General features: G+C 44.5%; 2 protein-coding genes across 2 annotated transcripts; both read right to left on the reverse strand.

Annotated features, from left to right (window-relative positions):
• Positions 1-4,088: 4,088 nt before the first annotated feature.
• Positions 4,089-35,203, reverse strand: LOC120943347 (forkhead box protein J1.2-like). The gene is made up of 3 exons (XM_040356588.1): positions 35,074-35,203; positions 18,024-18,509; positions 4,089-5,373 (listed from the first exon to the last, which is right to left on the reverse strand). The coding sequence occupies exons 2-3, from the start codon at positions 18,477-18,479 to the stop codon at positions 4,720-4,722; spliced, it is 1,110 nt and encodes a 369-aa protein (XP_040212522.1). The 5' UTR covers positions 18,480-18,509; positions 35,074-35,203; the 3' UTR covers positions 4,089-4,719.
• Positions 35,204-51,217: 16,014 nt separating this feature from the next.
• Positions 51,218-59,534, reverse strand: LOC120943348 (piggyBac transposable element-derived protein 4-like). Its single transcript, XM_040356589.1, has 2 exons — positions 59,469-59,534; positions 51,218-53,402 (listed from the first exon to the last, which is right to left on the reverse strand). The coding sequence occupies exon 2, from the start codon at positions 53,385-53,387 to the stop codon at positions 51,639-51,641; it is 1,749 nt and encodes a 582-aa protein (XP_040212523.1). The 5' UTR covers positions 53,388-53,402; positions 59,469-59,534; the 3' UTR covers positions 51,218-51,638.
• Positions 59,535-72,089: the final 12,555 nt, after the last annotated feature.

The following is a 72,089-nucleotide window of genomic DNA, read 5'->3' on the forward strand; positions in this document are numbered from 1 at the left end:
TGTACAGTACATTATAATATATATATATTTTTTTTTTTTAAAACAGTTTTTACTTTTCATTCTGAAATTACGATTTACATTAGTGTTTTACTTTTTTGTCCCCTTTAAAGGAGGGGATAGATGTCAGACAGGATGGGAAAACAAATCTTCTCTATGGAGTTACAGTATTTAAAACCCCCAGAGGTTCTAATCTTATTCCACTAAATCCTCCAAAAAAGTTTTCCCTGGAGTTGAGCTTTAAAGCTGAAGTTTAGCGTATCCTGTATCTAGATCTATCTATATAGATATACACTATATTGTCAAAAGTATTGGGACACCTGCCTTTACACACACACGTGAACTGGCTGTCCACAAGGTTTAGCAGTGTGTCTATGGGAATGTTTGACCATTCTTCCAGAAGCGCATTTGTGAGGTCGGGCACTGATGTTGGATGAGAAGGCCTGGCTCGCAGTCTCTGCTCTAATTTATCCCAAAGGTGTTCTATCGAACACGGTGTCGATGACGCCGATTTAAAAAAATCCCTAGTATTCCAAAATGCAGATTTTTGCATTTTGAATACTTTTAAGTGCAAAGGAGATCCCAGTTCCCTTCATAAAGAGTACTTGTCGCTGCCTATTACTGTCACAAGGAATGTTTACATTTCTTGTGACAGCAATATAAATGATGAGAATTTTTTTTATTAAAGAGTTTAAGAATAAGATTTTTTTAAAAAAAGATTTTTTTAAAAAAAAGATTTTTTTAAAAAAAAGATTTTTTAAAAAAATATTAAAAAAAAAAAATGCAATGCATACTAGCTCATTATGTTATTGTCTTGCAGGGTTTTTGTTTTTTTTATCTGGGTTTACAACCACTTTAATAAAAACAAGCTGCAAAGTCAGTACCGACGCCAGGAAAAAGCGGCTGTAAAAACTCACTTTTAAAAGTGTTTTGCATTGGCATTAATGCGCGTTTAGTGGCGTTAGTGCTTAGCAGCATTTCTCTGCCCTCTTCTATCTTCCACTTCCAAATCCAATTACTACAACTTAAATAACGCTTGACGTGGCTTAACGCTGTATCCAGAGTTAACACGCATTTAGCCGCGTCAGGAATTTTTACAGCTGTAACGCTGCTGCTCCAAAATGCGCTGGCCCTCTCAGAACCCCCAGATGGGCACTGAGAGGTGGCACTGATGGACACTGATGGGTGGTACTGATGATACTGATGGGTGGCATTGCTGGGCATCACTTGTTTTATCTTGACCATGTTGCCAGTCAGTGCCCATTGGTGGGCACTGATTGGCATCTATTGTGCATATTTTTTAATATGTGGATGGCCATGGGGTACATACCTGGCCATCCACATGTAACCTCCTTCCCTGGGGGTCCTGGGCGGGCATTCGCAGGGGGGGGGGGGGGCTGCACTGATAAACATTCAGCGCAGACCTCCCCTGTCAGGAGAGCCGCCGATCGGCTCTCCTCTACTCGCGTCTGTCGATCAACGGCTCTTCCTGTTTACATCGTGATCAGCCGTGATTGGACATGGCTGATCACGTGGTAAAGAGCCTCTGTCGAAGGCTCTTTACCGAGATCAGTGTAGCGGTGTGTCAGCCTGCATTTGTTTTCTCTTTTTAGTGCAAATAAAGTAAAATACCTGTTAATCCTGACAGAAATCTTGTATCCCTGTAACTGGCTTTGGATTGAACTAAAATCTCAAACAATGTTATCAGCTTTCTAAACTATCTGCTGTGAACTACAAAGCAACAACCCTCTATGGAATTGAGAAGGGGGTAGGTGTTTAGTAGTCAAGTTAGGGTGACAACGCTTCTCCTCCATAGTTACAGTGCAGTGAGTGAGCGTTAACACCATATCTAAGGCCTAGTTTACATCTAGCCTAAGGACTGATAAATTGTAGTATATTACATTTTTGCATAGCACCCAACTGTCCCTGATTTAGAGGGACTGTTCCTGATTTGGAGCAATGTCCCGTTGTCCCTCTTTCACCCTCATTTGTCCCTCATTTTGGTCTGATCTATATAGTTCTATATAAAATGCACTTTTTATCCTTCAAAAAGTGGTTCCCAGTGCTAAACCTTTCATCCAAATTCTAAATGGCTGCATTTCTAAACTTAAAAGCCAATATAAAGGAATAGTGGTGGTAAAAGAAAGCCCTTGTGGATTTAATTAACCTTTTTTTTGGTTAATTCTTCTTTAAGGGGGTGTGACAGAGGGTATGTCCTATGCCTACATACGTTTGCTAGTAGGACTCCCTCATTCCCATTTAAAAATGTTGGTAGGTATGATTTTTGTGTTTGGCTTTAGTGTCAGGGAAATTACCGTACTGGACGTGCTGTTGGTCGCCTTTGCTCACACTCATGCGTGCCAGTCTACGGGCACTTGCACCTGTGCGAGGTAACGTGCCTGTGCGTGCACGCGCGTGGCGCCAATCAGTCCATTTAAATGGCTTGAATACTCCTGCCCAGTGCTGTCTGATCTGCAGCTCCCTGGTGCCTCTGCTCCCGTTGTCTGTCTGAACCCTGATTTCCTGACCACCCGGCTTGTCACCTCGGATTTACCCAGTCTTCCGCCTGCACCTGACCACGGCTTGCCTTGACCTTTGAACCTGTCTGCTTCTCTGTACTGCGCTGCCCAAACATTGCCAACCTTGCCTGTGAACTGACCAATCTGCTCTGCTCCTGCTCAGCTCCATCCTCCTGTGAGCCTACTTGCCTGTCTGCTGTCCGAGCAGATCCCATCCTTCCTGCATCCGGTTCCTGAGCCGCTTCTGCTTCAACTACCCACCAGGCTCTCATACCACTCTGCACTCCCGTGCCTCCTGTCTACACTACCAGGGGTCGCGAGTCAGATCTGTAAGGGAGCCCTTCCTCTGCTCTGTTGGGCTCGTCGATCAGGTACGTGCAAGTCTTACATTTAGATAACATTAGGACTCAATCAGATTTTAGTTTGCTACAATCTGACCAGTAAAGATGTGAATTCTGATTAGTTAATGCTCTTTGTACTTAGTGGGGTAGATTCAGGTAGGGGTGCGCAATCTAACGGCGGCGCAGCGTATCGTATTTACGCTACGCCGCCTTACAGGAGCAAGTGCAGTATTCACAAAGCACTTGCTCCGTAAGTTGTGGTGGCGTAGCGTAAATGGGGCCGGCGTAAGCGCGCGTAATTCAAATGTGTAAGGGGGGGCATGTTTTATTCAAATTATGGTGACCCCGCGTTTTTTATGAACGGCGCATGCGCCGTTCGTGAAAGAATCCCAGTGCGCATGCTCGAAATTCCGACGCAATTTGTCATTGCTTTCGACGTGAACGTAAATTACGTCCAGCCCTATTCGCGAACGACTTACGCAAACGACGTAAAAAAATTCTAATTTCGAAGCGGGAACGATGTCCATACTTAACATTGGCTGCGCCACCTAATAGCAGGAGCAACGTTACGCCGAAAAAGCCTTACGCAAACAACGTAAAAAACTACCGCCGGGCGCACGTACGTTTGTGAATCGGCGTAACTAGGTAATTTGCATACTCTACGCCGAAAACAACGGAAGCGCCACCTAGCGGCCAGCGTGAGAATGCACCCTAAGATACGACGGCGTAATAGAATTACGCCAGTCGGATCTTAGGCTAATGTCGGCGTATCTAGCTTTCTGAATACAGAAAGTAGATACGTAGGCGCAGCTTTGAATTTACGCGGTGTATCTATGGATACGCCGGCGTAATTCTTTGCTGAATCTAGCCCAATGACTACACATTGTGCAGCACCTAAATTGTATAACTTGTTTTACTGACGGGGCATTGTTGCCTATTGTTTGAGTCGGCTGCATCCCAATCCATTTCCTGCTTCTCTACATTTTTCAGCTGCTGCAAAATGACAGTTCCATCAAAGGAAGCATGCACAGGTGTGAAAGGTTACAATTATATAACAATATCTGCTGGTTAAAAAAAAAAATCCTTTCACTATAATTGAGCAATACACAATGGGGTTGCTAAGGGCCAAACTTTTTTTTTTTTGGTGTTGCCCATAGCAAGCAGTCAGGATCCAGGGCAAGATGAAATTGCCCACACTCACGCCAATGCGCATTAAAAAAGGCAAGACAGATTAAATATTCTTTCTTTATTTTCAACAGGCTAATTAGGCCTTAACGGCTTCACATTTGGAGCCAACTATCTTTCAAAACACATAAAATCCATATATTCTTCATATAATGTTAACTGCATAGATACTTCAGTTTACCGAAAACTCTCATCACCCACATTTTTTGTCATAAGTCTGTTATTTTATAGAAAAAATATATTTCCGCGACATAGCGGATGTGTTAAATGGCTGTGACTATCCACTGTCCATAGCTGCTTGTAACTTCAGCATGTCAAGCTGGTCCATGAGTTAAAAATCATATGTCTTCTAGGTGAGATGCCTCAACATCTATAGAAGCTTGGTGGCCTTAGTGTGGCATCAGGCACGCTGCACCAGGAATAGGCGAAATAGAGGTCTCAGTCCTTCTTGCCCTCTTTTTCTATCATTACAAGTCTCTTTAAGTCATTCTTAAGACTGGGACCTATCTACAATGCAAAATCCCACAAAAAAAAAAAACCTTGACTAACTGTAGATCAGCATGGCAAAGTCTCTGAATAATACCTCAGGTCCACTTCCATCTTTATTTTAGTCATTTTAAAGGGCTGTTCAGCTATATTTCTGGTAATAACTGAAGAACCTTAGTCATTGTAAAAGGTCATAACAATGTCTCTGCCCGTTCCCAAGGTGGACATTCGTACAAAACATCTTCAGCATAGCCATTTTCACTGTACCACTGCTCTGCCACAGGTTCTTCCTTCAACTCTTGCCAAGTTGGGTGCTGTTCAGGAAGCATAAACCATTGGTTATCCACTATGGCAGGGTCTTGCTGGGCCAATTCTAGTCCAGGGTTGGTCACCACTGAGGCATTGGGACCAGAAGAGCCCATATCTCCCTCCCACCACAAGGATATTAAGGCGGTCTGCAGATCGAGATCATCAAAGTTGCTGCCATTCAGATGATCTTCAGGAGGAAAGAGGTGGTCTCCGTGTCTTTCAGGGACTCTCAGAGCTGGAAGAACAGGATTGGCTTTTTCTTGTCTCCGAGGCTGCTTGTATCCGCAGGAGGAACGCTGGGTTTGGTGGTTATTCGCTCGAGAAGATGTTTGGTAGGGATGGTGGAGCGTCACCTTGTTGCACCTCGGAGGTTCAAGGTGAGAAGCTGGCATTCTTCTCCTCTTCAGGACTCCATTTACAAACATATCTGCATAACGGGGGTCCATCTGCCAAAATCCACCCTTTCCAGGTTCATCTTTTCCACGAGGGACCTTCATGAAGCATTTATTCAGGGACAAGTTGTGACGGATGGAGTTCTAAAACACAAATCAGAAGAGTAAGAATTGTAATAAGTATGAAACAAAAAACAATTGTAATAAGTATTAGAGCCGGTTCACACAGGAGCCGCACGACTTGCCGAGCGACTCGGCAAGGAGATCTGCCCTCGACTTGCAAAATGACTTCTGTATTGAAGTCAATGCAAGTCGCCCTGAAGTCGTCCCCAAAGTAGTACAGGAACCTTTTTCTAAGTCGTATTTGAACGGTTCCATAGTACAGAACTGAGCGCGACTTGTCAGGCGGCTAAGTGTGAACCGGCTCTAAGGGTATAACCACAGTCAAAACATTTTTATCGCTTTAGGATAAAGTGGGTAAGGCTCAGAACCCCTGTCAGGTATTGATTAAAGTAGAACTATAGGCAAAACGTATTATTATTTTTTTTAGTAATGCCCTGTACACACGAGCAGAATTTCCGTCGGAAAAAAGTTGGATGGTTTTTCCGACGGAATTCCGCCCAAGCTTGGCTTGCATACACACGGTCACACAAAAGTTCCCTGAACTTTCGAGCTTTAAGAACGCGGTGACGTACAACGCTACGACAAGGCGAGAAAAACAAGTTTAATGCTTTTCTGAGCATGCGTCGAATTGTTTCCAAGCATGCATGTTTTTTTTTCCCGTCGGAATTCCATACAGGCGATTGGATTTTCTGATGGGATTTTTTGCTCTCAAACTTTTGCTGGCTTATATCCCCTGTAAGGTTTATTTTTGCCATCTGTGTCCCATTGGGATATTTGCCTTTACTTATTATCCCATAGTCAAACAGGAAGTGAGAAGAAATCTCTGCAAATTGAAGGAACACTAAAGGCAATTTTTTTTTTAAATAAAAAATAACAAACATGTTGTACTTACCTCCAAAATAGCGGCGCTATCCAGCACGATTTGCCGCGGGATTCGGCTGCTAGCGGTGTGGTATTAACCCCCGCTAGCGGCCGATAAAGGGTTAATACCGCCCGCAATGTGCCTCTGCAGAAGCGCATTGCGGGCAGGATTGCCGCGGTTTCCCATTGTTTTAAATGGGAAGGAACGGTGAAGGAGCGGTATACATACCGCTCCTCTCACCGCTCCAAAGATGCTGCTGGCAGGAGATTTCTTTCTCTCCTGCCAGTGCATCGCCTCAGTGTGAAAGGGCTCTTAGTCCACACTGATGTGATGGGTGAAATGTAGCGTTTCCCACACTGCATTAAATTTGCACGGCATTCATGCAATCTAATGTGGGTGTCAATGTTAAAATAAGGACACCCCCAAAACAGTTTCCAAAACGCAGTGTGTGAACACCCATGCGATCTGATTCAGGCACAGCAAAAAAAAAAGGATCCTGCACCATTTTGGTGCGGAGGCGGTGCGATTTGAGCCATACAAAATCGCACTGCACAGACATCGCATGTGATTTGCACAGGAATGCGCTGCGATTCACATGCAGTGTCCCGCACCGCACTAGTGTGAACCCAGACTGAATGTGACAGACAGAAAATCTAGTTTGGGACTTCTCATAGACTGTTATGACAGCAGATAGGATGGCACTAAATTGGGTCACTATTGTGGAATGGTAGATAGTTTGGTAGTGGACGTAGAACACAGGCCCTAAAATGATTTTACTATGATGCCTGCTCATTACTCCCATCCTGGAATCATCTTTCAAGGATACTTTGATAATCACTCAACAAATATTACGATTCATATACAACACAGTTACATAAAAGAACACACAATTCCATCCAGTTCAACCAATAGGATAAAAAAAATACACAGAAAGCCTCAATATGCAGAATCCTATACACAGCTGACCCTAACATAACTGACCCTAAAGCGCTGTACACACGATCGGTTTGTCCGATGAAAACAGACCGATGGACCGTTTTCAACGGACAATCCGATCGTGTGTGGGGCCCCATCGTTTTGTTTTCCATCGGTGAAAACATGTTTTAAAATCTTCCTATGGATAAAAAAAAACGATAGAAAAAAACGATCGTCTGTGTGAAAGTCCATCGGTCAAAAATCCGCGCATGCTCAGAATCAATACATTTTAAAATGTTTGTTTACATTTATTTATAAATATGTGTATATATACTGTATACACACACACACACACACACGTGTTTGAGCTTTGGGGTGCACACCCTAATGCAATAGGCTGCGCACACCCATGATCTCTGTTATTACCTATAAATGTTAATATTGTTATAATTTGTGCATTTAAGAATGCAAATGTCTCTTTTTAAAAACCATCTACTGAGCTGGCCAAAACTATGTTGTGAGGGAGTCTATTCCTCATTTTCACAGCTCTTACTGTGAAGAAGCCTTTCTGTATGTGGAGATTACATTTCTTTTCCTCCGGGCGCACAGTGTACCCCCTTGTCTGTTTTGTTAACCCTTAAGGCTGCATTCACATCTGAGCGACAGCCGCGTTCGCGTGTAGCGGCGTATTTTGCCGCGAGTACAAAACTTTCACTTTTTTTTTTTTTTTCTCAAAGTCTTCCCATTGCTGTCAATGGGAAAACGCCTATGTCGCCTGAAAAAAAGGGTCCGGGACTTTTTTTCAGGCGACAGGCGTTCGGCGTCTATGAGATGTGAACCATCTCCATAGACAGCATGGGAATTCTCCCCTCGAGCGACAGAAGCGTCCGGCGTCGGGCGTTTTGTCGCTCAGGTGTGAATGGGGTCTAACAGATAGCACCTATTGTATTAGAACCAAAATAAGTGTCTGTGTTGACCATACCAACCAATCACATGTAAATTTGTCTAAACTACAGTTAAAGACTGTCAGGTGGAATGTGATTGGTTGTATCAGTAACTTAGAAGAAATTTGACAGTTACTGTCTATAAACAATGCCTAACAATACTCATAAGTGTGCGCAACCTATTGCATTAGGGTGTGCCCCCTGAAGCTCAAACACACACACTTGTGTGTGTGTCCATATATATATATATATATATATACACACACATATACATACACATTGATCTCATCTTTCCGACGGCACACAGAGTGATAATGCTAATGTGCATGGGGTGATAAGGGTGTGCCCAGGCACACTCGGCACACCCTGTGCGCGCGCCTATGACAATACTAAATATCTGACATATTCGTCCCTGACATGCACGGATGAGGAGGGCTGTTTCTCAGAATAACAAAAAAAAAGGGGTTCATATATGGCAGATACATAGGGATTGATTTACTAAAGGCAAAGTGCAGTTGCTCCAGAGCTTAGCAAATGAGCAGAAGCTCTGCTGACTCTCATCATCCAATCATGTTTAAATGCTGTTTTCTTTTTTCCTGCACGTGGTTGAGTATTCTTTGTAAAATTAAGCCTTACCTCATTTACTAAGCTCTGGAGCAACTGCACCTTTGCGAAGTGCATAGTCTATATGCCTTTAGTAAATCAACCCCACAATGTGGTGGCTGTTCCCTTTTCTATGGAATAAATTAGAAGAATTGTTGTTCTCAGAAGATTTTTCCAGCATACAGGGAAATCTCTCTTATGAAGCTTACTAGTACAACTAACAATTAGGCCTCAGAATGGGGAAGTAAAAGGGACGGCCGTTTAGGCCTCCCTTTCCTCATGGGATCACGGCAGCAGCAAGAGACTACGATTTAAAGGAACAGGTGTCAGTGTAATTAGGTGTGAGGCAGAGTGTCAGATAAGGTTAATAGCAGGTCAGCGGGTTATGTAAGGTAAAAGGTAGGTGAAGCTGCTAGAAGTTAAACAGTGCAGGTTAGGATTGGTCAGCCAGGTCAGGTGGGCTTGAGGGTTCTGGAAGGTTTAGAGGTCAGCTAGGATTGGTCACGGAGGTCAGCTGACAGGTCAGAGATCATTCTGGAAGGTGGTGGTGGTGTTAGCCTATTTAACCACTTAAGGACCGCCTCCTGCACATATACGTCGGCAGAATAGCACGCTGGGCACAAGCACGTATATATACGTCCTGTACTTGTACCCAGCCGTGGGTCGTGGGCGCGCGCCCGTGGTGCGCTCCCGCGACCCGGTCCGAAGCTCCGGGACCGCGGGTCCCGCGGACCCGATCGCCGCTCGAGTGCGGCGATCGGTCCCCGGAGCTGAAGAACGGGGAGAGCCGTGTGTAAACACAGCTTCCCCGTGCTTCACTGTGGCGGCGTATTGATCGCGTCATCCCCTTTATAGGGGAGACACGATCGATGACGTCACACCTACAGCCACACCCCCCTACAGTTGTAAACACTCACAAAGTGAAGCCTAACTCCTACAGCGCCCCCTGTGGTTAACTCCCAAACTGCAACTGTCATTTTCACAATAAAGAATGCAATTTAAATGCATTTTTTGCTGTGAAAATGACAATGGTCCCAAAAATGTGTCAAAATTGTCCGAAGTGTCCGCCATAATGTCGCAGTCACGAAAAAAATCGCTGATCGCCGCCATTAGTAGTAAAAAAAATAAAAAAAAATAAAAATGCAATAAAACTATCCCCTATTTTGTAAACGCTATAAATTTTGCGCAAACCAACCGATAAACGATTATTGCGATTTTTTTTTACCAAAAATAGGTAGAAGAATACGTATCGGCCTAAACTGAGGGGAAAAAAAATTATATATGTTTTTGGGGGATATTTATTATAGCAAAAAGTAAAAAATTTTGCATTTTTTTCAAAATTGTCGCTCTATTTTTGTTTATAGCGCAAAAAATAAAAAGCGCCGAGGAGATCAAATACCACCAAAAGAAAGCTCTATTTGTGGGGAAAAAAGGACGCCAATTTTGTTTGGGAGCCACGTCGCACGACCGCGCAATTGTCTGTTAAAGCGACGCAGTCCCGAACTGTAAAAACACCTTGGGTCTTTAGCCAGCATATTGGTCCGGGGCTTAAGTGGTTAAGGGCCAGTAGTCACAGGGGTCAGCGCCAGTGTGACAGGAGAGAACCAGCAGGTGAAGCTCCCCACCCTACCCCCCCCCCCTCGTCGCGCCTGATTCATGTGGTGGCTCACTCTGGTTAGCCAGAGGGGAGAGTTAAGGTAAAGTTAAAGCGGGAGTTCACCCATAAAAAAATGTTACCCTTAGATTGATGCTCATTTTGTCTAGGGGAATCGGCTAGTTGTTTTAAAATCGAAGCTGTACTTACCGTTGTAGAGAGCGATCTTCTCCGCCGCTTCCAGGGATGGGTCTTCGGGAGTGGGCGTTCCTATTTTGATTGACATTCTTCCGACAGGCTTCCGACGGTCGCATCCATCGCGTCACGAGTAGCCGAAAGAAGCCGAACGTCGGCGCGGCTCTATACTGCGCCTGCGCACCGACGTTCGGCTACTTTCGGAAAATCGTGACGCGATGGATGCGACCGTCGGAAGCCTGTCGGAAGACTGTCAATCAAAATAGGAACGCCCAGTCCCGCAGCCCATACCCAGAAGCGGCGGAGAAGATCGCTCTCTACAACGGTAAGTACGGCTTCGATTTTAAAACAACAACCCGATTCCCCTAGACCAGGTGTCTGCAACCCGCGGCTCCGGAGCCGCATGCGGCTCTTTTGAACCTTTGCCGCGGCTCCGGGGCACCTTTTGAAGGTAACAAGTAATCCACCTGATTACTCTTACCCTCGCGGTAACGCCGTTCCCATTACTTGTGCGGCGTTACCGCAATTACATTTACCGCGCGGCGTGCGGGGGGGCAGGGGGGGGTCATGTGGCCACAGGCATCATGTGTGGATTGGAAGTGTCTGGGACTGGGGGGGGGGGGGGGAGAGCGGCCTAGTCTAGGGCTGGGGGCTGGGGCCAGCCTGGGCATGTGGAGGTGGAATCTTATCTGATATATTGTACAGTATTGCATTTGCTGGGGATGTGGAGGTGGAATCTGACTGCACGATCCTGTATATGGCATTAAGGTAAGAAACAATATATGCAGTGCTATATTTGTTTTAAATGTTGCAATGGTTTTGCGGCTCCCAGTTTTTTTTTCCTTCGGAAACGGGTCCAAGTGGCTCTTTATGTCTTAAAGGTTGCAGACCCCTGCCCTAGACAAAATGAGCAGGAATCTAAGGGTAAAAAATGCTATTTCCGGGTGAACCTCCACTATAAGTTCAAATGCTGTTTTAGCTTGAGTGGCTGGGTTGAAGATTTGGTTATTAAGTTAATATTTGGTGGTGGTACCCTGAAGCCCTGTACACACGGCCCAGAATCTCGTCAGGAAAAAAAACGTTGTTTTTCCTGACGAGATTCTTGGCAGTGTACAGACACTCCATTCGAAAAAAACGTCATTCTTTTGAATGGCACGAACACGGTGATGTCATCGACTACGACGAGCATGCACTTGTCAGATTCGATGCCGTCGTCTTGCTACACCCTACCTATGCCTAGGTAGCTACCGCGCATGCGTCAAAGACATTTCGAGCATGCGCGGGTTTCCACGGCGAAAGGCAAGTATACAGACGCTTGGGTTTCTCGTCAGGAAAACACTGCCGAGAAAATAGAGAGCAGGTTCTATTTGTTTCTCGTCGAGATTCTGGGCAGTTTTCTTGACGAAAAACCTGAAAGCATCGTACACACGCATGGAAAACCGAGCGTGTGTACGATGCTTCAGCTGCAGCCGCAGATCCATGGTCATTTGGAGCAGGGTTCCTTGAGATGGAAAGTTATTTTTAAGGGTTCCTTTATGTTAAAAAGGTTGAGAAAGGCAGATGGAACAAATGTCTGCCTCTGGAATTACCTACACAAGTAGCATGTAGTAGTGATTACACTCACACAATGTAACAATGTTCCAATTGTGTGTTTTCAAACTCTACAAAAGGGGTCTCCAAACTTTCTAAACAAAGGGCCACTTTACTGTCCTTCAGGCTTCAGGGGGGCTGGACTGTGCCCAGTGGGAGAAAACAATGCCCCATCGTTGGTATTAGAGGGAGAAATAGTTGGTCTCAGTAAGAAGATTAGATTAGTGCCCCATCGTTGGTTTCAGTGGGAGGAAGAGTGTCCCATCGTTGCTGTCAGTGGAAGGAATTATGCCCCATTGTTGGTGTCAATGGCTGAAATAACGCTTCAAGGGCCAAATAAAGGCAAGCAAAGAGCAACATTCGGCCCGCAGTTTGGAGACCACTGCTCTACAACATGCTATTTTGTGGCTTAACCACTTAAGCCCCGGACCAAAATGCTGCCTAAAGACCCAAGGGGTTTTTACAGTTCGGGACTGCGTCGCTTTAACAGACAATTGCGCGGTCGTGCGACGTGGCTCCCAAACAAAATTGGCGTCTTTTTTTCTCCACAAATTGAGCTTTCTTTTGGTGGTATTTGATCACCTCTGCGGTTTTTATTTTTTGCGCTATAAACAAAAATAGAGCGACAATTTTGAAAAAAATGCTATATTTTTTACTTTTTGCTATAATAAATATCCCCCAAAAACATATATAACATTTTTTTTCCTCAGTTTAGGCCGATACGTATTCTTCTACCTATTTTTGGTAAAAAAAATTGCAATAATCGTTTATCGGTTGGTTTGCGCAAAATTTATAGTGTTTACAAAATAGGGGATCGTTTTTTTTTTTTTTTTTTTTACTTCTAATGGCGGCGATCAGCGATTTTTTTCGTGACTGCGACATTATGGCGGACACTTCGGACAATTTTGACACATTTTTGGGACAATTGTCATTTTCACAGCAAAAAATGCATTTAAATTGCATTCTTTATTGTGAAAATGACAGTTTGCAGTTTGGGAGTTAACCACAGGGGGCGCTGTAGGAGTTAGGGTTTACTTTGTGTGTGTTTACTAGTGTAGGGGGGTGTGGCTGTAGGAATGACGTCATCGATCTTGTCTTCCATATAAAGGTAATGACGCGATCAATGCGCCGACACAGTGAAGCACGGGGAAGCCGTGTTTACACACGGCTCTCCCCGTTCTTCAGCTCCGGGGAGCGATCGCGACGGAGCGGCTATAAACGAATAGCCGCGCCGTCGTCCCGGATCGCTCCTGAAGCCACGGGGACCGCCGCATGTACGGGGGGGGGGGGTCCCGATTGGACCCCCGACCCACATCAAGCAGAGGACGTATATATACGTACATGTGCCTGCCTGTGCCATTCTGCTGACGTATATGTACATGAGGCGGTCCTTAAGTGGTTAAGTTGGCCACACTCTGCACAGAATGGATGGATGAATCCTCTACAGTAGCTGTGCCTATTGCATTTTGTTTGCTTTCGGGTGGACAATTTCCACACAATTTCTTTAATTTTTTAAAGGGGTTGTAAAGGTAAAAGTTTTTTCACCTTAATGCATTCTATTGTGAATGTATATGTAAAGTGCTGCGTAAATTGACTGCGCTGTACAAGTACCTAAATAGTGATGATGTGTTTATTTTTTTACACTCCTTGTTTTATTACAACATTCTACTTTCTCATTTCCCTGGTGTTCTTCATTCTCTGACAGGTGAGGATATCCTTCATCGGTGGCTAGCCTGATCTAGTTATCAGGCCTATCATGATTGTGGAACATAAAGGGGTGACCTATCCTCTGTGGTCCCTGCCCCCTCCTTAATAGCTCAGGTGTCACTTACTGGCCAGGACAAAGTGGCCCATTATGCAGCTGTTTCTGGGAGCAGGCAGGAAGCACACAAATGACTATAGACAGACACCTGGCACAGTCCTCGCCATACACCGAGCATAGCCATGAATAATGCAGTGTGTCACAGACACTAGAGGATTCCCACTGGAGCTTGTCACTGCTCCTCTTTTACAAAGATTCCCCTTATCTCCCTGACCAGGGATAAACCAGGTCCTGTAAAGTCCCCAATTCAGATAGGAAGGCACAGGTGCAACCCACATGAAAGAAAGGACTGCAGCCTGGGGGCATTTCCATCTACACTGGCCAGCTCTTCTATATAGAAGTACAAAATAGCTGCTACACAGATGGCCCTGCAACAAAAAGACGCATTTCTAAAAAAAAGGAGGAAAATTGGAACAGTTGCCTGTGATTGAATGTGATAGGCAACTACAGTTTGCTGAAATATTCCAAGAGAAGACTGCTATAGCATCGAAACATTGTCTTCTAAAGACAAGAAAGAAAAAAAATGATTAGTTATAAAAAATAAAAATGTTTTATCCTTCAGCAAATTTTGATCATAAGATGTAGCCACGTTGAAATTCTGTCTGTGGAGGCTTAGGTCCTTCAATATGACCCACTCAATAGCAGGGTTGTCTAAGGCCGCGTACACACGATCAGTCTAAACCGATGAAAACGGACTGAAGGACCGTTTCATCGGTCCAAACCGACCGTGTGTGGGCCCCATCGGTCAGTTATCCTTCGGTCCAAAAATTTAGAACTTGCTTTTAAAATTCAACCGATGGACGCCTAGTACGCAAAAGCATCTGTTCCAAACCCGTCCATGCTCAGAATCAAGTCGACGCATGCTTGGAAGCATTGAACTTCATTTTTCTCAGCACGTCGTTGTGTTTTACGTCACCACGTTGGACTCGATCGTTTTTTTAACTGATGGTGTGTAGGCACATCAGACCACATCAGACCATCAGTCAGCTTCATCGGTTATCCGATGAGAACGGTCTTTCGGACCGTTCTCATCGGATGGACTGATCGTGTGTACAGGGCTTCAATGCATGGGGGGCCCATGCAGGGGTGGACTGACAACTCATGGGGCCCCCGGGCAATAGGAGATTATGGGGCCCCCAGGCAATAGATTATGGGGCCACACAGTATACACAAACACACACACACAGTATACACACACAGTATACACACACACACACACAGTATACACACACAGTATACACACACAGTATACACACATACAGTATACACACACACATACAGTATACACACACAGTATACACACACAGTATACACACACAGTACACATACACACACTGAAAAGGTACTGGAGAGGCAGGGCAGCTATAATCTTAAGATTTAAAAAAAAAAAAAAGATTTTTTACATACTGTCCCTGGTTTTACTGATGCTGGAAATCCTGATGGGGCCCCCTAGTGGCATGGGGCCCTCGGGCGTCCTGGGCAGCGTCCCATAACCTGCCCTCTTGATTACTCCCCCCCCTCCCATACGTTGCCTTTCTGCCTCCCCCTGTACTGTGCCCTTCGTGTTGATTAGAATTATGTTTAATTCTATCAACTATTTATTCCTTTTTTTGCATAGTTGGTGCATAAATTGGGGCAGGCTGGTAGGGGCCCAAGTGCATTACTTTTCCCAGGGGCTCATGGTGCTATTAGATGGCCCTGCTCCATAGGATTCAGAATACTCCACGCCTGGGAATTTCTCCACCTTTCCGGATAAAAGGACAACTGTGCCCCAACACCCTCCTGAGTGCAGCCTACCCTGTCCCTGTTCCTGCCAACTTTACTGTGGAGCCCTTCACTTTACAGTGTTGCAAAGTCTTTCTTCTGAAAGTGTCCACACTGGGTCCGTTCGTCCTGCATGCCAAAGCCCCATGGGGATCAGTACTCATTGCAGCTTCTAGTAGTCCTGCAGGGTATGCCCGGAATGCCCGGTGTACCCCCCTCCACCCCCCACACACAGGAATGAAAGAGGCTGTGGCACATATGTGCAGAAGAAAAGGACTCACCATTGATGGTTTTGAAAGGTTGTATGGCCTTGGGCAGGGCTGCACAGCAAAGATCACTAGAATGGGGGCAGAGGTAAATGTTTGACGGGCCGTGCTGTACTCAGTAGGGTGGGGGAGTGTGTTAAATGAACAACCTGCATCAAAGATACATTTGTCCTTTCAATCAACTGACAGGTCAACAAACTCTTTTCAGGAATTCATTGAAAGAACCATCTGACCGTTAAACTGACTTTTTGAAAGACAATCAAGAGAATGTTGTACCTTACAGAGCTGGTCCTGTTGGAAGGTACAGTTGTTGATGTGACATTTTGGATAAAAGAGCTCATTAAAAAAAAAGCTCTTGTACCTCTCATTTAAATATCTGTGGCAACCAATCAGAATACATATTGTATTGGTTAGATTTCAGTGAAGCAAAGTCTAATTGGCTGATTTGGGTTACTGTGCTCCAGTGCCGGGCCCAAGACATTGTGCTGCCTGGGACCAAGCATGAAATGCTGCCCCCCCCCCCCCCCCCCAAAAAAAAAAAAAAATCACGGTCCCATCATAGGGAAGGCCCTGCTGTGCTCTGCACGTAGCACGCTGTTCCTTGTATTGTTTAACGTGTAAGATAACGTACAGCTGCCACTCTCATTCAGCACACATCCTACAATTGGCAACAAAATCTCCCCAACAGAAACATAGTGGACAATAAAAGCATGATAGAGGTCCTAACCCACCCCCCATGTTATCCAAAATATAAAAAGCGCTGGCTGGAGTTTGGCTTTAGGGCTCCATTCACACCTAGACGGAATCCCCGCAATTCTGCCCGCGATTCCAAATAGTGGCGGGACGCGTTTGTGATGCTATTACTTCTTAATGACACCCCAATCGTGCGATTTTGCTGCGTTAAATCACGCTGCAATCGCTGCAAATTGCAACGCGCAAAGCTTTATGCTCAAAAGGGAGCAGGTGCTCCTTAAAGGGGTTGTAAAGCTTCGTGTTTTTTCACCTTAATGCATCCTATGTGAGCGCACTCACAAGCTAACCCCCTTGGGAGAGAGCATATAAGCTGATATAAGTCAATGAACCACAAGATGCCGTGCAGTGCGGAAGCACATACTCTAATTGGGTCCGCACTGCACGCCATCTTGTGGTTCATTGGCTTATATCAGTTGCTACTTTGTGAGTATTCATTTTTAGCTTTTTCATTATCTAAATAAATGCTGTCGGTAATGCACTAGGTGCGTGCGCCTTCTTGTCCATTGTTTTTTGTAGTATCACTTTGGATTACCCCATCTCAAGAGGGCTGCATTTGGGATTGCGGTTGTTCACCTTGCATCCAGTGTTGCCAACTGTCCGTATTTTTACGGACAGTTCGTAAAAACGGGCACTTTTTTCCCACGTTCGTAAATGTCCGTGGTTGCGGGAATGTGCCAGTAAAGATAGCCGAGATCGGTTCGGCTTGGAACTGCACAGGGAGATTGGAGGCAGGGGGTGATGGTGGCTGCGGTGGCACCGCAGAGGGGGATGGAGGCAGGGGGAGATTGGAGGCCCGGGGGTGTTAGTGGCAGGGGGTTATTGGAGGCAGGAGGTGTTGGCGGCACCGCAGAGGGGGATGGTGGCACCGCAGAGGGTGGGGGATGGAGACAGGGTTGTTGGTGGCACCGCAGAGGGGGATGAAGGCAGGGGGTGATTGGAGGCAGGGGGAGATTGTGGCAGCGAAGAGGGGGGTGAAGTCAGGGGGTGTTGGTGGCAGAGGGGGATGGTGGCAGGAGGTGATTATTATTATAATATATTATATTATATCGAAAATAAAAATAAAATGTTTTTTTTTTACCTTAATATCAACCTTAAATCACATTGCTATTTGCCTAGCGTACTTGTTTGTAGCCTAAATACTGATATTTGCGCCTAAAAATGTAATTTAGTAACTTTTGTGAAATGCCAGTAAAAACGTGGCTGTGCCAGTAAATTTCGGGTGTCGTGCCAGTAAATTTCAATCTAGCAGGTTGGCAACACTGCTTGCATCGAATCACAGAGGACCTCATAGTGCTGAAAGTGACTGCTTGCTTTTGTGTATCTACTAGGCTTGGTACTGTATATAGCAGAAAGGTGTTCTTACCTGCCAGCTTGGGTCGGCGTGCCTGTAGTAGCAGAAGTTCTGGGTGATCCAGTTGTAAATGGCAGACAGGGTCAGTTTCCTCTGCTGGCTTGCCTCCATGGCCATACAGATGAGGCTAGCGTAAGAATATGGCGGTTTCACATGAGGATTGGTTCTGTAATCCACGTCCTGGATAGGATTGGGGGCAGACGTAGGTAAAGAAGGCCAGGCGTTGCTTCCCAGGGTAGCTCTTTGTTTGCCATTACGAGGAGACTGGCAGGAGGCTATATCCCCAGCTGTGGGGCTACATGGACCCTGGTTTGTGTGAGGAGGATGTGAAGTGGCAATGGACGACAAGTCTGAACTCCGGATGGAGAAGTCTTGGAGCCACTGAAGGTTGGTTAAACTGTCATCTTCTCGACAATTGTCCTTCTCCATAAGCGTTAAGGACTGGTGGTGAGAAGAAAGGACTGGCATGGTCTTCTAGGAAAAGGGAGTTGATGAAACCTATAATCAGAAACACCTCATTAGAATTGTAATAAGAAATGTAATCACAAACAAGAGCCTTAAAGGGGTTGTAAAGGTACATTTAGAAGGGAAATCGAAGGAAAAGGTAAGTAAACCAACAATGCACTAACTTAAAGGAACCGATTTAGAAAATAAAAAAACAAACCTTTACAACCCCTTTAATTGTTTCATTTAAAAAATACTATTTTTACTTTTTTTTTTCACCGCGGTGCTGCCGATGTCCTCCAGTCTCTTTCACGCACTTGCTATCTACATGAACTTATATCAGCAACAGTTGTATGTCATTGCTATGTGTGGGCTTCATGATGGTGACGGCCAAACAAAATAAGCTGACAAACCTGGACAACTAGGAGGACACAGTATTTTCCCACGTTAACAGGAAGAGCCTGAACACAGATCTTCATGGCAGGATTACTAGATATTACATAAATGTCAAAAATGACAGGAGATTTTATTGATTGGATTTCCATCTTCTTTAAGCTTAAGGGGCCAGATCCACATAGCTAGTACGCCGGCGTATCTACTGATACGCCGGCGTACTTCCAAATTACCCGCGTCGTATCTTTAGTTTGAATCCTCAAACCAAGATACGACGGCATCTGGGTTCGATCTGACAGGCGTACGGCTTCGTACGCCTTCGGATCGTAGGTGCAATACTTTGGCGCCCGCTGGGTGGAGTTTGCGTTGTTTTCCGCGTTGGGTATGCAAATTAGCTTTTTCCGTCGATCCACGAAGGTACGCGCGGCCGTCGCATTCTCTTACGTCGTCGCTAGTCGGCTTTTTCCGGCGTATAGTTAAAGCTGGTGTTTTGCGGTGTATAGATAGACTTGCCATGTTAAGTATGGCCGTCGTTCCCGCGTCGAAATTTGAATTTTTTATTTTTTTTGCGTAAGTCGTCCGTGAATAGGGATGGACGTAACTCACGTCTAAGTTAAAAAAATGACGTCGTTGCGACGTCATTTCGCGCAAAGCACGGCGGGAAATTTCAGAACGGAGCATGCGCAGTTCAATCAGTGCGGGGACGTGCTTCATTTAAATGAATCACGCCCCCTAATCGTCGATTTGAATTCCGCCACCAGAAATACACTACGCCGCCGTACCTTACGGAGCGAAATCGCTGAGGATTCGAAATTCCGCCAGGTAAGGTACGGCGGCGTAGCGTATCACTGATACGCGGCGCAAGTGTAAATATCTGTGAATCTGGCCCGAAGTTCCTATAGTCTGGTGGCTGGTAAGCATTGGTGGTGGGAAATAAGCAAGTGAAATATTTGCTTCTATGGTTTCACCAAGTATGACAAGTATGACGCCATGTGGAATGACCATAGAATACTAGAGACTACCCTCTCAACAAATGTATAATAAATAAGCCACTCTTAAACCACATCCATACAGTAGTTCAATTCTTTAGAGTACTCTTCATTTTTAAGGCCCCTTTCACACTGGGGTGGGGGCAGCGGCGGCGCTATTTTTAGTGCCGCGTTATCGCAGTTTTTGGCCACTAGCGGGGCGCTTTTAACCCCCCGCTAGTGGCCGAAAAAGGGTTAAAACCACCTGCAACGTGCCCCTGTAGCGGCACTTTGGCCGCACTGCCCATTGATTTCAATGGGCATGAGTGGTGGAGGAGCGGTATACACACCGATGGTTCACCGCTCCAAAGATGCTGCTGGCAGAGATCTTTTTAACGTCCTACCAGTGCATCACCTGAGTGTGAAAGCCCTCGGGCTTTCACACTGGGACTGCAGGGGAGCTGTTTTTCAGGCGCTTTACAGTCCATTTTTAGCCCAAAAGCACCTGAATCCCCCCCCCCCCCAGTGTGAAAGGGGTCAAACGGAGAAGTCCAGCCTGAGCTCATTCAGCTGAGCTTCTTCTCTGGGTCACAGGAGTGCAATTAGTTTTGCACTCCTGTAAACGGTTTTCAGCGGAGAGCAGCCTGAAGTCCGCTCTCTGCTGACGTCACCAGGATTAGTCCAGGCACCGCGTCATCCCGACTCTGGAAGTCTGGATCCGCCAGGTGCCTGGACTGATAGGGATCTCAGCCTCTTGGCGAGCTGCTGAGAAGGCCGCTCCCCACCCCTCGGCAGCTCAGCGCTCCAGTGAGCATGAAGGGGGCAGAGCAGGAGAGCTGCTGATTGACAGGCAGCAGCTCTCTGTTCAGGGAAGTGAGAGAACCAAGCCATTGGCGATGTTCGGTGGCTCGGTTGTCAGTGAAGAGGTGCCGGGGGACCGATGCTGCATCCACCTAGGTAAGTATGATTATGGGATAAAAAAATCCCATAATTCTCCTTTAAAGAACATAGAATTCAGCAGAAAATAGAATTAAAGCCTTTTTTTACTCGTGTGCCCTATTGGAGAGATTTACCTCCACTTCCTGTCACATAGCCAAGCCAGAAAATGAGAGGAAATCCCTCCAAAGTAAGGGAATGTCTTGTTGTCACCAGAACTATTGCCACCATTGGCAGATTTCTCCTCATTTCCTGTTGTGGTGACAACCCAAAATTTAGGATTTTCTTTCACTTTTACTCTCAGTGATAACGATAAACAGGACAATAGAGAGGGGGAATCTTTCTGAAAGATGTCTTCATCCCTCTCCACTGTCCAAAACTAAAAAAAGTTTTGCCTTTAGTTCTGCTGATGATAATACCGATACTAAAAACTGGTTAAATTGATCGGTTGAACCTTTTCAGTGTATCTCGATCTTTTACTGAAGTGCATCTTCCATCTGCAAATGACTGTTTGAAAATAAGAGTGTTTAATTCATTTCTTTTTATAAAAGATGGATAGAAATCTTCTCAGATCAATCTGTAGCGCTCTGATCCCTCTTGTTTGCCATCTTGCTCTCCATTTAGCTGCCTCTCCCCTAATGACAGTAAATATAACCAGATAATTTCCCTCTGTGGGCTCCGCCACAGCCGCACCACCTCCCCCAGGCCTCGCCCCAGAGACTGTTTGTTCAGAACAAATAGCGGTTGTTCCTGCTGCCTGCGCTTGTCGCTGAGCCACTTGGGAATGCCGTTACCTGTTCAGATAATCACCCTTTCCTGGCCTGTCATGCACAATCGCCTTACTTCCAATATAAAAGCAACTCCATACATTGTACAGAATCCAGGAAAATCCGATCCCCTACTGAAAATCTATAGTCAGTGATCGCTGGGTATTATATAGGATCAGCACCGTCTGATCCCATCCTCATAATCTACAGTCAGTGATCGCTGGGTATTATATAGGATCAGCACCGTCTGACCCCATCCTCATAATCTACAGTCAGTGATCGCTGGGTATTATATAGGATCAGCACCGTCTGATCCCATCCTCATAATCTACAGTCAGTGATCGCTGGGTATTATATAGGATCAGCACCGTCTGACCCCATCCTCATAATCTACAGTCAGTGATCGCTGGGTATTAAATATGATCTGCACCGTCTGATCCCATCCTCATAATCTACAGTCAGTGATCGCTGGGTATTATATAGGATCTGCACCGTCTGATCCCATCCTCATAATCTACAGTCAGTGATCGCTGGGTATTATATAGGATCTGCACCGTCTGACCCCATCCTCATAATCTACAGTCAGTGATCGCTGGGTATTATATAGGATCTGCACCATCTGATCCCATCCTCATAATCTACAGTCAGTGATCGCTGGGTATTATATAGGATCAGCACCGTCTGATCCCATCCTCATAATCTACAGTCAGTGATCGCTGGGTATTATATAGGATCAGCACCGTCTGACCCCATCCTCATAATCTACAGTCAGTGATCGCTGGGTATTATATAGGATCTGCACCGTCTGACCCCATCCTCATAATCTACAGTCAGTGATCGCTGGGTATTATATAGGATCAGCACCGTCTGATCCCATCCTCATAATCTACAGTCAGTGATCGTTGGGTATTATATAGGATCTGCACCGTCTGATCCCATCCTCATAATCTACAGTCAGTGATCGCTGGGTATTATATAGGATCAGCACCGTCTGACCCCATCCTCATAATCTACAGTCAGTGATCGCTGGGTATTATATAGGATCTGCACCGTCTGATCCCATCCTCATAATCTACAGTCAGTGATCGCTGGGTATTATATAGGATCAGCACCGTCTGATCCCATCCTCATAATCTACAGTCAGTGATCGCTGGGTATTATATAGGATCAGCACCGTCTGACCCCATCCTCATAATCTACAGTCAGTGATCGCTGGGTATTATATAGGCATACCTCCCAACTGTCACTGATTTCAAGGGACTGTCCCTGATTTGGAGCAATGTCCCTCTGTCCCTCATTCCTCCTCATTTGTCCCTCATTCCTCCTCATTTTGGTCTGGTCTATATAGATGTGTACAAAATGCACCTTTTATCTATCAAACAGTGTTTCCAGCGCTAAACCTTTCATCTGATTTCTAAATTGTTGCATTTGCATAAGCCAATAAAAAGTAATAGTAGTGGTAAAAAACTTACTTGTGGGTTTAACCAATCTTGTTTTTTTTTTGTACAATTCTCCTTTAAGGGGCGTGACAAGGGGTGTGTCCTATGCCTGCATACTTTTACCGATAGGTGTCCCTCATTCCCATCTCAAAAAGTTGGGAGGTATGATATAGGATCAGCACTACCTGATCCCATCCTCATAATATACAGTCAGTGATCTCTGCATTATTCCATAGGCAAGATCTGAATTCCGGTTTTGCAGTGTTTCACAGTGGTTGACCCCCTAATTATCTACAGTCAGTGATGTCTGGATATTATATAGAAGCTGCACTGTCTGATCCCATTCTCATAGGCCACAGTCAGTGATCTCTGGATTATTCCATATGCAGGATCGGCTTCCTGCTTTGCAGTGCTACACAATGGCTGATCCCCTCACAATAATCCACATTCAGTGATCTCTGGATTTATATATATAAGCAGCACTGTCTGATACCATCCTTATAGACTACATTCAGTGATCTCTGTATTATTCCATAGGCGTGTTTGGTGTGCTCCTACACCTTTTAGGAGGGGTGGCTCCCCTTCAGTCCACCTGCCCTCATCTATCCATTAGAATGCATGTGCCTCCACTGTGGGGACACTCAGGCCCGGATTCACGTAGCACTTACGCCGACGTATCTCGAGATACGCCGCGTAAGTGTAACGATGCGCCGTCGTATCTGTGCGCTGTGCCCATAGAACTAGATAAGCCTGAAAATAGGCTTCTTACGACCGACGTAACTTGCCTACGCTGGCGTATCTTGGGCGCATATTTACGCTGGAGGCATATGGGAAATTCGATTCCCATATGCAAATGAGTGAGATACACCGATTCACGTACGTACTTGCGCCCGGCGCATTAATATACACTGTTTACGTAAGTCGTACGTCCGGCGTAAGGTTAAGCTTCATAAAGCAGGGGTAAGTCATGTTAAGGTATGGACCAGGGAACAGCCGTCGTATTTTACGTTGTTTACGTAGTAGTACGTGAATAGGGTTGGGCGTAGGTTATGTCATGTCGTAGGCAGTGATTCGACGTATCTTATGGAGTATTTACGACGTGATTCTGACGCATGCGTACTGGGATGCGTCCAGGGGACGGCGCATGCGCCGATCGTTCGGCCCATCATTTGCATGGGGTCACGGTTCATTTAAATGGATCACGCCCACCTTCCACCTACTTTGAATTAGGCGGGCTTACACCGACGATTTTACGTTACGCCGGCGCAACGTTGGGAGCATTTGCATTGTGAATTGGGTGCCTGCCTCTCTGCTTTACGTCGGCGTAGCGCATATGAGATGCGCTACGCCCGCCTAAAAATGCGCCAATCTACCTGAATCCAGCCCATATTGTTTAGTGTTAGGACCACAGATTACAGGGTGCCTTGGCGCGGCTCTGTGGCTCACGCATGCGGACAAAACCCTTGTTTTTAACGCATACTGTTAGACAGATTTATTGGTTGTTCTGTGAGCTGGTCGGTAAGTAGACTGGGTTTTTCCCTGGGCATTCCCCAGGTTTTGTTGTTATTATTCCATAGGCAGTTTCAGCTTCCTGCTTTGCAGTGCTACACAATGGCTGATCCCCTCACAATAATTCACAGTCAGTGATCTCTTGATAAAATATATAAGCAGCATGGTCTGATCCTGTCTTGATGATCTACAGTCATTGATCACTGGATATTGTATAGATTGAAGCACCACTGGCTGGTCCTGCCCTATAATTTACAGTTAGTGGTTACTGGATCTTTTATAAAAGCAGAACAGTGTGATCCTGTCCCTATAGACACACACAGTGCTACCTGGAGCTGGCCTGCTTACAGATATTCTACTTTCCCTGTAATAGCTGATTTGCAGGAGGTGACAACTCCCCTGGGATGTGCGGCAGGATCAGATCACCTGGCAATTTAGTCAGGATGCAGGAGATACAATGGCGGTCAGGCCTCTCACACTGGTGTGCTCTCCTGCAGACCTGCACAGAACAGTGTATGTACCTACCTAATGTACTGCTAGAATTATTAACACACATCAAACTTCAAACAAGGCCTGATGTCGCGTACACAGGACCGTTTTTCAGGTTGTAAAAAATGACGTTTTTTTTTTATGTCATTAAAAACGATCGTGTGTGGGCTCCAGAACATTTTTCACGATGTAAAAAATGGGCATTATAAATTTAGAACATGCTCTAATTTTTCACGATGGGCCAGATTCTGGTAGAATGACGTAAAACTGCGGCGGCGTAACGTATGTCATTTACGTTATGCCGCCGCAAGTTTTACAGGCAAGTGCTTTATTCTCAAATAACTTGCCTGTAAAGTTGCGGCGGCGTAGCATAAATCCCCCGGCGCATTTAAGATCCAACAGCGTAAGAGCCTTACGCCTGTCGGATCTAATGGTTATCTATGCGTAACTGATTCTAAGAATCAGTCGCATAGATACGACGGCCCAGATTAGAACTTACGACGGCGCACATTGCGTTGCGCCGTCGTAAGCCCTTTGAGAATCTGGGCCGATATTTTGAACGTTGTCGTTTTTAACGTGGTAAAAAATGGTCGTGTGTGGGCTTTAACGACGTGAAAAAAAATGCGCATGCTTAGAAGCAAGTTATGAGACGGAGGCGCTCGTTCTGGTAAAACTATCGTTCATAATGGAGTAAGCACATTCATCACGCTGTAACAGACAGAAAAGCGCAAATTGTCTTTTACTAACATGAAATCAGCAAAAGCAGCCCCAAGGGTGGCGCCATCCGAATGGAACTTCCCCTTTATAGTGCCGTCGTACGTGTTGTACGTCACCGCGCTTTGCACGATCGTGTGGCAAGGCCGTTTTAACGATCAGGTTGAAAATAACGTAGTTTACAGGCCATTTATCTAGCATTGAATTCAGCTCACCATTAACAGTTATGTTTAACAAGCAATGGGCAACTGCAACAACCTATAATAACCAATGGGGAAAATAACTTTAACTTGGATGACTACCATAGAATAAAATCCTGCTCAGGCATAGCTGCCAACTGTCCTGGATTTGGAGGGACTGTCCCGGATTTGGCGGACTGTCCCGGATTTGGCGGGACTGTCCCGGATTTGGCGGGACTGTCCCGGATTTGGAGGGACTGTCCCGGATTTGGCGGGACAGTCCCAGATTTGGAACACAGTCCCACTGTCCCTCTTTCCTCCTCATGTGTCCTTCATTTTGGTCTGATCGATATAGTTGTATATAAAGTGCACTATTTATCGATCAAAAAGTGTTTGTTTCACTTTTCTAAACCTTTCATCCAATTTCTAAATTGCTGCAATTGTAAATCCTGAAAGCCGATATAAAGGAATAATAGAGGCAAAAAAAGCACTTGTGGGTTTAACCAATCATTTTTTTTGTACAATTTTCTTTAAAGGGGGTGTGGCAGGGGGTGTGTCCTATGCCTACATACTTTTGTTAGAAGGTGTCCCTCATCCCAATCTCAGAAAGTTAGGAGGTATGTGCTGGGGTTACTGCATTATGCACATCATCATCGATTCCTAAATGTAACTTTTAACAATGTTATTTGGACATAGATAGAAAATGGATTCGCTAGATATATATTTTTTCAATATGTGTAAAAACCTTGTTTCTACATATGTGTAAGATATATATATGGGGTGTCATTGCATAATTATATAGGCAAGCTCGGCTTCCAGCTTTACAATACTACACAATGGTTGTGCTTTGCTGTTTCTTCTTCCAACAATACAAGCCTAGGGGTTACTCTACTCTGCCTCTAGTGGCTAATCTACAAATCTCAATAATTAATGTAATAACAAGTAAAAATATGAAAGGTACAACAACATTTATACGGCAAATAATAATACTGCATTAATAACTCAAAATATTTGTTTACTGAAATTACACTATACAATGTATACACTATATCAGTGGTCTCCAAACTGCGGCCTGAGGGCCGGATGTGGCCCTTTGCTTTTTTTTTTATGATCCTTGGGGCACTATTCCTCCCACTGACACAAGACACTATTCTGCCACTTGACACCAACAATGGGGCACTATTTCTGCCACTGATACCAAAAATTGGGCACTATTCCTCCTTATGATACTAATGATGGGGCACTATTCCTCCCCCTAAAACCAAATAATCCGGCCCTCCTAGACAATAAACTGGCCCTTTTTTTAGTAAGAAAAAGAGCCGCTGCTCCAGGTGTATGATGAGGACCTGAGGTGGAGTGTCCTGTAGAGTGCCGGCCCCGGCCCGCCTCCGTGGGAAACTTGTAAGAAAAGAAATGGCTGCACATCCAGGAATTCCGATTGCCTTTTATTGTTCAAAGTAATAACACCAACACAAGGTCACGTAGACGCGTTTCACACAAACATCTTGTGCTTAATCAATGATTAAGCACAAGATATTTGTGTGAAACGCATCTACGTGACCAAGTGTTTGGGTCTTTGGTGTTATCACTTTGAACAATAAAAGGCAATCGTAATTTTAATCGGAATGTGCAGGCATTTCTTTTCTTACAAGGCCCTTTGTTTAGAATGTTTGGAGACCCCTGCACTATATGGTTAAATACACTATATGGATAAAGATGAGTGTAATGAGGTGGTTTAGGTTTCTGTACTCACAATCCATACATACTGAGCAGCAAATTGATAGCCTTTGCACACGCCTGGCCTTCACATACTGCAACGCCATCTCCCTAGTTGTCATGATTCTCCCTACAGAATTCTATAGGCCTTATAATTGGCACAAGGAGACAGAAGGAAGTGTGTTGCTATGAGCAAATAGCTGCTGAATCTCTCTGAATGTGACACTCACAATCCACCAATATGGGATTACTGATCTCTCCCTTTAAATGAAGGTGTGACCGCTGCCAGAGCAGATCATGTGACCGCGCCAAACCGCTGACAACACAGGGAGCCATCTCTGTAAAATAAATACATAAACCATACAATCATATCTATCAGTCAGCTGTAAAAATAATAGCTGGGGCGCCATTGTATTATTTTCTTGGTACTCGTCTCAGTAGTAGATCTTAGATGGGTGTCGGAGAGCCAGAGGAACGTGCAATCATTTTGCTTTGTGGCTCCATTATATATATATATATATATATATATATATATATATATATATATATATATATATATATATATATATATATATAGAGTGACTGCCTTTCCTTTACATGAATCTGCAGCAGGGAAACTGGTGGACCTCCAGCTGTTGCAGAACTACAAGTCCCATCATGCCTCTGCTTATGGGAGTCATGCTTGTAACTGTCAGCCTTGCAATGCCTCATGGGAATTGTAGTCCTGCAACAGCTGGAGGGCCACCAGTTTGAGACCCCTGATCTACAGTATAATAGCTGGATTCAGGTACATGTGCCTAACGTTAGGCAGGTGTAGCGTATCTCATATATACGCTATGCCGCTGTAAGTTAGAGAGGCAAGTGCTGTATTCACAAAGCACTTGCGTCCTAAGTTACCGCGGCGTAGCGTAAATGTGCCGGCGTAAGCGTGCCTAATTCAAATTGTGAAGAGGTGGGCGTGTTTTATGTAAATAAAGCATGACCCCACTTAAATGACGTTTTGAACGAACGGCATGCGCCGTCCGTGGACTTATCCCAGTGTGCATGCTCCAAATTACGCCGCAAAGACCTATTGGTTTCGACGTGAACGTAAATTACGCCCAGCCCCATTCACGGACGACTTACGCAAACGACCTAAAAATTTGACGCGGTTCTGATGTCCATACTTAACATTGGCTGCGCCATCTTTTTGGTGGAATATCTTTAGGCCTGAAAACGCCTTACGTAAACGGTGTATCTTTACTGCGACGGGCAAGCGTACGTTCGTGAATAGGCGTATCTCGCTGATTTACGCATTCTAGGCGTAAATCTGCGTACACGCCCCTAGCGGCCGGCGTAAATAGACAGCTAAGATACGCCGGCGCCGGCAGTCGTATCTTAGCTAGATTTAAGTGTATCTCAATTTGAGAATACAATTAAATATACGACAGCGCAGATTCAGAGTTACGACGGCGTATCTACTGATACGCCGGCGTAACTCTACCTGAATCTAGCTATATGTGTTTTTAGTTTAGACTTGCAATGATTATAAGTAATGTGTACAAATAAATTACTCCCATTTGGTCTGTTAAATATTACATTGGAAGCGTTTTATTATATCTGTTAAACAAGTCCAAAATAATATCTGTTCAGCCAGCCAAAAATCTCGTGAGCTGATAACTACTTGTATTCTCTACCTCTGGCCATACATTATACTATCTGATTGTACACGCTCTTTTAGATTTACCAAAACTATGTAATTTGAGGATAAACCTAAACATGGCATTGCATTTGTATCAAATCACGCAGGCCCTTGCACTACAATGTTTATGGTAGATCTAAGGATGTTTGGGAACTACATTTCCCATGATGCTTATGCAGTCTGCAGTTTAGTTGAGCATCTTGGGAAATGTAGTTCCAAAACATCTGGGGTGCCAAGGTTCGCCATCACTGCCTTATAAAAAAAACAGAACCCCCCAGTTACAATTATCCCTAGTAATGGAGTAGAACTACAGATCCCAACAGAACCCCCCAGTTATAATTATCCCTAGTAATGGAGTAGAACTACAGATCCCAACAGAACCCCCCAGTTATAGTTATCCCTAGTAATGGAGTAGAACTACAGATCCCAACAGAACCCCCAGTTATAGTTATCCCTAGTAATGGAGTAGAACTACAGATCCCAACAGAACCCCCCAGTTACAGTTATCCCTAGTAATGGAGTAGAACTACAGATCCCAACAGAACCCCCCAGTTACAGTTATCCCTAGTAATGGAGTAGAACTACAGATCCCAACAGAACCCCCCAGTTACAGTTATCCCTAGTAATGGAGTAGAACTACAGATCCCAACAGAACCCCCCAGTTACAGTTATCCCTAGTAATGGAGTAGAACTACAGATCCCAACAGAACCCCCAGTTATAGTTATCCCTAGTAATGGAGTAGAACTACAGATCCCAACAGAACCCCCCAGTTACAGTTATCCCTAGTAATGGAGTAGAACTACAGATCCCAACAGAACCCCCCAGTTACAGTTATCCCTAGTAATGGAGTAGAACTACAGATCCCAACAGAACCCCCCAGTTACAGTTATCCCTAGTAATGGAGTAGAACTACAGATCCCAGCATGCTGTATTGTCACTGCCTGCAAGTAAGATTAAGGTTATACAAATCTATACTTTACGTATTCTTTTTTGCAGGCAGTGACAATACAACATACTGGGATCTGTAGTTCTACTCCATTAGTAGGGATAAATGTAACCAATCTATTAGCAACGCAGAGAATCTATCTTTTTTTAACCCATATAAGGTAAGATTATACAGATCCATACATTCTTGTTTACAATACAGCAAGCTGGGATCTGTAGGGATAAATGTGACCAACCCATAAGCAATGCAGAGAATTTATCATTTAATTTAATTTTGTTTGTATTTCTATAGTTATAAGAATACAATTTTTTTTTTAATAAAACGTAGCCCATAAAAGGTAAGATTATACAGATCCCTACTGTACTTTACAATACAGCATGCTGGGATCTGTAGTTCTACTCCATTCAAAGGGATAAATGTAACCAATCCATAATCAATACAGATAATTTCTCATTTAATTGTGTATTTCTATAGCTAAATAAATACAAAATGATGAATAAATGAAAAATGGAGCCTCTATAAAAGGGGTCTCCAAACTTTTTCAAACAAAGGGCCAGTTTATTTTCCTTCAGACTTTAGGGGGGCCGGATTGTGGCCAACAGGGGCAGAAAATGTCTGGCCCATCATCAGTGAGAATAAATATGGCCTCAGGGTTGGTGGTCAATAGGAGAGGAGTGGTGCCCCTATTAGTAGGAGGAATAGTGTCCTATCATTGGTATCCATAGAATAAATAATGCCTTATTGTTGGTGTCAGTGGGAGTAATAGTTCCTTATATCGGTGGAAGGAATAGTTCCTTATATCAGTGGAAGGAATAGTTTCTTTATATCAGTGGGAGTAATAGTTCCTTATATCAGTGGAAGAAATAGTGCCCCAAGGGCCGGATAAAGGCTACCGAAGGGCCACATCTGGCCCTCCGGCCGCAGTCTAGAATCTGGAGACTCCTGCTCTATAAGGTAAGATTATATAGATTCTTACTGTACATTTTTACACATTTCCTTTACAGTCAGGGACAATACAGCATGCTGGGATCTGTAGTTCTTCATTGGTAGGAATGAATGTTTGCCAATCCATACGCCATGCACAGAATCTATAATAAAATGTTCTACTTCTATAGCTATAGAAAGTTTTTATTAAATTAAAAATGTTGTCCCTATTCATGTTTACAATACAGCATGCTGGGATTTGTAGTTTTAATCCATTAGTATAAATGAGTGTTACCAATCCATAAGTCATGCAGAGAATTATTTCTACGGCTATAGAAATACAAAATGAAAATGAAATGATGTTGTCCCTATTCTTGTTTACAATACAGCATGCTGGGATTTGTAGTTCTACTCCATTAGTAGAAATGAGTGTTACCAATCCATAAGTCATGCAGAGAATTATTTATACAGAAATATAAAATTAAAACTAAAAGAGAAATGTAGTTCCTACAAGGTAAGATTATATAGATCAATACATATGTACACATTTTCTTTACAGTCATCCTTCATTAGTAGGAATGAATGTTGCCATCCATACCCCATGCAGAGAATCAATAATACAATTTTGTACTTCTATAGAATACAGAATTAAAATGAAATGATTCAAATGCTGTTCCTATTCTTGTTTGCAAGACAGCATGCTGGGATTTGTAGTTCTACTCCATTGGTATAAATGAATGTTTCCAATCCATCAGCCATGCAGAGAATCTTTACAGTCAGGGAGAACAGAGCATGCTGGGATTTGTAGTTCTACTCCATTGGTAGAAATGAATGTTTCCAATCCATCAGCCATGCAGAGAATCTTTACAGTCAGGGAGAACAGAGCATGCTGGGATTTGTAGTTCTACTCTATAGGTAGAAGTGAATGTTTCCAATCCATAAGCGAATCTATAATATAATTCTGTACTTACTACAGCTATAGAAATAACTAAAAACCTAAATGAACTGATGGAAATGTAGTCCTTATAAGGTAAGACTAATACAGATCTTACTGTACCATATGGTTTACAATACAGCATGCTGGGATCTGTAGTTCTACTCCATAGGTAGAAGTGAATGTTTCCAATCCATAAGCGATGCAAAGAATCTATAATATAATTCTGTACTTACTACAGCTATAGAAATAACTAAAAACCTAAATGAACTGATGGAAATGTAGTCCTTATAAGGTAAGACGAATACAGATCTTACTGTACCGTATGGTTTACAATACAGCATGCTGGGATCTGTAGTTCTACTCCATGAGTAGAAATTAGTGTTACCAATGCATAAGTCATGCAGAGAATTATTTCTACAGAAATATAAAATGAAAATGAAATGAAAAATGTAGTTCCTACAAGGTAAGATTATATAGATCAGGTAAATACTTTACATATTTACACATTTTCTTTACAGTCAGGGAGTGGACATTACAGCATCAGTCGTGCTTCATTAGTAGGAATGAATGTTGACAGCCCATTCCGCATGCAGAGAATCAATAAAAGGGGCGGACTGACAACTCATGGGGCCCCCGGGCAATAGAAGATTATGGGGCCCCTGGGCTTACAGACGACCACCACGCCAGGAGGCAGTGCAGAGGCGGGGCAGCTAAAATCTCGGGAGTTTTTTACATCAAAAGCATGTCGGTTTCGGACATATCAGGGACAGATCTAAAAAAAACATTGATTTTTACATACTGTCCCTGGTAACCCTGATGGGGCCCCCTAGTGGCATGGGGCCCTCGGCAGTGCCCGAGTGACTCAATGGTCAGTCCACCCCTGATCAATAATACAACTTTGTACTTCTATAGAATACAGAATTAAAATGAAATGATTCAAATGTTATTCCTATTCTTGTTTACAGGACAACATGCTGGGATTTGTAGTTCTACTCCATTGGTCGAAATTAATGTTTCCAATCCATCAGCCATGCAAAGAATCTATAATAATTGTGTACTTACTACAGCTATAGAAATAACTAAAAACTTAAATGAACTGATGGAAATGTAGTCCTTATAAGGTAAGACTAATACAGATCTTACTGTACCGTATGGTTTATAATACAACATGCTGGGATCTGTAGTTCTATTCCATTTGTAGAAATGAGAGTTACCAATCTATATGTAATGCAGATAATCTGTATAGAAATAATAATAATAATAATGTAATTTTGTATTTCTGTAGCTATATAAATACAAAATAAAATTATATAAATACAAATGTCGCCCCTGCAAGCTAACATTCATATTGATCAATACTGGGCCCCATATTTTCTTTACAGTCAGGGACAATACAGCATGCTGGGATCTGTAGTTCTCCTCCATTCGTAGAAATGAGTGTTACCAATCTATATGCAATGCAGAGAATCAATATAATAATAATAACAATAATGAAATTTTGTATTTCTATATTTCTATAAATACTAAATAAAATGAGATGATACAAATGTTGCCCCTATAAGGTAACATTCATACTGATCCATACAGGGCCCATATTTTCTATACAGTCAGGGACAATGGAGTATGCTGGGATTTGTAGTTCTCCATTAGTAGAAATGAGTGTTATGCCCTGTACACACGATCGGTCCATCTGATGAGAACAGACCGATGGACCGATGAAGCTGACTGATGGTCAGTCGCACCTACACACCATCGGTTAAAAAAAAACGATCGTGTCAGAACGCGGTGACGTAAAACACAACGACATGCTGAAAAAAAGTTCAATGCTTCCAAGCATGCGTCGACTTGATTCTGAGCATGCGCGGATTTTTAATCGATGGACGTGCCTACTAACGATCGGTTTTTAACTATCGGTTAGATTTAAAAAAAGTTGGCTTTTTTTTAACCGATGGATAAATAACCGATGGGGCCCACACACGATCGGTTTAGACCGATGAAACCGGTCCATCAGACCGTTCTCATCGGTTTAATCGATCGTGTGTACGCGGCCTGAGTGTTACCAATGTATATGCAGAGAATCTATATTATAATAATAATAATAATGTAATTTTGTATTTCTGTAGCTATATAAATACAAAAAAAAAAATGAGATGATACAAATGTCGCCCCTACAAGGTAACATACTGATCCATACTGGGCCCTATATTTTCTGTACAGTCAGGGACAATGAAGTATGCTGGGATCTGTAGTTCTCCTCCATTCGTAGAAATGAATGTTACCATCTACATGCAATGCAATCTATATAATAATAATAATACTATTAATAATGTAAATTTGTATTTCTATAGCTATATAAATACAAAATAAAATTATATAAATACAAATGTCGCCCCTACAAGCTAACATTCATATTGATCAATACTGGGCCCCATATTTTCTTTACAGTCAGGGACAATACAGCATGCTGGGATCTGTAGTTCTCCTCCATTCGTAGAAATGAGTGTTACCAATCTATATGCAATGCAGAGAATCTATATTATAATAATAATAACAACAATAATGTAATTTTGTATTTATATAAATACTAAATAAAATGAGATGATACAAATGTTGCCCCTATAAGGTAACATACTGATCCATACAGGGCCCATATTTTCTATACAGCCAGGGACAATGGAGTATGCTGGGATCTGTAGTTCTCCTTTATTCGTAGAAATGAATGTTACCATCTACATGCAATGCAATCTATATAATAATAATACTATTAATATTAATAATGTAAATTTGTATTTCTATAGCTATATAAATACAAAATAAAAGGTAATGATACAAATGTCGCCCCTACAAGGCAACTTTCATAATGATCCATACAGGGCCCCATATTTTCTGTATGGAGTATGCTGGGATCTGTAGTTCTCCTCCATTCGTAGAGCATACAGAGGATCTCCCATCACTTGGTGACGAGTTGCGCAGTTGTTAATTGCTGTGACCGATGTGATGAGTGCTGAGCTCTCCTCACCTGAGATGGAAGTCCCGGGGATGACAGGCGGTGGGTGATGCTCGGACTCCTCGGTGATATGATCATCACATCTACATTCACCTGCTGCCTCTGCCACCCTACCTCCCTGGGGAGTTCAGACCTTTAAACATATCCTTGACATCTCATTGGCTGCCGGTTGCCTGGTTCCCTTTCTCCACGCCATCCAATGGGCTGACGAGGATTGTGGAACCGTCCAGGGGATTGTCTGTAAACTCCTCCCCCTGTGCTGTAGGCGGAGAGGGGCCGTGTGCGCTGCTTCCAGGGCAGAAGGAATGTGACTGTTGGGTGACGGTTCCTGGAGAGTCCTGAGGCTTTTATTCTACGTATTGTCCTGTAGAATGGAGAAGGTCCATTCATTTATATCCCATAGATAGACTATCACTGCATCCTGGTCTGTCTTATTATAGCAGTGAGCGTTTCTATTCATTTATATCTCATAGATATGGATATAGATAGACTATGGGCCAGATTCTCGATAGAGATACGCCGGCGTATCGCCTGATACGCCGTCGTATCTCTGAGTCTGCCCGTCGTATCTATGCGCCTGATTCATAGAATCAGTTACGCATAGATAACCATTAGATCCGACAGGCGTAAGGCTCTTACGCTGTCGGATGTTAAATGCAATTTTTTTTTCGCCGCTAGGTGTCGCCGACGTCGTTTTCCCGATCGAGTATGCAAATTAGCAAAATACGCGAATTCCCGAACGTACGCCCGACCGACGCAGTGAAGTTACGACGTTTACGTAAGATTTGCGACGCGTAAAGTTGCCCCTGGGTATATGAGGCGCAGTCAATGTTAAGTATGGCCGTCGTTCCCGCGTCGAAATTTGAAAATTTACGTCGTTTGCGTAAGTCGTCCGTGAATGGCGCTGGACGCCATTTACGTTAACGTCGAAACCAATGACGTCCTTGCGACGTCATTTAGCGCAATGCACGTCGGGAAATTTTTGGGACGGCGCATGCGCCGTACGTTCGGCGCGGGAACGCGCCTAATTTAAATGATCCACGCCCCCTACCCGGATCATTTGAATTAGGCGGGCTAGCGCCGGAGGATTTACGCTACGCCGCCGCATCTTTACAGGCAAGTGCTTTGTGAATCAAGCACTTGCCCGTAAAACTTGCGGTGGCGTAACGTAAATGAGATACGTTACGCCACCGCAAAGATGCGGCGATCTACAAGAATCTGGCCCTTACACTGCATCCTGGTCTGTCGTATATTATAACAATGAGCATCTCCATTCATTTATCTCCCACAGATACAGTGCCAAAAAAAAGTATTTATACTTGTCCACATGTTGTCATGTTCAGGGGCGGACAGATAACTCATGGGGCCCCTGGGCAATAGAAGATTATGGGACCCCTGGGCTTACAGATGGCCACCAAGCCAGGAGGCAGTGCAGAGGCGGGGCAGCTAAAATCCCGGGATTTTCACATCAAAAGCACGTCGGTTTCGGACATATCAGGGACAGATGTAAAAAAAAACACAGATTTTTCCATACTGTCCCTGGTTTTACTGAGGCTGGCAACCCCGATGGGGCCCCCTAGTGACATGGGGCCCTCGGTCAGTGCCCGAGTGCCTCAATGGTCAGTCCGCCCCTGGTCATGTTACAACCAAAAACATAAATGTATTTTATTGGGATTTTATGTGATAGACCAACACAAAGTGGCACATAATTGTCAAGTGAAAGGAAAATAATAAATGACTTTACATTTTTTTTTTTTTACAAATAAATATGTGAAAAGTGTGCAGTGCATTTGTATTCATCTGCAAGTCTTTTTGGGGATGTCTCTACCAGCTTTATACCGTGTTTACCCAAAAATAAAACCGGCTAATTTTGGCTACAAATAACACACTAGGGCTTATTTTCAGGGGATGTCTTATTTATTTATGGTGTGCACAAAAAAGTTCCTCCCCCTGTCAGCTCAGGAGTCAGCATTGTGAAATTCTGTAATCCCAAAAATAAACCTTAACCACTTGCTTACTGGGCACATATACCCCCTTCCTGCCCAGGCGAAAATTTCAGCTTACGGCACAGCGTCGCTTTAACTGACAATTTCGCGGTAGTGCGACGTGGCTCCCAAACAAAATTGACGTCCTTTTTCCCCCACAAATAGAGCTTTCTTTTGGTGGTATTTGATCACCTCTGCGGTTTTTAATTTTTGTGCTATCAACAAAAAAATGAAGGAAATTTTGAAAAAAATCGCAATAAGCGTATAGTGACTAGTTTGCGCAAAACAAAAAGGGGTAAAATAGGCCAGAAATAGACAATTACTGCATCTAAGGACTGATATACTGCAATATATTACATTTTATTATGACTTTTATTTGCTAAATATCAGTGTAACAAACGATTGCTATTTTTCTTAACTATCTTTAATCTGTGGTTACTCCTTATTTGTATCTGTGTGCTTCTGATCTCCTGCAGCCTCTTTCATCCACTTCTTGTCAGGACCAGCTTCCTGATAGCTAATGTGTTTCAGCGCGGCTGTTTATAGTCTGCACAATAGAAACATGTAAAAGGTGACAACACAGGAGCCCCATAGGGACCCTTACCTCATAACAGGAAGTAACTCAATAGGGACATTCATGGTTGGATCACCTGATATCATTTTGATTAAAACTGTAGATTTAAAAATACTAAAAACATCTTTTGAATTTTTTTTTTTAAAGTGTTAAAGTTTATATGAGAAATTAGTGACTGGGTTTAAATCTACTTTAGCCCTGGTTCACACTGGGTACGATTTGGAACGATTTGAGATGCGATTTGACATGTCAAATCGCATCTCAAATCGGCGTCAATTGTCGGCAATGGCACTGTCCTAATCAGTGCGACGCCGCATCTGTGATTTCAAAAAGTAGTTCCTGTACTACTTTTTGCGATTTCGGGCCGGGATTTACATTAAATTGCGGCCGAAATCGCTGCAAAATCACGGCAAAATCGCAGCCATAAAATCGCGCATTTTACCGCGATTTTGAATTCGCAGCAGTGTGAACCTAGGCTCAGGCTCCATTCACACTAGCGCAACTTGTCATGCGACTTTGGGCATGACAAGTCGCAGCCATTCTTGACCAGTTCAGATCGGTGCGACTTAAAGTCACAGCAATTTTGAAAAGGGGCCTGCACTACTTTGGTGGGACTTTTGATGTGACTTAGATCCATTGGCCCGGATTCACAAAGCACTTACGCCAACGTATCTCGAGATACGCCACGTAAGTGCAAATATGCGCCGTCGTATCTATGCGCCGTGCCCACAAACGGAGATACGCCTGAAAATAGGCTTCATCGGACCGACTTAACTTTCCTACGCCGGCGTAGAGTGGGCGCATATTTGCGCTGGACGTATTTAGCGCACCCATGGATTTTATATTCACATATGCAAATGAGGGAGATACGCCGATTCACGAACGTACGTTCGTCCGACGCAGTGCGCGTAAAGTCATACGTCCGGGCATAAAGTTTTGCCCCATAAAGCAGGTGTAACTCAGCAGCATCCATGCAAATGGCTGCACCAGGGAACACAAGCCGACATATTTTACGTAGGACGTGAATATGACTAGGCGTAGGTTACGTTCACGCCGTAGGCAGTGATCCGGCGTATCTTAGGGAGTAGTTCTGACGTGATTTTGAGCATGCGCACTGGGTTGCGTCCACGGGACGGCGCATGCGCCGTTCATTATACGTATCTGTCTGAGACTCAGCCCATCATTTGCATGGGGTCACGCCTCATTTGCATGACTCACGCCCACTTCCACATACGCCGGCTTATGCCTAGGAAACCCATCGCAGATTTGGCAGCACTGGCTTTGTGAATCCAGTGCTTGCCTCTCTGCGCTGCGTCGGCGTAGCGTAAAGGAGATACGCTACGGTGGCATAAATTTGCGCCGATGTATGTGAATCCGGGCCATTGAGTGTAAAGTCGGATCAAAGTTGCTCCAAAGTTGTATTGGAAATTGTGCGACTTTGGAGTCCAGCTAGTGTGAATGGACCCCTAAGGCCACTGCACTGGGAGGCATTTCGTGGAGCTGCCCCTGCACTGCAAGGGTTAAATGAGGGAATTGGAAGAGCAGTTTTACTAACCCGACCCTCCTGTAGAAGCCTCTGCATTGCTAGACCAGTCCCCGCAGGCTTTTCACCCCTGACGTCACTATAGGCCTGTACAGGACATGAGGATGCTGAGGAACTGCATGGGGGAGTAGAGGAGAGCGCCGTCTGCTGGAGGAGATGAGGATCAGGTAAGTAAATGTGATTTAGCCATCCCCCAGGGGTTTCAAACTGGCGGCCCTCCAGCTGATGCGTAACTACAAGTCCCATCATGCCTCTGCCTGTTGGAGTCATGCTTGTAACTGGCTGTGGGAGTCATGCTTGCAATGGATCATGGCACTTGAGAGGGCCATGTGATTTTTACCTTCTGACTGGCTGGGGGTTAGTCAGCGTGCTCGCCCCCTCCCTTGGGACTACATTAGGGTGACCAGACATCCCCGGTTTCAGGGGACAGTCCCCGGATTGAGGACACTGTCCCCGAACCAGGTCTGTCCCCGGTTTGGATTTGAACAGGGGCTGGGGCAATTTCAAAAACAGTCAGTGCAGAATTAAAAAAAAAATCTGAATTACAAACCCCCGCTCCGCCACTCCTACTAGCTTAGGCGGGTGTATTGTTTTCCATTATCTGTGCCCCTTCCTTATGATCATGTGCTGGTCGGAGCGGAGGGAATATTTCTTCAGTTTCGTGCGAATGCGATTCAGCTCCGCTCGCATGTTCTTCTGCCTTGGCTTAAGTCCCGGCCAGCCGCCTGCCTGCCTATGTCCTTGCCTTCCCCAGTGGAGTGATCTTCCTCCGCTCCCCACCCAGTAGTACCAGGGACCCAGAGGGTAAGACTTGAGGGGCTGTGATGCAGACGGCGGTGGTGATGGGCAGAGTTGCTGATTGCCACCATTACTAGTAAAAAAAAATATGTCCCTGGATTTCATTAAAAAAAATCTGGTTACCTAAGACTACTTCCCTGCGGAGCGTCTCCCCGCAGGGATGTAGTTCCAAGGGAGGGGGCGAGCACACTGACTAACCCCCAGCCAGAAGGGCTCGGATGACGGGGGCAAGCTTACTGAAGAGGAACAGGAAGTGAGAAATTCAGACAAAGAAAAAAAAACATTTAGAAGGGAAATGGAAGGAAAAGGTAAGTGAACCAACAATGCACTAGCTTAAAGGAACCTACTGTATTTACCTGCGTATACCGCGTGCCGGCGTATAACGCGCACCCCAAGCTTAGAAGGGAAGTTTAAGGAAAAAACTTTTGGATGCTCAGCCTTGTCTGCTGTCTTGCCCGGCGTCCATCGGCGGCCTTGTCTGGCGTCAGTCTGCGGCCTTGCGCGGGGTCTGTCCAGCCTTGTCGGTGTCCGCCTGCTGTCTTGCCCGGCGTCCATCGGCGGCCTTGTCCGGCGTCCGTCTGCCGGGGGTTGCAGCATTGTGTGTTTGAGTTTGGCGCCTGGCGTCCATCGGCGGCCTTGTCCGGCGTCCGTCTGCCGGTGGTTGCAGCGTTGTGTGTTTGAGTTTGGCGCCTGGCGTCCATCGGCGGCCTTGTCCGGCGCCGTCTGCGGCCTTGCGCGGGGTCCGTCCAGCCTTGTCGGTGTCCGTCTGCTGTCTTACCAGGCGTCCATCGGCCTTGTCCGGCGTCCGTCTGCCGGGGGTTGCAGCATTGTGTGTTTGAGTTTGGCGCCTTGGACGAGCTGTGCAGAGCCGGATTTCCGGTGTGTTCGGCTCCTCTCGCGTGGCTGCGGCGCTCAGAGACAGCGGGGATCGGCGCGCACCCACGATTTTCCCCTGATTTTAACCTCCCTGGCGGTATGATTCTGTCAGAAAAAAGGTGCTGAAAGCGGTACCATTATTTGCAAGGAAATTTGGCGTTTTATATTGTAGGTCTGTCATTTTTAGAAATAACTCACTTAAATCTGTCCAAACAAGATTCTAATAGGCATCCCGGGTATGACATTTTTTTAAAAACAAAATTATAAATTATAATATAATAAATAATTATAAATAATTATAACAAATAATAATATAATTATAATAAAAATTATTCAATAATGTAATCAAATTAAAATCACTGAAATTTGCTCAGTTGCAGAATTGTCGCTGTCATTATTTTTTTTTTTTATGACGAATTTCCCCACAAATCGCTATCGCACAATTCTGCAAGTGATTATAATTTATTATCGCTGTTTTTTAGCTGATCTAAAACTATTTTTGACATAAAGGGACACTTTTGGTTGCTATGGACAATCTACAGTTTGCAGGGAGAAAGAACAGTTTTTATTATATAAAAGTACATGTAGGGCACTGGGCAGACCACTAGGGACAAGGGGTGTGTGTTTTTTTTTACATACAGTACTGTAATCTATAAGATTACAGTATACTGTATGTAAGGTGTTTGTTTACTTTTTTGAATTTGGCGCCGTTCTCCGTCCCCGTGCGTCGTAACGTCGCAGGGAACAGAGATCGGCGTCACACGGAGGCACTGTGTGAATCGAGCGAGGTCCCGCTCGCTCACACAGCGCGGTGGCATCGCTGGATCCAGGGACAAGGTAAGTAAAAAGTGCCTGTGGATTCAGCGAGGCGAGCCCGAGACTGACTCGGGGTGACCGATCGTAGCAGGAAAATCAAACCCCGAGTCAGTCTCGGGAAGACCGCCAGGGAGGTTAAGGGGGAAAAAAGTGCGCGTTATACGCCGATAAATACGGTATTTAGAAAATAAAAAACAAACTTTTACAACGCCTTTAACAGCAAACTGCCCTGGATGGATTACATGCTCTTATGCATCTTGTGAGTTGGCACTTGTGATTTTAAATAAAGTATTTTCCTATATACTGCACTTAGTTGGTGCCCTCTGCTGTTTCCTTCAGACTGCTTGATTCACTCTTTCAACAGAGATCACGTGACCCTGGAATATTACCAGCGACAGTTATTTGTTACAATGGAAAATCCTGGCTTTGTAGACCTTCAAAAATATTCTGAATAAAAATCATTGGAAACGAGAGATCACATGACCATGACAAGGGCTTCAAAGATATGGAGGAAGCCTGAAATAGCATTTTCCTAAAGCAAGATCTTGATCTTGTTACCTGTAGCATCAGTTCAGATCCTCGCAGGGTGATCAGAAGAATCACAAAGAAAAGAATGACCTTAATAATAATAAATATTGGTGGTTTGGACACAAATAAGTCTGCTCAATGCAAATTCCTGCATTGTGCCAATTGTGTTCACAAGCCACGGCTTATTAAAATATTAATGATCCAGCACAGTCAAGTGTCCAGAAGACCTGTATATGTAGCAGTACACAATACTGTATTGGAGAGATATACATTATTCAAACAGCCTCTGGACTTCCTTTGTTATATACTGGGATATAGCACCACCTAGTGTATTTTATGGGGTACTGCCATGGCAGAAGTTGCTTTCCAATTTCCTGCAATGAGATCACATGAACCAGCAGTCAACAGTCTGTTTTTTTATCTTTTAAACAAATCTAACAATTTGATACAGGACGCAGCTATGGGATTTGTAAAAATATATATATATATATATTTTATTAAATTAAAAATGGAAGTCTGACCCAGCACCATCTTTCCACATTCATTATTTAGGAACATGAAAGAAAGAATATGATTGGTTGCAGAGGGCTCCAGTTTTTAGCAATTGGCCAGGGGTTTTTAGCAATTGCACATACAGGAAGTGACACCATGGGGGTTATTTACTAAAGGCAAATCCACTTTGCGCTGAAAGTGCACTTGGAAGTGCAGTTGCTGTAAATCTGAGGGGGACATGCAAGGAAAATAAAAAACATAATTTTAGCTTTCACATGATTGGATGATAAAATCAGCAGAGCTTCCCCTCATTTCAGATCTTCCTCTCAGATTTACAGCGACTAGGCTTGCATTGCACTTGTAGTGCAAAGTGGATTTGCATTTTCGTAAATAACCCCCATTCTCTATCACAATCAGGACATAAAACCAATATAAAACAGCAATTGGTATAGTAAATAAATTAAATAAGAATAAAATAATTGTGCTGAAAAAAGCTTCAGCATGAAACAAATGTACAAATGTATATTTTGCAGAAAACCATGAACTAAAATCCAAACACAGTGCTTCACCCAGCACTACGGGATACAAGGCTCAACTATGTGCAGGAGTGCACTACTAACTCCAACATACTCTATAATGTTTGTACCTCCATGTGTGATGACATCAGCATATAAGTGTTTCATCACAATGACTTCATCAGGAAGAGACCCATTAACCACTTAAGCCCCGGACCATTATGCAGCCAAAGGACCAGGCCCCTTTTGCGATTCGGCACTGCGTCACTATAACTGACAATTCTGTGGTCGTGCGACGTGGCTCCCAAACAAAATTGATGGTTTTTTGCCTTCCTCTGGATCAACTGTGGGTATGGAGTTGGGTGTATGGGATTGTACTGTGTGTTTTTTATTTTGTTTGTTTATTTTTTGTGGTTGAACTGGATGGACTTGTGTCTTTTTTCAACCTGACTAACTATGTGACTATGTCCTTTTTTTCCCCACAAATTGAGCTTTCTTTTGGTGGTATTTGATTATCTCTGCGGTTTTTATTTTTTGCGCTATAAACCAAAATAAAGCAACAATTTTGAAAAGAAATGCAATATTTTTTACTTTTTGCTATAATAAATATTTCCAAAAATATATAAAAAAGCAAAAATGTTTCCTCAGTTTAGATCGATACGTAATATTCTACATATTTTGGTAAAAAAAAAAAAAAAAATCGCAATAAGCGTATATTGATTGGTTTGCACAAAAGTTATAGCCTCTACAAAATAGGGGATAGTTTTATGGCATTTTTATTAATATATATTTTTTTTACTACGAATTTTTATTGTGACTGCGACATTATGGCGGACACTTCGGACACATTTTTGGGACCATTTTTACAGCGATCAGTGCTATAAAAATGCACTGGTTACTGTAAAAATGACAATGGCAGTGAAGGGGTTAACCTGTAGGGGGCGCTGTAGGAGTTAAGTGTGCCCTAGTGTGTGATTCTTACTGTAGGGGGGGCGGGTGGGGCTGGACGTGTGACGTCACTGATCGTCGTTCCCTATGACAGGGAACAGACGATCACTGACAAGCCACTAGGAAGAATTCTTCAGCTCTGTGACCCGATCGCGGGACACCGGCGGCAAAAGGGCCGCATATCCCGCGGGCGTGCTCACGGAGCTTCGAACCGGGTCGCTAGCGTGCCGTCGGCGGGGTGCTCGCGACCCACGGCTGGGTTTTTAAAGGGGACGTACATGTACGCCCTTGTGCCCAGCCGTGCCATTCTGTCGACATATATCGTCGTGCGACGGTCCACAAACGGTTAAGTGATCCTGATGAAGACTACCAAATTACCTGGTGTGAGAGCTTAGAACAAGTAGTGACATCACCCTCTCCATCATGTGACAGTACTAGGCCTAGTGAAGGTCACATTCTTCACCATACTTAGAAGCAGCCATGGAAGAAGTGGTGAGAGGCAAATCTAAGGTCAATGATGGTGGGCTTTACAAGGATCTCTTTAACCACTTAAGCCCCGGACCATATTGCTGCCTAAAGACCCAAGGTGTTTTTACAGTTCGGGACTGCGTCGCTTTAACAGACAATTGCGCGGTCGTGCGACGTGGCTCCCAGACAAAATTGGCGTCCTTTTTTCCCCACAAACAGAGCTTTCTTTTGGTGGTATTTGATCACCTCGGCGGTTTTTATTTTTTGCGCTATAAACAAAAATAGAGCGACAGTTTTGAAAAAAATGCAATATTTTTTACTTTTTGCTATAATAAATATCCCCCAAAAACATATCTAAAAAAATTTTTTTCCTCAGTTTAGGGCGATACGTATTCTTCTACCTATTTTTTGTAAAAAAAATCGCAATAAGCGTTTATCGATTGGTTTGCGCAAAATTTATAGCGTTTACAAAATAGGGGATAGTTTTATTGCATTTTTATTTTTTTATTACTACTAATGGCGGCGATCAGCGATTTTTTTCGTGACTGCGACATTATGGCAGACACTTCGGACAATTTTGACACATTTTTGGGACAATTGTCATTTTCACAGCAAAAAATGAATTTAAATTGCATTCTTTATTGTGAAAATGACAGTTGCAGTTTGGGAGTTAACCACAGGTGGCGCTGTAGGAGTTAGGGTTCACCTAGTGTGTGTTTACAACTGTAGGGGGGTGTGGCTGTAGGAATGACGTCATCGATCGAGTCTCCCTATAAAGGGGATCACTCGATCGATGCAGCCGCCACAGTGAAGCACGGGGAAGCCGTGTTTACACACGGCTCTCCCCGTTCTTCAGCTCCGGGGAGCGATCGCGACGGAGCGGCTATAAACAAATAGCCGCGCCGTCGTCCCGGATCGCTCCCCGAGGGAACCCGACCGCCGCATGTAGCGGGGGGGGGGGTCCCGAAAGGACCCCCGACCCACGTCTAGGCAGGGACGTACAGGTACGCCAATGTGCCTGTCCGTGCCATTCTGCCGACGTATATGTACATGCGGCGGTCGGGAAGGGGTTAAGGCAATGCATACTTGCTTAGGTTAGACATAAGTGGTGTTATTTCTACGTTTGCTTCCCTCTCGCTTCCATTCACACTTCTGTAGCATAAGTTCAGCAATTTTGAGGAGTCTCTGTGAAGTGTCCTACAGGAGCTTATTTGAGGCAGTAGCATCAGTGCTAGTATCTTCAATTACCTGCTGATTTCTCACATCTCTCAATCTTACAATTTGTAACTGAAATGATGGCATTGAGCTCCCTCCATTGTTTTCCATAAATCAAAATACTCAGGCACGCAAAGCTACCAGGAAACCCCAACACTGTGGTCTATGGGAGATACAGTGCCTTGAAAAGTATTCATACCCCTTGATATTTTCCAAATTTTGTCATGTTACAAACAAAAACGTAAATGTATTTTATTGGGGTTTTATGTGATAGACCAACACAAAGTGGCACATATTTGTGAAGTGGAAGGAAAATTATGAATGTATTTTCTAAATTATTTTACAAATAAATATGTGAAAAGTGTGGCGTGCATTTGTTTTCAGCCCCCTTTACTCTGATACCCCTAACTAAAATCTAGTGGAACCAAATGCCTTCAGAAGTCACCTAATTAGTAAATAGAGTCCACCTGTGTGTAATTTAATCTCAGTATAAATACAGCTGTTCTGTATAGCCCTCAGAGGTTTGTTAGGCTGGGTTCACACTACGGTTTTCCCGTCCGTCAGCCGCATACGATTTCAGTATTGAAAACGTACGGGCACGGACGGGAAAACGTATAGATAGACAATGCATTGCAAATCGTATGCACTCAGATGCATCCGGGTGCGTACGATTTGCTGGCAAAACGTTTTTTAAACGTACGCAAAACCGTGTTCAACCACGGTTTTGCGGTCGTTTTTAAAACAGTATGGCAACCGCATACGTTTTCCTTTAACATTAATGTCAATGGAAAACGCACATATGTGCGGTTCCATACGTTCCCGTCCGTTTCAGCCGCATACGGTTTTTCATATAAATCGTATGCGGCTGACGGACGGGAAAACCGTAGTGTGAACCCAGCCTTAGAGAACCTTAGTGAATAAACAGCATCATGAAGGCCAAGGAACACACCAGACAGGTCTGGAATAAAGTTGTAGAGAAGTTTAAAGCAGGGTTAGGTTATAAAAGAATATCTCAAGCTTTGAACATCTCGCTGAGGACTGTTCAATCCATCATCCGAGAAGGGAAAGAGTATGGCACAACTGCAAACCTACCAAGACATGGCCGTCCACCTAAACTGTCAGGCCGGGCAAGGAGAGCATTAATCAGAGAAGGAGCCAAGAGGCCCATGGGAACTCTGGAGGAGCTGCAGAGATCCACAGCTCAGGTGGAGAATCTGTCCACAGGACAACTATTAGTTGTGCTCTCCACAAATCTGACCTTTATGGAAGAGTGGCAAGAAGAAAGTCATTGTTGAAAGAAAGCCATAAAAACTCCCATTTGCAGTTTGTGAGAAGCCATGTGGGGGACACAGCAAACATGTGGAAGATGGTGCTCTGGTCAGATGAGACCAAAATTGTACTTTTTTGGCCTAAAAGCAAAACACTATGGGGGTTATTTACGAAAGGCAAATCCACGTTTCAATACAAGTGCACCTGAAAGTATAATTGGAAGTGCAGTCGCTGTAGATCTGATGGGAAGATCTGAAATGAGGGGAAGCTCTGCTGATTTTATCATCCAATCATGTGCAAGCTAAAATCCTGTTCCCCCCCCCCCCTTGCATGTCCCCCTTAGATCTACAGCGACTGCACTTCCAAGTGCAAACTGAGTTTTATAACGTATAATGAAATACAGTACTTACAACTCCGTCTTACCATTTTAAATGTTGAATTTTAAAAGCAGCGATCTTCTGTCAGATTGACAAGCCTGTGAGATCGGCACACTTGCCACAGCTTTTAAAATTGAACATCTAAACGGTAAGACGGAGTTGTAAGTACTGTATTTCACTATATGACCTCATTTTACTGTTATAAATAAGTGTAAAATGCAAATCTCCAGTGGTTGTAACAAGATGTCCGCTTACCCCCTTCTCAGTGTATCCTTACTATAGACGAGTGCGGGGTGTAGCAAGATGGCGGCGCCAAAGCTTCACTTCCGTTACACTTTCTGATGGGTCGCTATATCTGACGACACAATGGCACCGCACAGATTATTGCATGACCTCTATCTGTAGTTTGAGAACTGACCCTTCCTGTGAACAAACTACATGTCCCACAATCCCCAGGACTCTCAGTCTAGCACTGGTGCATGTGCAGTAATTAAATCTGAATCTTTGACTCAGTCACTAAATGCCACAATACATAGTAAAGCATCACCCACAATATAAAATGTAAAGCCCTGTATAGCAGAAGAGGGCAATGGCCTTTCAAGACTAGGTCACCAAAGGCCGTAGTATGAAAAGTTACACGGTGAGACCTTACCCACCAAGGGTCACAAGACCCCCTGATGCCTGTGCACCATGTTCGGTGCTGCAGTGTCCCCAGGGGGATAGTCACAACAGTTGTAGTGGGGTGGAACGTTAAATGCTGTCTGTGCCAGGTACCCATGGCCGATAGAGCCCATGTAGTTTCCTCTCACTTCTGTGCTGCTTTCATGGCAGGAGCACACCGAGCTGGTCCTCTGTGCGCTAGGAATAAAAATGGTACATGCATGCCCAGAAATCTCTTTGAAAGTTTAACCACTTGACCCCCAGGCCTTTTCTGGCACTTTTTTGTTTACATGCAACAATCATTTTTTTTACTAGAATTGTGTTTTAGAGCAGAGGCCCTAGAGAATAAATTGGTGGGTTTAGCACATTTTTATTTCATAGGGTAATTGCGCTGCGGTTTTTTAAAAACACAATTTAAAAAAATATATACTTTCTTGAATTTGAATGCAAAAGAAAGCAATAGATAACCAATTATTTGGTAAAATATAAAAGATGGTACGCCGAGTAAATAGATACCAAACATGTCACACTTTAAAATTGTGCATGCTCGTGCAATGGCGACAAACGATGTAAATATTACTATCCATGAGCTACACTTTTAAAGCCTTTACAGCTTATCATTTTAGATTTACACAGGAGGTCTGGGGCTAGAATTACTGCCCCCGATCTGAACTTCACGTAGAACGACCACGGGAGGAATGGGAGCATTTTCAATTTATTTTTATTTTTTTACACTGTCGGCCAAACTCATTGGGGCAGATTCAGATAGATCTGCGGATCTTTAGATCCGCTAGATCTACCTGGTTTACGATCCGCCGGTGCAATTTAGCGAGGCAAGTGCATGATTCATAAAGCACTTACCTCGCAAACTGCACCGTCGGATCCTAACTCCCCCCGGCGGAATGCAAATTCCGCGGCTAGGGGGAGTGTACAATTTAAATCAGGCGCGTTCCCGCGCCGATTTAACTGCGCATGCGCCGGGGCGAAAAAGCCCAGTGCGCATGCTCCAAATGACGTCGCTACGACGTCATTGTTTGCGGCCATCGGTATTCCCGATCGCGGTACGCAAACGACGTAGAAAATTTTAAAATCGGCGCGGGAACGTCGGCCATACTTAACATTAGCTACCCCTCATAGAAGCAGGGGTAGCTATCCGCCGGAAAAACCCGAACGCAAACGACGTAGAAAACGAGCGACGGGCGGGCGTACGGACGTGAATCGGCGGTTTTCCTCATTTGCATATGCGACGGGTAAAAAATCGCGACGACACCTAGCGGCCGGCGGGAGATTACAGCCTAAGATTCGACTGGTGTAAGTCACTTACACCAGTCGGATCCAAGGAAGATCTATGCGGAACTGATTCTTATGAATCAGTCGCATAGCTCCGACGGTGGGATCTCACAGATCTGACCGTCGGGTCTCACAGATACGACGGCGGATCAGGAGATCCGCCGGCGTATCTCTATCTGAATCTGCCCCAGTCTCTACTCCTGGAGTAAAAATATAACAACATATTATTTATGATATTAAAGTGATACTAAAGTTTCATTTTTTTTTTTGTTAAAAATAACTAACATGTTATACTTACCTCCTCTGTGCCGTTTTGCACAGAGCAGCCCAGATCCTCCTCTTCTCGGGTCCCTCTTCTGTGCTCCTGGCCCCTCCCTCTTGTTGAGCCCCCACAGCAAACAGCTTGCTAAGGTTTTAACAACAGACACAGATTAAGCCTTTGTTTTTTTTTAAACTTAATTTTTTTATTAAAGTTTTTTCAAACAGATTTCAACAGATTGAGCCATTGTGATATAAAACGTCTTTATAAAGAAAAACTATTTTCATAAACAAAAATATTGCTTTTTGACAAACAGAAGTGCAACTTTAAAGTAAAAAAATAAACTGTAAACTCTATTGGCTGTAATGCCATTGCACATATTACCTGAATATATTTCCAACATTAATTAAGGAAAAAAAAAAGGAAAAGTATTTTTCTTATTCTTTCAGCAGCATAGTAGATGCCCCCTACTGTTTCTTATGTGGTAGTGCAGTGTTAAATTTGATGTCAAATTTCAATTTAGTTTTAAACATAAAATGCCATTTTAGTCATCTTTTAGTCATCTGAATTGTTTTCATTTTGGTCCTATTTTAGTTGACTAAAATAACGGTAATTTAAAAAAAAATACTATGTAATGTATAACTAAGTAAACAATGTAATGTATAAGTAAGAAAACAGTTTACATGTCTGCCCGCACTTTAAATGGACTGAACCGTCTTGGTCATATTTTAGTTGACTAAAATAGTGTTCATTTAAAAAAAATACAATGTAATGTATAACTAAGAAAACAGTTTATATGTATGCCTGCACTTTAAATGGACTGCATTTGCAATTATAATTAAAAAGAACGATGCTATTGCAGGAGCCAATCATACAGAAAATCAGAAGATTCTTATGGGCCGTACACACGACCGAACATGTCTGCTGAAACTGGTCCGCGGACCAGTTTCAGCAGACATGTTCGGTCGTGTGTAGGCCAGAGCGGACAGGATTCCAGCATACATTTGCCCGCCGGGCCTTTTTCCAGCGGGCAAATATTTCTGGACTTGTTTTAAAACAGCCCGCTGAAATCCTGCCCGCTCGGACATGTTCGGTCATCTGTACAGACCTACCGTACATGTCCGAGCGCCCGCCATCCCTCGCATGCGTCGAATGACTTCGACACATGCGTGGAAGCATTGAACTGGCAGGGCCGCCCACGTCGCCACGTCATCGTCGCGGCGACGGCGCGGACACGCCCCGCGTATTGTTTACGCACGGATTTCTGTATGATGGTGAGTACAGCCACCATACAGAAATCCCCGGGCAGACATGTACGGTGAAAACGGTCCGGCGGACCGGTTTCATCGTACATGTATGCTCGTCTTTACGCGGCCTTACACAGCACAGGCGTGAACTGAACGGCAGTACTCTGAGCTGTTATGTATTTACTTTTAATACTGCGCTATAAACATTTTTATAAAACTATAATTGAAAAATAAAACTCTTCCTTTAAAGTGGTTGTAAACCACCTACAGGCAAGCCTGGATTAAGGCTTACCTGGAGGTGCTTGAAACATCTACCTAAACCTCCACGGTTTAGGAGATATTTACTAAAATTATGGGCGCCGATGTCTACGCGCACTTTAGCAATGGCGATCATGCCGTTCCTAAAGGAGGCCGTGATTGGCGGCTTCTGCACGAATGCGGAAGTGACGTCATTGCGGCTCCAGCCAATCACATTGCCGGAGCCGCGATACCAAGAAGTAACCCTCGGGAAAGATGTCGGCCGCCCAAGCGGTGTACGAGGACAGCTGTGGGGGCTTCGATCGGAGGTGAGTACACATTACTCATTAGCTCAATATGTCTTGCAGGGTTTTTTTTGCCTTTACTTCCTCTTTAAAACAATCAATAAAAACACAACAAACACAACAAAAATTACTCAAAACAGTAATCTCAAGCAGAACACCAGTTGCTGTCCAGATACTAATAAGTTTCTTTTGTATGATAATCCTCGAAGCAGGTTCCTATACAAAGCGCTGGCTTCAAGGAGCAATGCGGGCAGTAGAAACACGTATCCTTATGCAATCCGTGCCGAGCACATACCCGACATCTCCCTGCCGGGCGTGCATTTGTGGTTTGAGGTATCGGATAAGGAAAGTGCCTCCCAACTAGTCTTTCCTCTGCTTCCATCCCAAGAAGGCTTCTTATGATCGATTCCTGAAATTTTCGAAAGGATAGGCGCTCCTCAGCAGTTGTTTTTTGGCGATACACCACATAGGCATTGAACATGGAGAGCTGAACCAAATAAAGTACCAACTTTTCATACCACACCATGTCCTTAAAATCACCAATAAATGATTCTAGCCTTTCCCCCGACCTTTCCACTTCCGACATGTAGTAGTTGTGGTCTAAGAGACACTTTGGTTGGGTGACATTTTCTTCCACCTCCAATGTGCTTTCATCGTGTATCGTTGTCAGAAGACACTGATCTTTACTTCCTTTGTATTTTACAGCAAGAAGTTCTTCACAGCGCAGTACGGTGGTTTCACCTTTCTTCTGCTTTTTAACCTTGAGTTCTTGTGGAAACCCCTTGTTAGAACGATGGATTGTTCCACATGCCAACGTTCCCTTAGTGTACAGCAATCTGAACAAAGCAGGGTTGCTGTATGTTTGGTTCATGTACAAGTGGTAGCCTTGGTTGTAGAGAGGATTCACAAGGTCGTCAACAATTTCCTCAACGATACCAAAATCCAAAAAGCATTCAGACCAAACCAGGTCAGAAACCTCGTTAATGCACACCCTAAATCGATAGGTGTAACCGGTCGAGCTTTCACAAAGTCTGTGTAGCTTCCAAAATATTTCATCCTCTGTAAAATATTCCCTGCAGACTCTACGGCCTTTATAACTGGGCAAAGACCCATCCACCACTAGATTCTGTCCTGGGATGTAGACCTCTTGAAACCTCTTCAGTAGATGGTCAAGGAAAGGCCGCACCTTAAACAGATGGTCAAATTCAGGATGGTCTGGAGGTAGAGCCAACGTATTATCATTGTAATGCAAAAACTTCTGCAACAGCAAAAATCTATGATGACACATTGTCTCCATGAAAATAGGCGTGTTATATATAGGGTTTTCAGACCAGAAGGACTCAAAACTTGGCATTTGGACAATGCCCAAGTTTAGAGTGAGACCCCAAAACGTTTGCACCTCAGAGAGATCGGTTGGTGTCCACTGGCTGGATTCAAGACCACCATCCTTTTCTTTTTCTTGTTCTAAAAAATATTGCTCTGCATAACAGTTGATTTTTTGGACGCAGTTCTCAAAGAACTCATCATCCAGGAACAACTGGAAATAGTTAATGGGTAAAACACCATCGGCATGAACCCTACACCCCCAGGTTGCTGTGAAAGGAGGCAGCACAGGTTGGGTCACATTGGGCACTGTCCAATTGAACAGAGGCTCTGACTGTCCATCATCGCATGCATCATCCCTAAATGTTTTTTGAGAAACGTGGCTAAGGTTTGCATTCATATCTTCTACGTGGTTTTGAAGCTTCACTGTGGTTCCGTGTTTTGATTTTTTGTGCAGGGGATCAGATTCTGCATCGCTGAAGACATCGGAGGATTCCTCGTGATAGCGATCTTGAATGTGCTCATTAGAATCTCCTTCGCTAGAGGCGGAGTCTGAGGTCAGCACTACAATTTCGGCAGAAGCCATGTGACGTTTTGCCATAGTCACACACTTTTTCTGTAAGTAGAAGAAAATTGTGTAAGAAGAATTATAAGAGATGACTGAAATGATACCTTTTGGTAGACGTGTATATCCAGCCCAGACTTTTTTCCTTGTTTTGGATTAGAACCCTCGTAGGCTCTGTTAGGGAGGGGGAGGGGGGAGAGAGAGAGAGAGAGAGAGAGAGAGAACATACTTTTACAGGAAAAGCCAACACCTGCAACTTCAGCTGCCCTTCAGCCAAATTCAATACCGGCACTTTCACCTCCTTCCTGCCCAGTCCATATTCTCAGCTTTCAGCGCTGTCACACTTTGAGACTAGGTTCACACTGGGTACGATTTGGAACGATTTGAGATGCAATTTCACATGTCAAATCGCATCTCAAATCGCCGGCAATGGCACCGTCCTAATCGGTGCGACGCCGCATCTGCGGCGCTGCACCGATTTAAAAAAGTAGTTCCTGTACTACTTTTTGCGATTTCGGGCCGCGATTTACATTGAAATCGCGGCTGAAATCGGGACTGCCAGCGGGAGGGAAATTGTGCGAGTTCAGTAGAACTTGCACGGCTTCACTCCCGCAGCCCAGTGTGAACCTGGGCTGAATGGCAATTGAGCGGTCATGCAACACTGTACCCATATGACATTTTTAACATTTTTTTCACACAAATGGAGCTTTCTTTTGGTGGTATTCAACCACTTCCATACTGGACCTATTCTGGCACTCCTCTCCTACATGTAAAAATCATAATTTTTTTGCTAAAAAACTACTAAGAACCCCCAAACATTATACATGTTTTTTTTAGGAGACACCCTAGGGGAAAAAATGGGGGTCGTTGCAACTTTTTATGTCACACTGTATTTGTGCAACAATTTTTTAAACGTATTTTTTGTTTAAAAAAAAAAAAATAGGATTTTTTGTACTCACCGTAAAATCCTTTTCTCTGTCGTCCATGGACGGACACAGACTTCTCAAGTCTTGACAAGTGGGTTATGTTCCTGGTCACAGGAGAGGACTAGGCAGAAACATGTTAGATATTTAAATACATGTTACTTTAACAGAGTTGAACAGCCCCGCCCAGGGGGCGGTCCCTCCGGACATAACCCTCCTCCCTGCAGCATGCAGCCTCAGTTCGTAACAAGCAGTACAAACCTAAAAATGAGGGGTGGGAGCTGTGTCCATCCATGGACGACAGAGAAAAGGATTTTACGGTGAGTACAAAAAATCCTATTTTCTCTTATCGTCCATGGACGGACACAGCCTTCTCAAGTCTTGACAAGTGGGACGTCCCCAAGCAGTGTCAAAAAACGAGGGGTGGGAACAGTATCAGTAAAAAACAAACAATTTCACCCGAAACAAGCAGAGCTCCTCAACGGAGGAGGTGCAACTTTAAACAGCCGCCTGCAAAACCTTGCGGTCGAAGGAAGCATCAGAAGATGCACTCACATCAACCTTGTAAAATTAGAAAAAGGTGTGAACGGACGACCAAGTCGCCGCCTTACACACCTGTGATACAGACGCTTGATGTCGGAAAGCCCAGGAAGCACCAATTGCCCTGGCTGAATGTGCCGTGACCGGAAAGGTGAAATGACGAAACCACCTTCGGAAGAAAGGAAGGCTGCGGGCGCAACACCGCCTTATCCTTATGAAGGACCAAGTATGGTGACTTGCAAGACAAGGCCGCCAACTCAGAAACACGTCTGACAGACGTAACGGCCACCAAAAAGGCCACCTTCTGAGATAGTGTCAAGAGAGGGATCTCTCTGATGTTTTCAAAGGGAGGGTTCTGAAGAACCGAGAGCACCAGATTCAAATCCCATGGGGGAAGAGGTGGTTTAAGAGGGGGAAGTACATGACGAACCCCCTGCACAAAGGTACCCACCAGAGAATGAGCCGCCAAAGGCCGCTGAAAAAACACAGCCAAGGCTTTGAGGGAAAGAATCTGTTCGGCAGACAGGAAAGAAACTCTATCTCGTACCCCAAAGAGACCACCTCCCAGACCCACTGGTCGGAGAGCAGGGCGGTCCAGCGAGCTGTGAACCAGAAAATCCGCCCCCCCCCCCCACCCATGAGTCGGGCGGGGGTAAAACTTCATGCAGTGGTGGGTTTGGATGCCGGTTTGTTCGGCTTACGCACCCAGGGACGTTTCTGTTTCCCAGCTGAGCCTTCATCAGCCTGGGAGGGTCTACCCGCGGGCCCTGACTGACGAAAATATCGCTTCTGCGTGGCAAAAGAAGGATCTGGCTTACGACGCGGCTCCTTCCCCTTGGTGGACTGTGGGAGGAGAGTGCTCTTACCTCCAGTGACATCCTTAATAATCCTTAATAATGTCGTCCAGCGAGGTACCAAAAAGTCTCCCACCTAAAGGGTAAATCTGCCAGGGCTTTTTTTTTTTGATGCTTGGTCAGCAGACCAACATTTCAGCCAAATCTGGCGGCGCAACACTATCGCAGAAACAGAGGCTCTGGATATCAAGGGGGTTGCATCCAGGGTAGCATCACAGACATATACAAGGCCCTGGATCAACTGGTTGGACAGTCTAACATACTCAGGAGGGAGCTGATGCTCCTCTACAGCTCTACAGTCTGGTGCAAAACCTTTGCCCATTCAGTGAGTGTCTGAGACACCAAAGTTGCAGCCAAAATAGGCCGCAATGCTGACCCTAGCATGGTAAACATGGAGCGGGTCACCGCCTCGGACCTCCTATCAGTATGGTCCTTGAAAGCAGGGGTCCCTTCTATAGGGAGAGTGGTTACCTTGTTTAACCAAGCAACCGGGGGGGGGTCAACCTCCGGAGGAGAAGCCCATTTTTTTCAAAAGGCTCTCCTCAAAAGGGTAACGGACCGCCAGGCGCTGAGGGACCACAAAGGACTTCTGCGGCCGTTCCCATTCCTTATCTATGAACTTCTCAAAGAAAGTGACACAAGGAAAAACTTTCACAGAGCGGTTAGATTTGTGTGACCCAAAGGAGACAGACCCCTCCGTGGAAGTCGAAGCGGCATCTTCCAGCTTGTGAAAGTCCCTTCACAGCATCAATAAGTGCACTCACAAGTGTCCTGTCTTGCACTGACCCGGACGAGGGGTCCTCCTCACCAGGGAGGTCCTGGTCCGCATCCTCTGACATACCGGGGTCCTGAGCTGCAGCCAGGCCCGAAACTGAGTCAGAGCATTCCCCAGAAGATTGCGGGGGAGGGGGCGCTTTTAACCCCCCTTACGCCCGCACGCCGCTTCCACCCTTCCAACAAATGATTCCAGGACTGCCGACAGTGTATCCATGGGAAGCGCAGGTGCAGGGGCACCGTTTGCGGCCACTGGCAATGTAGGGGAAGAAAGGCCAGATACTGACTCTATTATCACCCACTGACAGTCCTCAGGGACTAAGTGAAAAACACTTAAGAAGTCCACCCTCCTTGCTGGACCGACCGGGGGGGGGGGGGTTACCCAGGTGACTCACCACCCAGAGGGAGACCGCTCAGCACAGCTGCCCGCCTTCCATGTATACACAGCGTGTGTGTGAGGTAAAACCCGTGAGGTAAAAACCGTGAACCATAAATGTGAATGGTCCCAAAATTGTGTCAAAATTGTCCGATGTGTCCACCGTAATATCGCAGTCGTGACAAAAAAAAAAAAAAATCACAGATTGTCGCCATTACTAGTAAAAAAAAAGAAAAATCATAAATCTATCCCCTATTTTGTAGGCGCTATAACTTTTGCGCAAACCAATCAATATACGCTTATTGCGATTTTTTTAACAAAAATATGTAGAAGAATACGTATCGGCCTAAACCGAGGGAAATGTTATTTTATTTATTTTTTTAAATGGGGATACTATTATAACAAAAAGTAAAAAATATTGTGTTTTTTTTCAAAATTTTCTGTGTTTTTTTGTTTATAGCGCAAAAAATAAAAATCGCAGAGATGATCAAATACCACCAAAAGAAAGCTCTATTTGTGGGAAAAAAATGATAAAAATATAATTTGGGTACAGTGTTGTATGATCGCGCAATTGTCATTCAAAATGCGTCAGCGCTGAAAGCTGAATATTGGTCTGGGCACGAAGGGGGTTTAAGTTTCCAGTAATGAAGTGGTTAAAGAGAACCCGTCACCTAAAAAACAACATCATATAGAGGACTTATTGCCCCCTATGTAATGCAAAAAAAATAAAGTTACACCCAAGCACATAAAATCCCCCCCAAAAATGTTTTGATGTCGCCCCCCCCACCTATACGAATTTAAACGCATGCGTCCGGTGCGCCTATGCGTGAAAACGTCAATTGCAATACAAGTTACATATCGCCGTACACGCCAGAGGGAAAGCAATTATTCTAACGAAAGACCTCTGCTGAAACACTAAACTGATGACCTATAGGGGGCTTTTGAAGCATCGCCTTTAGAAAACATAGGGCAATGAAGTGTGTCGCCATTTAATGGGCGCACACAAACTTAAAGTGGTTGTAAATCCTTACAACACACTTTATGCTACAGGTACACCTATAATAAGGCTCACCTGTAGCTACACTGGATATCTCCTAAACCTGCACTGTTTAGGAGATATCCCCCTGTGTCTGCATGTGCCAAAGTCATCGGCACATGCGCACTGAAGCAGTTAGACGTGCCGTTACCAGCGGCTCCCACGCACATGCGCGGGAATGACGTCATCGCGGCTCCGGACAATCACAGCACCGGAGCCGCCATACCCAGAAGTCAGTCCTGGGAGAGATGTCGGCCGCCGGGGGTGGCTACGAGGACCGCTGCGGGGGCTTCAATCTGAGGTAAGTAATATGCATAATAGCACATTATGCCTTTGTCTTGCAGGGTTTTCATTTTATTTTTTTTAGGGTTTACAACCACTTAAGATTAGACATGTTGGGTATCTATTTACTTGGCGCAACCTTATCTTTGATATTTTACCAAAAATGTGGGTACCGTATATACTCGAGTATAATCTGAGTTTTTCAGCACATTTTTTTGTGCTGAAAATGCCCCACTTGGCTTATACTCGAGTCACCTTTTTGCGCCTGATCTCCCGGACTTTGGGGACCCGGTACCGGCCGGCTGTAGGTGCCCTGGACCCCAAACTTGACACACATATAGCCCCCCTCTACAAGTGTTCAAAGTTTGTTGTCCAGGGGACCTACGGCCAGGGAGCACTGATTTTTTCAATGTTGGGCACCCCTTTCATAGACTCCCATGTTAAACAGTAATTTCTCTGGTAACTCGGTACTGGCACATATGTAGCCCCAGTTCTCTTCTACGAGTGTGCAAAGTTTGCTGTCTGGGGGACCTATGGCTGGAAAACACAGATTTTTTTTAAAGCCGGGCACCACTTTTATATATTACCATGTTAAACGTAAGTCTAGTCATGGACACAGTGAGGCAAATTGAGGCATGCAGATGGACACCCTAGGCTTATACTCAAGTCAATGCGTTTCCCAGTTTTTTTGTGGTAAAATTAGGTGCCTCGGCTTATACTCGAGTATATACGGTAGTTTATATATATATATATTTTTAGGAGTAGCAAGTATATATTTTCCATAGGTCCCACTTCCTTTCCTTCGCTTTATTGCTAAAATTACTCTAAAATTAAAGAAGTAGCTGGGTGTAGTAAGATGTCCGCTGCCTCCTTCTTCTGACTGCAGGTGTTCTGTCAGAATATCAAACCTGGTAGCGGTAAAACGCATGCGCAGCTGATGGAACGTCACTTTCGTTCACTGATTTGATGGGTTCACTAATCTGACAGAACAGCGGCTCCCGAATCCAAGATGGCGGCATGCAACGACAGCGCTAAAGATTTCGAGTTGTACTAAGAGAGCGCTGGACTCCACATCCTGGCAAGTATCTGTTGTGTAAAAATCACAAACCACAGTACTTGTAGCTGCTGACTTTTACTTTTTGCAGACCCGGGTGATGTCCCCCTTTAAGGACCAGTGTTGTCTTACCAGTGAACCATCAATGTATATCATTAGGAGGGGATACATTAGATTTCAGCATTTTAGGGATGTTAAATGTCTTTTGTGATGGGTTCCCTGTACTTACAGTGGGCCATGAATAACAAGCCCATCTGTATGGATTGGATGAGGCTCACCTTCCAGTGCTGCACAAGGCAGAGCAGGCAGGTCCTGCAGTCACACAGGTGACCCTGTCCGGTGTATATACAAGAAGATATAGCGGGAACGCAAAGTAAGTGATTCCTATCTAGTCAAGGACTGAGCTACATGTGTCCGCAGAACTGCGCTGCAGGAAGCCATTTATCCGAAGACCGTTTACAATGTAAATCAAGGCGGTCGACTACGCCAAAATGGCCCCGACGCGGAGACAAATGTGTGTCATAGCTGATATGAAATATTGCCCTCTAGTGTTTATATCTGTTAACATAGCCGTCAAGAGCTGAGAAGTCGCATGCAGGGGACTGAGGTGAGCACAGTGACACCCAGTGGTCCATTTACATATTGCAGGAGATAGTTCTAATGCTTGGACTATTTTATCCCAATAATTGTCTGCATCTATTATAAACTGTCCCCATAGGAGAGCAAGGAAACACCTTGCACTATACAGATTTGTGCAATTAATAAGTAATAAAAGTCAATTTTAGATCCTTTCTGGCTTCATACTTTTATTTAAACGATTTTTGATTAAATTTGAAGGCACATGATGGTACTGAAGTGGTTAAAACCTGTAGATTTGTAATGGTGTGCTAGACACAGCACACCCTTAATGTCATATATTGAAGGGGTTAGTGTACAGGTTCATGTACAGGTCATATACAGTGGGATGATGGAGACAAAGAGGTTAATATACAGATGTGTATGATAAGGGAGGCAAGGGGTTAATATGCAGGTCCTTGCAGAGACAGGATGGAGGTGACATATACAGGGCAGGGGAGTAGCGGAGCTGAATGGGTTAATAACAATCCAACAACCTTGAATATCTGCTTCCACTGATCTGGAACTAATGAATTAATGATTCATTAATTCGCTAGTTTCTCCTCCCACCATTGTAAGAAGATGGGGTGGACTCTCCAGTGTAAAACGATACTGTTTACATTTGTGATCACTGCGATTGGTCATCACAGTCAGGGCCGCCATCAGGGTGGTATAGGCAGTACACCTGTAAGGGGCCCGGAGGTCCCCTGGGTTTTTTTTTAGGGGGTCCGGAGGTCCCCAGGGGCCCGGAGGACCATAGGGCCCCATATGGCAACTCCCCTTTTTTTTTTTTTTTTTTTTAATTAAAAAAAAAAATTAATATATTTTTATTTTATTTTTTATTATTAAAGGGACAATTTTTTTTATTTTATTTTTTAGAGGTCCGGAGGTCCCTAGGGGCCCCGGATGGAAACCCCCCTTTTTTTTATTTATTTTTTTATAAAAAAAAAAAAAAAAAATTCTAATATATTTTTATTTTATTCTTTTATTAAAGAGCCAATTTTTTTTTAGGGGTACGGGGGGCCCGGAGATCCCCAGGGCCCTGGATGACAACCCCCCCTTTTTTTTATAAAAAAAATATATTGTTTTATATATTTATATATATGTATTATTATTAAAGGGCCCAGGATGGCAACCCCCCCCTTTTTTTTAATAAAAAAAAATTTTTTTTATATTATTTTATTTATTTTATATATATATATATATATATATATATATATATATATATATATATATTTTTTTTTTATTAAAGGGCTCAGAGGTCCCCAGGGCCCCATGTGGCAAACCCCCTTTTTTATTTGTTATAAATGTTTATTTTTGTTTATATATATTTATTTTTTATGTTTTTATTAAAGGGCCCAGAGGTCCCCAGGGCCCTGGATGGCAACCCCCCCCCCCCTTTTTTTTTATAAATGTTTATTTTTTTATATATATATATATATATATATTTATTATTAAAGGGCTCAGAGGTTTCTTTTTTTTTATTATTATTATTATTATTATTATTAAAGAGCCCAGAGGTCCCGGATGGCAATCCCCCTTTTTTGTATTTTTTTTTATATATATATATATTTATTTATTTTTTATTAAAGGGCCCAGAGGTCCCCAGGGCCCCGGATGGCTACCCCCTTCTTTATATATATTTTTCTTCTTTTTTTTGTAAAGGCCCCCCCCCTTTTCAATTTCGCAGCAACCCCCCCCCCCCCGGTTCTCTGCTCCAGGGGGCCCATGCCTGAAGCTGCGTAAGGGGCCCCATAGTTCCTGATGGCTGCCCTGACGGAGTGTAATTTTCTTTCAAGGTGAGTGACAGCAATTCATGTATAGTATGTTGAGTCATCTCTCGGTCAACAAAAAATACTGTAACTGCATTGTTCAGATAATCTGTCGCTAGTAAAAAATCTTCCAATTTTATTTCATACTTTTACTTTACTGCTTTTGTAGACAGAGCAAAACTCAGAGTAGAAACTGACCTGCTTTCACCTTTAACCACTTAACCCCCCGGACCATATTGCTGGTCAAAGACCAGAGCACTTTTTGAGATTCGGCCCTGCGTCGCTTTAACTGACAATTGCGCGGTCGTGCGACGTGGCTCCCAAACAAAATTGGCGTCCTTTTTTTCCCATAAATAGAGCTTTCTTTTGGTGGTATTTGATCACCTCTGCGGTTTTTAGTGTTTGTGCTATAAACAAAAATAGAGCGACAATTTTGAAAAAAATGAATATTTTTTACTTTTTGCTATAATAAATATCCCTATTCTGAATCGGCTACAAAGGCTATGAATGTGGTTTTCAGTAGCACATGGAGCTCATTGCCCTGAAGAGATTATCCATCCTAAATCACCTTTCCAGATAGCTTACTCAGTCACAACTCACATGAAAGAAGATCTGGCGATGTTTATTCGTCGTATGATCCGTAGAATGCAAGTTACAACAGGTAAAAGAACGATTCTTCCATGCAGGTATAGAGAATAGACACAGGTCAGATGAATTACAGCATTAAAATGACTGATACAGCAAAGAGGGGGAGGAGACTGAGCAGCATGCAAACTAAGGAATGCCACAAGAGACAAACTAGATAGGCATTAAAGAGACAGTACATAATAAAAATAATATCATGTAACATGACACTCCCCGCCTGAAATCTTTAGATTTCAAAGTCTATTACATATATAAAGATAAGTCCAACTTGAACCTGTAGGGGAAGAAACGTTAAAGGTAAAACTGGTGTGTAAACCATAGATACGAGATACCCGCAAACACAAGAAGATATGCAGTAAATGAACAATGAAACATGACGTCCAAAAAACAGATGGCTTGAGTCCTGCAGTCTATCGTTTGTAATCGTGGGACTTCAACAGTAGCACAGTCAATAGTGATAGTGATATTCTCCCCGCCATAACAGGTATAGCCGGTACTCCTGCCTAAGTCACTCAATTGGGAGAAGAAGCACCAATTCCGTGGTTGGTCGTGAGAAAGTCCGAGCAGAACCTCCTTTAAAAACAATGGGCAATGTGTATCAAATAAGCAACAGCCCTAACAGCTGATGACCAGGTTGAGAAACGTTCAAAACGATGCGACTTTAGTTTTTGTTCTGAACTCGCAGAGGTACACAGTGTGGTGTACATAGACCTGATTTCTTTATCATCGTCAGGATGTACCAGTTCATAGGTAGTGTCCGTGGAAATTGAGTAGGAGTTTTCAGAAAGAAATCTTGGAGGCGACAGCCACAAGCAGTCGAGGAGAGCTACTGGAGATATAGCTCTTGTCCCACAATCGGCAGGATTAAGGTCAGTGGGAATATGGTGCCATTGCTTTGGCAAGGAGAACCTTCTGATACGTTCTACTCTATTGCTGACGTACACGTAAAATTGTTTAGTTTGGTTGTAAATGTAACCAAGCACTATCTTGCTGTCTGTGTAAAATGTGAAGGAATCAACGTTAATGTCCATTTCACTCTTTATGACTTCAGCTATTTCCACTGCTAGCACAGCTGCACAAAGTTCAAGTCTGGGTATGGTATGTGCGGGTTTTGGTGTTAGCTTTGTCTTGCCTAGAACAAAGTTGCAGTGTATGTCTCCATTAACTCCTGAGGTCTTCAAATAGGCCACTGCAGCTATAGCTTCAACTGATGCATCTGAGAAAATATGGATTTCCCTCTGGACAGCGGCTGAGATGGAGACTGGGGCATAGCAACGTGGAATTTGGAGCTGTTCTAATGTCTTCAGAGAACCTCTCCATTTCTCCCATCTTTGTTGTTTCTCAATAGGTAACGGAGTGTCCCAATCTATGTTATCAGTAGTAAGCTGTCTTAATAACATCTTACCTTGGATGGTGACTGGGGCTATAAATCCCAGTGGGTCGTAGATGCTGTTCACTACGGACAAGACTCCTCTCTTGGTGAAGGGTTTGTCACAGGTTGACACCTGGAAGGTGAATGTGTCTGCCTTGATGTTCCACAGCAGACCTAGACTTCTCTGTATAGGGGGTGTGTCTGACCCGAGGTCAAGGTCTTTCACACTGGCAGCATAGTCCTCAGGGTGAAATGCATTCATTAGCTCTTGGCTGTTAGATATAATTTTGTGAAGTCTCAAGTTTGCTACAGCTAGCATCTCCTTTGTTCTGGTAAGAAGATTAATTGCTTCTTTAGCAGTAGGAAAGGATTTGAGCCCGTCGTCTACGTAAAAGTTCCTTTCAACAAATTGACGAGCATCGGATCCATACTCAGCTTCTCCAAGCTGAACTGTCTTTTTTAGTCCATAGATTGCTACAGCTGGGGAAGGGCTGTTCCCAAAGACATGCACCCTCATTCGGTAATCAATTACCTCTTTGTTGATGTCGTTGTCCTTGTGCCATAGAAACCTGAGGTAATTCCTGTTATCTTCCTTGACGATGAAGCAGTGGAACATTTGTTGAATGTCGGCCATCACCGCTACAGGTTCTTGACGAAAGCGAATTAGGACTCCAATGAGGTTGTTGTTCAAGTTGGGCCCTGTGAGGAGCATGTCGTTAAGTGAGAAGCCTTCATGTTGGGCACTGGAGTCAAAGACAACTCTGATTTGGTCTGGCTTTCGTGGGTGATACACACCGAAGGAAGGGAGGTACCAGCATTCTTCTCCTTCTTTCAATGGGGGTGCGGGTTCGGCATGACCCCTGTCAAAGATATTCTGTATGAAGTCCACAAAATGTCTGTCCATCTCTGGCTTCCTGCTTAAGGTACGCTTTAAGGAGGAGAATCTTTTGACTGCTTGATGTAGATTGTTTGGTAGCTTCTCTCTCGGGAGGCGAAAGGGTAGGGGTGCTACCCAGCTATTGGAATCTTCCTGAAAGAACTCATTGTCCATTACTTTAAGGAATTCTTTGTCTTCTGCCGAAGGAGCCAACCTGTCGTCTTCACTGCTTACATTGAAAACTGTAGAACCAAAGCTGTCATCGTAGGTGCGGGAAAGGTTTGTGTTGCAATGTTGCAACTTGCAGCTAGTTACCTTCTCCTTTACCCAGTAGTGATGTGGGCATGGCTCAAAGTGAGTATTACGACCATTTGGCAATACATTTGTCTTGAATGAAGAAATGTTAGTAGGCCTTTTCATTTTGCCTATACAGACGTTGCCTATGATGACCCAGCCTAAGTCCAGGTACTGGGCGAATGGGGCCTCTGGAGGTCCGCTGACCTGCCTGTGTACCTTGTGGATCCTTAGAATATCTCTTCCCAGCAGAAGAAGGATTTTAGCATCTTTGTCAAGTGGTGGGATTTCACTGGCTATTGACCTTAGATGAGGGTGGTAGAAGGCAACTTCTGGTGTAGGTATTTCTTCTTTGTTGGCTGGTATCTGGTTACACTCTACAAGTGTAGGTAAGGGTAATTGTAGGTTATTTTCTAGGGAGGACACAATAAATCCATGAGCCCTTCTTCCAAAAACCTCTGTAGTTCCACTACAAGTGCCTAAGGTGTAAGGGTGAACCTCTCCTTTTGTGCAAAATAGATCGAACAGTTCGGATCGTGCAAGCGATCGATTGCTTTGATCGTCTAAGATAGCATACACCCTTAAAGTCTTTTCTGGCTGATCCTTGTGATGAATATTAACTAGGCATATTTTAGCGCAAGATTTGTCACAGTGGTCTTCCCCACAGACTTCAGTGCACGAAGAAAATACCATGGTGGAATTAGGTACGTGATCTGTACTCTTCCCGCTGTGGTTCTGCCCAGGAGGAAGGTCTGCATGTTGTGAAGGATTGGACTCAAGGGGATGGAGTGCTTGCACATGGTCCTCGGAACCGCACTCTATGCACTTGATAGGAGTTTTACATTCCTTGGCAAAGTGATGGGTGGAAGCACAGCATCTTTAACATACCCCAAAAGTCTTTAGGAGTTCCTTTCGTTCTTGTAGGGGCTTCTTTCTGAAACCGATACATTTTTTGAGGGGATGAGGCTTCTTGTGGATGGGACATAATCGGTTTGGGTTTTCGATCTTGCCGCTCTTGTTTGGTGGCGGGAGTGGGAATAATGTCTGTCTTCCTAACAGACACGGGACCTCTGCGGTTCCTGTAGCTAGTATGTAGGTTGTCATCTTTAGGTGAGGGAGTATTGAACTCGCTGAATGCAAAACTAGGATCGTTCTTGGTGTCGGCAATGTTCCTGACGAAATTGCAGAAGTAGGAGAACGGAGGAAAGGAAACCTTGTTTTCCCGTTTGTATGATGACCCAACTTGGATCCACTTTTCTTGTAGGCCATGCGGAAGCTTGCAAACGATAGGGTTAACTCCTCGAGCAGTGTCCAGGTAACTGAGGCCAGGTAGCTTAGGGTCAGTTTTGGCAAGCTGGACTTCGAGAAGAAGGTCGCTGAGTCTCTGGAACTCTATATTGTCCTTACCAGATATCCTTGGGAAATTTTCCAATCGTTTGAGCAATGCATTCTCTATGGCTTCAGGACTACCGTAAGTCTGTTCTAGACGCTCCCATGCTGCGGTGAGACCTGCAGTTGGATTGTCGATGTAAACTGACCTGAGGCTCTTGACACGTTCTGTTGACTGTGGGCCAAGCAACCCGATCAGCAGATCCAGCTCACGATCGGCAGTAAAACCGATACCGCCTAATGTAGTTTTGAAAGTGGCTTTCCAGCTTCTATAATTTTCAGGATGGTCGTCGAAGTTTACTAGGCCTGACTTGGCGAGCTCATGTCGAAGTAAGTACTTTACTACCTCTGTTGTATCGGTTGCCTCTGACTTTACATAGGAGGTTGCTGGTTGATTGTTGTGGATTGCATTGTTTATGGTATCGTTGCAAAGAGACGTGGGAAGATATGGTGCAGCAAGGGCATTCAGCTGAATTGTTGGGTGAAGGTCTGGAACAGTACTGTTAGCAGGAGGCTGGCGACTTGCTTGCGGATTAGTGTGCCGTTTTGTGACATATGCGGGATCAGCATGACAGTCGGGAGCTGCACTGGGGTGGGTTTGCATGTAGGAAGTGGCTGGAACAGCTTTTACCTGATGATGTGGTGAAGTCCTTGCATTGCCGTGAAACGTGGAGGTAATCGAGTGTTCACTGCTGTGGTTTAGAACATAGTTCTTAGTGCGTTCAAAAGGATCTTCTACATCTGCCTTGACACTGACCCTTTCGCTAGCGTTTTCATCTGCACCGATAGCTTGTTCCAAAACCTTTAGTTTTGCTGCAGCTGCCTCGTAGTTGCTCTGTTCCTTTAAAGCTTCAATTGCTGCCCTTTGACGTGCTGCCTCGGCTTCCATTACTGCCTTTTGATGCGCTGCCTCGGTTTCCATTTCTGCTCTCTTTTTTGCATATGCGGCCCGTACCTTGATAGCCTCTGCTTCGGCGCGGGCATTTATTAGCTGTTCACTAAGCGTTGAGTGCCTTGAACTTCGGGATCTAGAGGAACCTTTAGAACGTCTGGTGGATACAGATTTGTGAGATACAGTGTCCCGTGGCAGCATTAATTTTGCTTCTGCCTTTGCTTTAGTTCGCTGGATAAAGCTTTCTCTTTCCTCATTAAGAAGCTGGGCATTGTTAAGTTGCTCTAAGGACTCCTCAGTGTTGAAGCTTTGCAGAATAGTTTTATATTTGTTGCTTGTAGTCTGGTACAGTTCGTATGAAGCAGAGAGATGCTTTATGGCGCCCTCTAGTTGCAGTACCTCATGGCTGGGACATGAAATCACATCAATGTGGGTGAGGATTTTATCCCAAATCTGCTTCAAACTGGTTGCTAGTTCAGTTCTCATGGATTCATAGTTCTCTTTAACCTTCCAAGTGGGTTTGACAGAGCGTTTGGTCAATGCAGTGAACTCTGGGTCCTCATCCTGGCTTTCTCTGTGTGGTGCATGCTGTGGTGTTTCATCACACACTGAGCCCTTTCCACTCATGATGGCCTGCAGTACACAGGCTTGACTGTAGCAGTGAAGAGTGTCTGTATACTGTGAGGAGCTGTAACAAGCTGTGCTGGGGTTGTATGCAGAATTCTCATGCAATACACACGGTTACACTTCACTATGATCTGTCCTGTGACGCAGTTATCTCTGTGCAGGCTGCTGGATACGTTCTTTTACTATTCTGAATCGGCTACAAAGGCTATGAATGTGGTTTTCAGTAGCACATGGAGCTCATTGCCCTGAAGAGATTATCCATCCCAAATCACCTTTCCAGATAGCTTACTCAGTCACAACTCACATGAAAGAAGATCTGGCGATGTTTATTCGTCGTATGATCCGTAGAATGCAAGTTACAACAGGTAAAAGAACGATTCTTCCATGCAGGTATAGAGAATAGACACAGGTCAGATGAATTACAGCATTAAAATGACTGATACAGCAAAGAGGGGGAGGAGACTGAGCAGCATGCAAACTAAGGAATGCCACAAGAGACAAACTAGATAGGCATTAAAGAGACAGTACATAATAAAAATAATATCATGTAACATGACAATCCCCCAAAAATATCTAAAAAAAAAAATTTTTTTCCTTAGTTTAGGCCGATACGTATTCTTCTACATATTTTTCGTAAAAAAAAAAAAATCGCAATAAACGTTTATTGATTGGTTTGCGCAACAGTTATAGCGTTTAAAAAATAGGGGGTAGTTTTATGGCATTTTTATTAATATATATTTTTTTACTAGTAATGGCGGCGATCAGCAATTTTTTTTTCGGTACTGCGACATTATGGCGGACACTTCGGACACTTTTGACACATTTTTGGGACCATTGGCATTTTTATAGCGATCAGTGCTATAAAAATGCATTGGATTACTATAAAAATGCCACTGGCAGGGAAGGGGTTAACACTAGGGGGCGGGGAAGGGGTTAAGTATGTTCCCTGGGTGTGTTCTAACTGAAGGGGGGGTGGACTCACTAGGGGAAATGACTGATCGCTGTTCATACATTGTATGAAAAGACGGTCAGGCATTTCTCCCCCTGACAGGACCGGGAGCTGTGTGTTTACACACACCGCTCCCAGTCCTCGCTCTGTAACGAGCGATCGCGGGTGCCCGGCGGGGACACGCGTCGGGATCAGGGACGAGCGGGGGGCGCGCACGCGCCCCTAGTGGCCGCTTCACGAGGCGACGTAGAGCTACGGGCTCTCGCGCAGGGGAGCCGACCTGCCGCCGTATAACTGCGGCGGCTGGTCGGAAAGTAGTTAATCAGTTTGCCAATCATTCATTTCCTGCAGTGGATTTATAGTGGGCAAGGTTATGGTATATTGTGATGAACTTAAGGTCTCCTTCACACAATAAATGGCGACCTGTGCTTTTCAGCAATGGATAAACGCAGGTCGCTGCGGAGGCACTCATATAATGTATATCCAAATATATAGGTTGCGTTTATTAGTTAAAGTGTACCTGTTGAGAAGGAACCAGGGCCGTCTTTAATATTGATTGGACCCTGGGCAAAAAATTTTTTGGGGGCCCCCCCATGCAAATATCAGCTAGACTTAAAATCAGTTTACTGTATCAGATGAGGCAGCCATTGTGATTGGTTGCCAGAGGTTACAGCATATCATTACCACTTACTGACTGGTTGCTAGAGGTTACAGCACATTATTAAAACAAGGCTCTTATGCCCGCATATCTTAGGCTGCATTCTTGCGATGGCCGCTAGGTGGCGTTCCCGTTGTGCTCAGCGTATAGTATGCAAATTGCATACTAACGCCGATTCACAACGTTACGCGAGCCCTGCGTACGCAGTTTACGTAGTTTCCGTACGGCGTCTTTCGCGTAAGGCTGCCCCTGCTATTAGCAGGGGCAGCCAATGTTACGTATATCCGTTGTTCCCGCGTCGCGAAATTTCAAATTTACGTAGTTTGCGTAAGTGATTCGTGATAGGCGCTGGACGCCATTCACGTTCACTTTGAAGCAAATGACGTCCTTGCGACGTCATTTGCCGCAATGCACGTCGGGAAAGTTTCCCGACGGAGCATGCGCTCTACGATCGGCGCGGGAACGCGCCCAATTTAAATGATTCCCGCCCCCTACGGGATCATTTAAATTGCGCGCGCTTACGCCGGGCATTTTGCCGGCGCGCCCACGCAATTTACGGAGCTACTGCTCCGTGAATCAAGGGCAGCTCAGTAAATTTGCGGGGGCGCAGGGCAAAAACGTTGCCCTGCGCCTTTGTAAAAAAAGCGCAATTGTACCTGAATCTAGCCCAGTATGTCATGTTTGGGGAGGGGGGGGGGTCAAGTGGTTAAGAAAGAGAGAGTAAGTGGAAGAGGAAGAGAAGAAGAGGGAAGCAAAAGAGAATGAAAAGGTTGGAGACGGAGAATGAAGAAGAGAGGAGATAAAGCCCAACTCCAGGCGAATAAAAAAATTATCCCATGCAGTGCCCGCACTGCAAGGGTTAATGGGCCATTTGTGTGGAACAATAAAAGAAGAGTTACTTACCTGATCCTCCTCCCTGCAGCTGGACTGGTCCCTGCAGCATCTTCACCCCAACACTCTAAAGGATATTGATGGCATCAAGACCAGAGCAGGGTCCTGCATTAGCTGTCAGGACGCCAAAGAACAGTCCACTGTTGGGGGCACCTCCTGCCGGGGTAGGAGAGGAGGATCGGGTAAGTAAAATGAATAACCGTTGCAGAGAGGCTGCATTTCGGCTTTAACCACTTCAAAACCGCACGCCGTCATTTGACGTCCAAAAAGGGAATCTGTTATCCCGGGTGGACATCATATGACGTCCTGTACTTTGTGCAGGGATATCTGAATGATGCCTGCACCTAGCGGCATCATTCAGATATCATTTTCTTCCGGCGGCGATCCTGTGCACCGTAAGAACGATCATAGCGGCAGTTCCACTGCTTGACCGTTCTTATAGGCGGCGGGAGGGGAGATCCCACCCCTCCCGCCGCCAACCGGTGCTTCTCCGGGCTCTCCCGTGCCATCGGGGGCCCGGAGAGATGATCGCCGGATGTGAAGCATAGAGATAACTGGTGACCAGATGGTCACCAATCATCTCTATGATCGTCGGAGGCCCGGGCGCGATGTGATGACGTCACGCCCGGCTACCCGTAAGTAAACAAACCGCAATTGCGGCTAGTAAGAATGAGATCTGTGAATTTGTTTTCACGATCTCATTCTTTCCAGCCTGGAGGAGAGATGTGGGGTCTTATTGACCCCGCATCTCTCCTTAAAGAGGACCTGTCACAGTGATTCCTATTACAAGGGATGTTTACATTCCTGGTAATAGGAATAAAAGCGATCGAAAAAAAAAGTAAAAAAATAAATAAATAAATAAGTAAAATAAATAAATAAATTAAAACGCCCCTGTCCCCGGTAGCTCGCGCTCAGAAGCGAACGCACACGTATGTAAATGTCGTTCAAACCACACATGGTGAGGGCAGTGTGAAGAGAGGGGAAGATGGGGGGGGCAGAGTGGAGAGGGCAGTGTGGAGAGAGAGGAAGATGGGGGGTGCAGTGTGGAGAGAGGGGAAGATTGGGGGCACAGAGTGGAGAGGGCAGTGTGGAGAGAGGGGAAGATGGGGGGGCGCAGAGTGGAGAGGGCAGTGTGGAGAGAGGGGAAGATGGGGGGGCAGTGTGGAGAGAGGGGAAGATGGGAGGACAGTGTGGAGAGAGGGGAAGATGGGGGGCAGTGTGGAGAGAGGGGAAGATGGGGGGGGGGCAGAGGAGAGGGCAGTGTGGAGAGAGGGGATGAGGATGGAGATGATGATGACAGGTGGCAGGATTCCAGGACAGGTGGATGAGGATGACAGGTGGTGGGATGCCAGGCACAGGGGGATGAGGATGGAGGTAAAGATGACAGGTGGTGGGATTCCAGGCACAGGGGGATGAGGATGGAGGTGATGACAGGTGGTGGGATGCCAGGCACAGGGAGATGAGGATGGAGGTGATGGGATGCCAGGCACAGGGGGATGAGGATGGAGGTGATGATGACAGGTGGTGGGATGCCAGGCACAGGGGGATGAGGATGGAGGTGATGATGACAGGTGATGGGATGCCAGGCACAGGGGGATGAGGATGGAGGTGATGGTGACATTATATGCCAGATGGCATTAATATCATCTGTGCTCTGTGTATATGTGAGGTCACAGGCGTCTGGCAGTGGTGATTTTCGGGGGAACCTTTGCTCAGGATACTGTCACTGTCGGGCTCTGGCAGACTGGCTCCTTGATGATTGTGCCAGATCAGGGTCCCTCAGGGAGTTTCTTCGACCGCTGCAGCTGCGGCCATTATCTGTGCTCTGCACATGGCAGAGATCCATGGAGCGTGGCAGAAGAGGAGGAGCCAGGGGAGGGCAGTACCTAGAGCCATCCACTGATTTTTGGACCTCGGG

Source organism: Rana temporaria, chromosome 6 (assembly GCF_905171775.1).
Source record: "Rana temporaria chromosome 6, aRanTem1.1, whole genome shotgun sequence".
Classification (NCBI taxonomy): Eukaryota; Metazoa; Chordata; class Amphibia; order Anura; family Ranidae; genus Rana; species Rana temporaria.

Bases quoted from the DNA above. Each gene is read 5' to 3' on its own strand.
- LOC120943347 (XM_040356588.1), bottom strand. From the start codon at position 18,479: ATGCCAGTCCTTTCTTCTCACCACCAGTCCTTAACGCTTATGGAGAAG. The intron at 5,374-18,023 runs GTAAGAACACCT...TTTGTGTTTTAG, and splicing joins ACGCCGACCCAAGCTGGCAG to AACTCCATCCGTCACAACTT.
- LOC120943348 (XM_040356589.1), bottom strand. From the start codon at position 53,387: ATGGCAAAACGTCACATGGCTTCTGCCGAAATTGTAGTGCTGACCTCA.